This window comes from Fundulus heteroclitus, unplaced genomic scaffold, assembly GCF_011125445.2.
Source record: "Fundulus heteroclitus isolate FHET01 unplaced genomic scaffold, MU-UCD_Fhet_4.1 scaffold_47, whole genome shotgun sequence".
NCBI classification, from domain to species: Eukaryota; Metazoa; Chordata; class Actinopteri; order Cyprinodontiformes; family Fundulidae; genus Fundulus; species Fundulus heteroclitus.
The window spans coordinates 2,037,616-2,107,861 of record NW_023396890.1 but is presented as its reverse complement, the minus strand read 5'-3'; the positions used below and the strand labels follow the sequence as shown (position 1 = coordinate 2,107,861).

The following is a 70,246-nucleotide window of genomic DNA, read 5'->3' as shown; positions in this document are numbered from 1 at the left end:
CTGTCGCTTCATGCATGCTCAGTATGAGGGATTGCTGCAAAGCCATCAACAATGCAGACGACTGTCCACTGTGGCTCTACGCTCTTTCAGGAGGAGTGAATGCTGCTTGGAGAGACTTGATGCAACCTGCTGGGTTTCCTTAGAGAGGAAATTTTCTCACCAACCTGGAGGATCTGATGGAAGCTGACTTGACATGTATCATGAGTTGGCGCTATATAAATAAAACTTAATTTAATTCAATAGCTCTGGGTTTTTAAGAAAGTATTTCCTCTCAGCAGAGATTTCTGTGGTGGAAACACATGGATCTTTGCTAAATGTAAATACGTTCTGAAGTTAAATAGTGTCGCATAATTTAAAATGATCAGGTCAGTTTAAACACAGGATGTTTTGCTTTTAATCCAAGAAGTTTTCTTGGCAATAAAATGAACACATAAAACTTTATGTAATGGTTAGATATAAATATTAAAGATTAATTTTGTTGTTTTAGTTTGGCCTTTGGCAGGTAAAATATTGATGCTTGCCTTTAAATCTGCAGACATTCCGGCAGCTGTAAGACAGAAAGCTTGCTTGGTCACAGACTCATGAAAAGAACACTCCCTATTTAAACATTTAACAGGCAGGAACAATCATGCACTGTTAATGCACCAACCGTCATACTCAGCACTTCTGGCTTTTTCTTCTTTCTTCTGCTTCGGCTTGCTTTGTGTTGGAAATCCTCTCCTTTTGCCGTTAAACTATATTTGAGCTCATCATTTATATGTTTAACCCTTTAAAGGCACGTTTTGCATCTATTCTTCGTGCGTAACTGCAAGATTATAAGAAGTAAGGTTACAAATGGATCATTTGATGAGCACAGTGTTGGTAAATGATCACGTCTTCAGCACACAGATACTGGAAGCTGCAGTTAACCAGAAGTTCTTGTTTTAGGAACTAGACAAAGGTGTTAAGTTTTGAAACTGAATGCTGTAGTTTTCCATCTCACATTCACAGAATCTCTTTTTTACATCTCTCCTTCTTTTCCTTTGCTAAATTATTAAATACTGTGGTAATCTTATTTGTTGATGTTCGGTCCGACAAACCTAGAGCGTTCCTCTAACAGGAAAAGAGTTTCTGTGTTATAATTATGTAGCTAAATGAAGAAAATTAAATTAAAGCTAACTTTGTGAAGAAAGTTATTGTAATTTTTCTGACAATAGATCCCCTAATACACAAATACAGCGTTTCATTTATTTCTAAATGTGTATTTAACTCGTCACTCCATTTTTCATTAAATTCTCTTCTAGTTCCTGCTGAGAATGTTTTCATATGGAGTAGCTTACTGAAGTGCTAGGCTAACGCTAGCTAAAGCTAGCACGTTTTCTCTGTTTTGATATGACTCACTGATACTAGCTCGGTTTCTCATGTCATTACCCTGATTCTTAAACTTAGCGCTTAGTGCTGAACATCATACAGTTTGTTGTTTCAGCTGCTTTGTGTGCAGCTCAACTGGAAAGTTGGTTCTCTCCAACAGTTTCAGTTTCATGTTTACAGATAAACACGTTTCTCTGATCACAAGGCTAATCTCACGATGCTAACATCACCTCAGGCCCAATCACGTGTGTGAGGTAGGGCTCCACAATATTAGGAAAGGTTGTGATGTGCGATAATATTGGTAAATGTTGCGATAACAATATAATTTTATAACAATAAATACAGAAAAAGCATAAATTTCTTTCTGCTTTAGGATCATTGCGAACATAGACCCCAGATAATGAGTCTGTTTAGCTGTTTAAAAACAGAAACTTTCATAATTTCAATCTCAAACACAAGGTTTTAATGAAAAGGTTGCCTCTGAAACAATGAAACTGCTTGGTTGTAGTTTTTTTAACGACTTTACTACCTCAAATTTCTCATGTTGCATTAAACAACAAATGTCTCCAGAGGTATTAGGAGCACTGAGAGCTTCTGAGAACATTTTACCCCCAGCTCAGCTCGTTTTTGGTCGTAGAGACTAGAACACATTCCCACACACCCTTCAGATATCTGCGTTCTGGTTTTCAGCTCCTAATCACGTTTGACTACATGTTGAATTTCCCCGCTGCCGTCCTAGAGCCTCAAACTGCCCATTAAAGGTCCTTTACTGTGAGCTGTTCAGCAGCTTTACAGCAGCTGAGCTAAGGTCAAGAGCCTTTTCTTCTCATTACTGTGCTGGATGGACCAGGGGGAGGCTAAAAACACTGAAGTAGCTCTCCCAAAGGTGGGCCTGTTGAGTTTTTACATAGTTCTCCATGAACCCAAGGAAGGAGCGGCCAGATTTCCTTAACAGAAGGCAGACGGTCCGAGGCTCAGGAATGCTAGCATCTAAAAGCTGATTTAGGTTTATTGTCATGTTTCAAGTGATGAAATGTTGTAACAGAGTCCGTTGAGATATGAGAGATTGACCTGATGACTCATGTTAAAAGATCTGAGTTACAGTTTAGTCTGCAGCCGTCTTTCTGTGTCAAAGATCATGTTACTGTAAAGACAAACGGCGCCGCCTCATCAGATCCAGGCCCGAGCGCTCATGTCTCAGCGCAGTTTGCCTCCAGGAGCCGAGCCACGGCGCGTGAAGTCGCAGACAGATGGGAGGCGGTGAGGCAGACGGGAAGAAGGAAGTGAGAGAAAGAGAGAGCGGACGGAGCAGTCGTGGGACTTCGTGGATCTGAGCTGAAGACAAAGTGTTCGGTTAACCTCTAAGTGTTGTTTTTTTAGAAATGTTCAGACTGGCTGCAACGGCGCTTTCGCTCTGATTCTAAGTGTTTCAGTCAGCGTTTTTATTAGCTTTTTCAGATATGGCTGAAACGGTGCTTAAATTAATGCCAGAGGAAGTCTTTTTGGTTCCTGCAGCTAAATTAATGGAAACCAGCAGATCTCATTTTACCCAATAAAAGGTCCTGATGGCTGCAGGGAAAATGCTCAGACTGATTGGACTAATTCAGGCACGTCTTTCTGTTCTTAAAAGCACTTTCATTTACTAATATTAAGAAAACCTAATTTTTTCCCTCTTATATATTTATATCTAAAACATGAAGCGCGTTGTGCAGCAGCCTGGTGAACAAAGCTGAGAGCGTCGCCCTCCAGGACGCTACGGTTCGGCCGTGAAGACGTTCTCAGCGTCTGTTTGTGGACAAACAAACGCTAAAAGGTCCGCGTTAACGAAACAAGCCGTGTTAAAGGTTCCCAGAGGAGGAGACGTCACGCTGGGAGGCCTCGAGAGAGAAGTGGACTGAAGCGGGTCGCTAGCTGCCCCCGTCCCATCAACAGGAGGTCTGCGTCTCAGTTGGTCCCAGACTGCTTCTCCCCGTCTGTGTGGTCAACAGATTCACCTTTTTTAGGACCTGACTGGACCACAGTGATAAAACTGGTTTTGCTTTAAACATTGTCCGTTTTAAAGAGAGTGCAGTTATTGTTTTAATGACATTTTTAGTGCTAAATGATGCTGATGGCCTGTTGAGCAGCTGAAAGCCTCTGGTGGTCTCTACGTCAGCGAGTGTTTGTGTGCACACACCGTCCTGCCTGTCTGTTTGTACACAGGGGGGGGGGGGGTTACCTGGGTCGCCTTCTAGCTTCTGCCTGCAGGTGGTTGACCTTCTGCCGCAGCAGAAAAGTGAGGAGATGACCTGCTTCCTCGGTCCGCTTGGTCTCTAGCTTTGTGTTCTGATCATAAACTTCTACAGTAGGAAATCCGGACAAAGAGAATCGGAATCAGAACCAGCTGCCGGTTCCTCTGCTCTGACAAAACCGGGTCGGTTAGGGTCCCCTTAAAGCTCGCTCAGAGCAGAAAGTGAGGAAATGCATCATCCAAGCTCAGTTTGAGAAGAATAAAAGCCTCTTCTCTGTTCTACCTGCTACTCAGCGCTGCAGAACCTCCAAGCTGACCCACTTCCAATACGAGGGTTGAATGGGTCCAGTTTTAGTGAATCCAGACTAGGGCTGGGTGGCGTGGTGTAAAAATAAAATGTAAGATTTTATCAGGCCACATCCGATTAATACATGTTTTTCCTCCTTTTCGTTTTACATAAAGAAATGAAAGAAATAATGTCAAGCATTTCAAGGTGCAACTATATCCAAGCTGTGAAACGTGCTGCTGAAATAAGATGGCCGCCATGCCTTTGTAAACAAAGAAAACTTAACTAAATGTTTGCTGCTAGTGGTTTTATACAATGAGCAAAGAACAGGCTTTAATGGTGTAACCTCAAAATAACTTAAAAAAAGTAAATACTGTATTTTTCAGACTACAAAGCACGCTTAAAATCCTTAAATCTTCTCTAAAATTAATCATGTGTCTTATCTATGATCACCGTTGTGTTTACAGACTGATTTATGTGGTACAATATGCTCATAAATCTGTTAAAATGTGTAACTATGACTTTGGTTAGCTACAAAGCCGCACCTCTCAGTGGATATTAGGAGCATTACGGTACACTGTGTCTCTACCTGAGGACCCCTGAGCTGTCTACCAGACTGCCTGACTGTAATGTCTAAACTAGAAGTGCATTCATGTAAGGCAGCCTGGAGTACGTGCTAGCAACAATAAACCTAGTAAGTTAATTCAATATAAAAGTTTATTTTGGCCTTATGTTAGAAACAGGGAGCTATGGATGTGGAGGAGAGATATTACACACTTGGGAAGAATATTTGATGCTCCTAATAGTCCAAAAAATAAGGAAAATTAAAGTGTCTCATCTTAAGGTAAAAAAAAAAGTTTCCTCTAAACAAAATGTTGATTATATTTTCCTAAACATATATTCAGCATTGCATGTCCTCATCACTGGAGCCCAATGAGTACAAAACAAAATCCAGAATTTCCAGAAATTAAATCTTCATTAATTGTAAATTTGAATTAATCAATTTATCGCCCAGCTCTAATTCAGACCCACCAAAGTTTGCTCAGCGCTCCGTTTCACCAGACAGGACTGTATAAATGTTTAGTTACTGTGTCTGTGCTGCTGCCGGCTCGCCCAGAACCTGCAGAAGGTTCTAACAGACCGTCCAGCCCAAACTCAGACATCCTTGGAAAGTGGAGACAGCTGCTGTGTTTATGAACCAGATCTTCGTCCCTGTGGATCGATACCATGTGACTCTGACTTTGTTCAAGGTCCTGTGCCCAGACGGAGCCGTACGCTCAGACATAAACACGGCGCGTTACTTCATCCTGTTTATGAAGGGCAGAGTTAATGTGTAGCATAGCTTTCATCCACAGTCATGTTTGCTGTTCTAATCCGTGCTTCATTTTGGGTAAACGGCATAAAATAATGCAGGTGAACTGTTCAGCCCAGCCGACTGCAGCTGTGTCATCCCTACATGTGTTTATGGATGAGTAAGTAAGACTCATGCGCCGTGTCAGCGTTTCTGCCCTCATGTTTAATTCTGGTCACAAGACGCCGAGCTCACGGGTCATTTCACGGAAGTTCCTCAGCTCTTCCAGCGGTGAGGCGTCCGCATGCCTGGAGAGCAAGGAGGCGGTGGAGGTCACTCCTGCTCTCCAAGGTGTCTCTGTGCTGCAGGAAGTGGCCTCAGAGACATGAGCCAGCACTTCCTGTCCAACTGCACGGTGGACTCACATTTCACAACAGCAGGGCTCTTTCAGAACCTGAAGCTCGCTGTGACCCGGCTCCACGCTGTATCTGCAGGAATAACCTGCACGCAGCAGCACTTTTAGGGGGTAAGGCGGTTTGATTACACCCCCACCTCCCTCCTGTCAGCGGCAGAGTATTCCTGTCACTGCCGTCTCTTCCTGAAGGCGGCTTGTGCCGGTCGGCTGCCAGTCAGAGAACGCCGGATCCTGGGCGACGGGCCGACAGTAGATTAGATAGCAGGCCCGCTTCGGTTCTGCCTGTCAGCAAAGGGAAGGCTGCTCTCCACGTTTCTGTCCTCACCCTCATCTTTCCTCAACTCTCTGATTCCTCTAAATAAAACACCTGTCAGTTAATAAACATGTGGGTTTTTAGATGTTCTGTTTCTGGAGAACAGCAGACGGGTCAGGGAGAAAGTTCTGGTCCAGTTTAAAGTAGGACCGGGTTTAAAATACTACACAACACTCTGGATACGTTATCTCAGTAGTAAAACACGGTGGTGGCAGCATCATGCTGCAGAGATGCTTTTCTTCAGCAGGAGGTTCTCCTTCCAGCAGGACAACCAGCCTGAACATGCAGACAGAGTTATTATGGGATGGATTAGATCAGAGCGGATTCATGGCTTAGAATGGCCTAGTCAAAGTCCAGACCTGAATACTACACAGAATCTATAGCAAGTTTTGAAAATGATGTATGAAGACGTTCTCCGTTTAATCAGACTGAGGCTGAGCTGTTCCATCTGACCAGAGAAGAACCGTGGTTCTTCACAGTTCTAATACATGGTAGTAAAAAAAAGCAAATGCACGCCACACTTTTCAGATTTTCATTTGTGAAAAGGTTGAATTTCCGTTCAGCTTCACAGTTTGTGGCCGGTTGGAAACACTGATGTCTTTTGTCTTATCACTGAACAAAGTTCTTAGCAAACGGATCGATTTTAAGGTGAAAGTAGCAAAAAACCTTTTCTGCAGCCAAACCTTCGTATGTTTCACATAACCCTGATGGTAGGAGACCCAGACCTGATGGTGACGCCTGCCCTGCCGCTCTGCCCAGGCTCTTATTTTAGCCGCTGGCCCTCCTGGCTGAAGGTGGCTCCGGTTCTGCCTCCCTGAGGACAAAGTAGGTTGTTGTTGTTTTCCTGGACCGGCTGGAAGGAGGAAGCGGGTCATAGAGCAGGGCAGGAGGAACAGTGCTGGTTCAGATGATTTACTATTTCTGAGCAGCCAAACATGTTTACGGAGCCAGCTGGCTGGAAGCTCAGAGGTGGCGGTATTGTTTTCAGCTCACAGGTGAGCTCTGAGCACCTGTGGGGCGGATGAAGTCCTTCCTCCGACACGAGGCTTAACATAAAGTCATTTACGCCTTTTCACTTCATCACAAGCTAAAGTTACATTCTGTCCACATTTATCTGCTCTGCTAAATCAAGGAGAAGCTTTTCTCCATATTTGAAACAGGAAGTGAATTGCATCATCACGGCGAGGAGCTGGGATTCCCCTGAACTTCCCAGTTCAACACAAACACAACGACGGCTTCTAAGGAGGATCTGTGTAGAAATCCAGAAAACTGCCTTTTATCTGTACAATCATTTTAATTCCAGCTGCACTCATTTATCTCTCAGGCTTTTTGTTTGCTCAAATATTTAACTCTTCAATAATAATAAATCTAGATGCTGAAATCAACCCAGATTGGATCTTAAACTCAGATTCTCTGCGCTGTTATAAGATTATCAGCAAGTTTGTTGTTCAATCAGTAAATTAATTGTATTTTGTATCAAATAAGACCCATAAACTATAAACTGACCAACTTCTATCAAACCAGTACCTCCACAGAAAATCCGATGAGCCAATCTGGGCTTGGTTCTGTCTCAGAATGATGACCTGGAATAAAAACACAACGGTGTATTTATTCGAACAAGATTTGAGTTTTCTGATTGGACCCCTCGAACATGTGACCATAGTGGTGAACGTCGTCATGATGGTCGATAAATACATGTTTAGCCCAACGGTGCTGATGTGTTTCTGGACCCGGATGGTGTTCCACAGCAAACATGGTGAAGGCATCCTGGATGATGGTGTCTGTATATTTGGTTGTTTGTTGCAGTCCAGGCAGGTCTGTGGGACATTAAAGGAGCTGTAAATAATACTGACACCTTGTGGCTGAAGTCGGTACAACAGCTAGCCAATCACAACAATCTAATCTGCCGTTTTTTTAACGGTCTGTTGCTGTTGTGAGTTTTTACTCTCACAGGACGGGTCTGTGATATAATCTGGTTCTGGTTCTGGTCCGCTTCTCTTCCTGGCTGCCATGTCTGCAGGCTGCTGCTCTTTTTCCAACATAAAATACCAAACGCTGCTCTGTGCTGGGAACCCTGGGAACTCTCATGTGATTGGCTCAGGAACCAGGAAGTAAACGCGGCTACACTCTGAACCAAAGTAGTTCTGGACCGTAGCTCTAGGTCTGAAAGGAGAAAAAATGTGACTAAGATGTCGTCAATGGAGAGAACCGATTATTTACAGGGAATGTTACTAACATCCCAGATGAAAAATGAGAACAATTTAGGTAGATTTTACAGTAAATATCTCACTTATTGCTCCTTTAATATTACATGCAGTGATATTGTGATGCCAATGGTGTCAGTTCTGCAGTTATTCCTGTTTATACACGATGAGCTCTCTTGAAGCAAAGCTTAAAGCTTTTTGGCATTTTAATGTTTTTCCTGTAAAGTATTTTTGCCTTGTGGGTGAATAGTGCTGTAAAGCCAAGCTTTCTTAACTAACAAGTTGACTTTTACAGTTATTCCAGTCGGCACAGTGCAACATGGGCCAGGCCTCTACAGTTTAGGTTCAATCTCAGGATTAAAACAGAATACTGTGAAAAACGTCTTTCTTGTAAATGTGGGAAGAGTTGCCTCCAGGTTCAGCCAGCTGACCAGCAGTGTGCAGCAACAGGTTGGGGAGGGGATGTTGACTCTATGCTCCATACAGCTGAAATTTAAGCAACGTAACTTTAGTTATCCCAGCCTTGGTGCCACCTGAACCCAGAACCGACCCGGGTCTCATGGACTCTGACAGTAATCCTGTTTTTCTCTCCTCTTCCTCAGATGTGCACCCCAGCCAACACCCCCGCCACGCCCCCCAACTTCCCCGACGCGTTGACCATGTTCTCCCGGCTGAAAGCCTCCGAGAGCTTCAACAGCAGCGCCGGCAGCCCAATGACCGCCTCCATGGCCACCTCGCCACCCCCACCGCAGGTCGGCGGCTGGGGGCTCCCACCAAATGTACCTAACGTGCCGCAACCTCAGCAGGGACTCTGGACTCAGGGGCAGACCCCCACGCAGCCCTGCCCCCCCTGGCCCATGGGCGTCAACCCTCACACAGGCGCCGAGCAGAAGGCTAGTGTGGCGATGGAGGCGGAGAGATGAAGGGCCGTATGGGACTGAAGAGGCCCCGGCCCCCCTCACCTTCATCGCGGGGGCGGGGCATAGAACGGGGGACGGGGTGGGAGGCAATAATGAGTAGAAATGGGTCTGGATGGGAGGATGTGGGAAAAATCTACGCAAACCAAGAAAAAACTGATTCTGGACGATTTAAGAAGAGAAAACCAATGCAAGCATCAGAATCCAGAAATAGAAGAAAAAGATACGCACACACATAGTAATAAGAGAGCAGCCGAAATCTTTGTTAGTTTTCATAAGTAAATGCTTGGATAAAAGAAATATTGAAGTAAAAAAAACAGAAATAAAAAAAAAAATGTCACGCCCAAGGATTCTCTACGACGTTCCAGGACGTTCCAGGACGTTCCAGGCAGCCTTGAAGCTTTTTTCTCAGCCGGTGTTTTTTACCCGCCGCTGTTCTATGTTCCTGCGACAGTCTGTGCTGCATGAGGAAACGAGCGACGCAGTGATTCCTTTTTGTTTCTTCGAGATGGATCCAGATTTCATCAGCGACCTGTGGAGTGGGACGCATGTGAGCGAGCGCTCGCCTTGTAATCAGAAGTATATTCACAGCCATCTCCTCTATATATATTAATGTACACACTCATAAGTTAGGGTTTAGCGGAAAAACGACGCCTCCATGATGGTCAGCCCCATCGTCAAAAGGTGGGACGTCTTCTTACCTCACCTGGTGGTCACCTGACTTCTTTCAGCCAATCAGGGATTCTTCTTAAACCAGCTGTTGCCGGCGCCGGATATGTTTTTGTCAGTTTTTTTCTTAAAGGCGACAGCCAGCTTTGGTTTCTAATAACTGATCCTCACTGCAGCAGCTTCTCCTGACGCCGTTTTAAACCCGGACCGGGGGGAGGGGGGGGAGGGCTGCAAGAAATCACTGTTTCATATGATATTGTTTCTGATGCCGTTTTATTTGTTGGAGGGTTACGTCTCTGAAAGTGGGCGGGGCTTCAGGTTCTTTTGTAAAAGTGAATCAGTCGCAGCTAAAATGATGAGATTAAAAATGAGACTTCATCTTTTTAAACAGAAACGCCACTTTTTGCATGACGTCTTCACAACGTGTAACACCTTTTTGTAGAAAGCATACGTAAGGTTGAGGTGTGTTTCAGGGCTGGGGGGGGGGGGGGGGGGTGTTCCCTACCTTAACAGAGCAGCAGTAGATTATTTTGCTGTAAAATGTCTAATTTAACAGAAGTTCAGCTGTATGGACAAAGACGGATAAAGGACGCCCGCCGCGGTGCGTTCAGGGACACTACGGACTACTTTCAGGGATGCAGCGCGCCGGACGACTCGCCTCAGACGCTGAACTGTGGAGGTTTCACACCATCCGTGTTTCTTTACTGCCGACAAGAGGACAGTTTGGGGACAACCTTCGTAAATCTGCGACGTGTAGAAAGCAGCTTTGAGCCCTTTGACTTTTTTTCAGTTTTGATTTTGATCAGAGGTTTTAAAAAGAAATATTTTAAATAGCTTAGGGTCTTTTTTTCTGAAAGAAGAGAAGATGATGGATGTATTGATGAGGAATAACCAACATCCTGTTATAATTATTTAGACTAAGCTAATTCCCCCGTTTTCCCAAAGCTTTGTTCTTTATTTGGTTCAATCAGAGAGTTTGTGGGTGGGCCTGTTCCTAATGGTTTCTCATGGATGTTTCCCCCCTTGTATGTCTGTATGAGACCATTCCCACAATATTTGTGGACTACCTGATAAATAACTTATCATTTTTGTGAACCTAAATAAATATTGTATGTCAACCTGTTCAGGGTGTTTTAATGGAGGCTGAAAATTGTGACCCAGGAGTCAAAAAATCAACTTTTTCTCTCAGTTCCTGCTTTTAAATTCATTAAAGTTGTTTGTTGTAGACGCTGTGTGGGAAACAAAGGAGAACGGGTTCACCGAGGTCGGCGTGTCCTTATCTCACCTCCTGGCTCCTCCCAGCAGGAAATAAAGAGGATTGCCAGCCGTTCAGCTGCTGCCTCTGAGTCTCAACATGTTGGTGCACCGCTGCATGTGGAGAACAGCCATAAACACAGGGTTGGTCCAGAGAACCCGGCTAGTGAAGGCAGCCACCAAAGATCTGTGATAAAAGCTTCCATGCACTGTGCTTACTGCAGAACTACGTCCCACCTCAGCTCCTACAAGGGAAGGTTTAACTTTAGTCGTCATCTTGTTTTACTGGAATCTGCAGAGTCAGCGTTTCCCAGGCCTGTGCTGCTCAGCTTCAGCTGAAACAGACCAAAGAAGAAGACCTGCAGCCTCGCGGCGCGATGGACCGCCTCTGCTTCTTGAAACAGGAAACCTGGGGAGAACCGCTCTGCTCTGGTTGGTTTTGGGTTTTACTCTCCAGGACAACAGATCCATCTGCAGAGTTGTGCAGGTTCACCCTTTGAGCTTTGGAGATTATCCACAACAATCATACAGAAACAGGTTTATTTTTGACCCAAACTTGTAACCTTAGAGTTAAATGCAGCAGATCTTCTAGTGCAACGGCAGCAGAGATGTTCTGTAGACAGGAGGGCGCTGGATTCTGTAACATGGCACCTCACCTTCATTGGTTCTGGTGGAGAGTCTGGCCTGGCCACTCTTCAAAATGGGAAAGTACAGAGAACATGCAACAGTGTTTGTAATGAGGCAGAACAAAGACCCGAAACACAGCGAGCAGAATAGAGAGAAGCTCCGCGGTGCAGCAAAGACGTCTCCATCTTAACGCTTCCTCTCCAGGATCTTTTTTCCAGGGTCGGCTGTGAGAACCTGCCGTGTCATGTCTGCTGCTACCAACCAGCGACTAGGACAGCTTTCTGCTTTTAACATCCACCCAAGAAAAAGCAAGAAGCAACTAAAACCATCAGGATTTCTGCTGATTTCCTGCTTTTCTCCTGCAGGTCCTCTCACTTTGAAACAAAAGCGGATAAAACGTAAGGTTCTTCAGGCCAACATTTCACCTGCACGGTCCAAACTCCCTCGTTCCAGCTCAGAGAGCCATCTGTTGCAGGGGAGATACTGACCCCCCCCCCGCCCAAAAAAACACAGAAATATCACCTTAGTGGTTAAATAATGAATAATCAGCTTTGAGCTCCTGCTTTAACTGACTGGGTCTAAGCAAAGCTCAGTATAAACAGTAGAACCTGACCAGAATAATCTGGTTGGCACAGCAGGTTCTGATCCAGGTTCTGCTCATCATTCTGCAGTTTGGGTTGTTGGTGTCATCGATGCAGACTGAAGCTCCTCGGTGCTGATGGACCCCCGCCGGCTCCTCGGTGCCGATGGACCCCCCCCCCGCCGGCTCCTCGGTGCCGATGGACCCCCGCCGGCTCCTCGGTGTGTTTCTGAGTGAATGACCGCAGTGAACCGGTGACAATGGCAGCGTGCCACTCCGTGCCTGAGATCCTGGGCCGAACACAAAGCCGGCTTTATCCCAGCTCCCAGTGTTGTATCAATGCTGCGCGGCTGCATGCATTAGCACCCCCCCCCCCCCCCCTCCCCAGCTTTAAAACAATACCCAGCACTCAGCCTGGAAGCAGGGGAAGCTGTACATGTGTGAAGAAGGAGTCCAGTGATCACTAAAGGAAGTGTTTCTGTCCGTGTTAAACTGGGTCAAATAGTTCAATAATAATTCAGCCACAGCATCTGAATTACTGGATCAGGGACTAAATCATCACTCCCTGTAAGACCCACTGTTGCAGAATTACAACATTTTTTTATCATCCCAAAATAAACTTTTTTTTATTTATTTTTTTTGGTTCAACTGCATTAACATACTCATTGGGTCATGTTGTTTGGTCTCACAATGCTATTGGGTCCTACATTTGTATACAAGACCTGCCCTCAGGTGAAGAAGTCACACAACCTCCATATTTTTGCTTGAGCATCATCCCCTCGACTTACTGGACTGGATTTATCTAATTGAAGTAAGTAAAAAGCTTTGCATATTTTTTTCTGTGTTTATTATAGTGTCTACAACATGTAAATATGTAGTTATTGTGGAAAATGTGCCCTACATTTGATCTAGAGCTTGTTTTGTAATTGTTGCAATATTACAACATTGGGTGAATGTGGTAGTCAAAACAACCCTGTTTTTGAGAAGAATGTCTTGAGAGGAAGTTTTCCCAATATAGCTTTGAACCACTCAGTATTTTTCCCTTATCACAGAAGGCAGGGCTTTCTAACATGTCTACAACACAACAGCCATGTTGTGCATGTCTGCCCTTTGTCTTGGCTATTGATAAGGAAATGTTCCAATCAATTGATAGTCAAAGCAGGTGTGGGGGATGCTTGGAGGGGCCTTTGCATTACATTGCTCTGGAAGAGGGGTTGATGTTCAGGAATGTAAGGTGTGGCTGTAAGTTGGAGGCTACTTGCATTCCTATTTTGATGATAATCAGAGTTTAGAATTGATCGGCCACACAGTATTGTGTGACCAGTGAAATGTGTGAATGGGTTACTTCAGTGCAATGTGTAAACACTTCAAATTAAAATCAATCTCTCCACCACCCCGTCTTTTCCTGCAGGTTGTCTAGAATGCCAGCAGCAAGGAAAGATCCTCAGTACAGTGTGCAGGATATCATTGCAATCATCCAAGATGGAGAGAATGATGTGGATATACCCCTTGATGACACTGATGCGAGTGACGAGGAGTCAGACAATGATCTCTGTGTGGACGAAGAAAACCAAGAGCCATCTGACTGCCCAGCCAATGGGGAAATTGAGCCCCAAGAACATGAACGCATCATGCCCCGTGACAGATATCACTGGCAAAAAAAGGATTTTATCAGTCCCAATACCGGTTTTTCTGGTCCACCTGTCACAGACGATGTAACCTTCCTCCACACACCACTCCAATACTTCCAAAAGTTTGTGTCAGAGGACATGATTCAAGCTCTGGCTACAAGTACAAATGAGTACAGCGTTCAAAATGATGGAAGATCTGTTAACACTAATACAAAGGAAATACAAAAAATGTTTAGCATGTACCTGAGGATGGGCTTGGTACAAATGTCTGGAAGCCGTATGTACTTGGAGACAGATACACGGCACCCCGCTATTGCTGATGTGATGCCATGCAACAGATTCCAATCTCTTCTGACAAAATTACATTTTGTCAATAATTTGACAGTGTCAGAGATTGAAAAGAGGGACAAACTCTGGAAACTCAGACCGTGGCTTGAATCATTCAGGGAGAAATGCCTGCAGGTGGTACCAGAAGAGCACAATTCTGTGCTAGGAAGAAACCATCCTTAGATGATTGGAGTCCAAATTGTCCCTCCAAGAAATCATGTGCACACCCCACTCGATGTGCGCAAGGACCTCACTGGACATTTCCCCATGAAGGTCAAGAGATGACGCTGCAGACATTGCAGTAAAGGGTATACGAATACCCATTGCAGCAAGTGCGATGTTCGCCTCTGTTTTTCAGAGGAAAGGAACTGTTTTTGGGACTATCATTGTAAATAAAAAGTTCTCTTCCTGGAATAAATAAAAAAAACTGTTCATAACAACTTGACTGTGATTATTTTTCATGTTATACTGTCCTGGGATAAACGCAAAACCCTGCAAATGGATCTGTAGTTCTATATTGTTGTTCAGACAACGAGTACAAATAGAGGAAATTCTGCTCCCCATTTGGCCCAATGTTGCAATATTACAACATTTCTGTAAAAACTTACTAAAACATAAATTTTTTGAAAACACTTCATTTTCAGCCTCAAAGGCCTCCTACAACAACATCTGAGTGGTTGAAAAAATTTTTTTTAGTGTTTTTCTATATTTGGGTTTTACAGGGTTAATCTGGGATTCCTCCAAACGTGACCCGATCAGTCCAAGCAGAACTTCCTCCAAACACGACCACCTGGGTGGTTCTTCTTGTTGCCGTTTGGGGTTTCCACTGCTGTCCCCCTTACATGTTTCAGATCCTCCAACAGAAAATAATATAAAGAAATTAATAACCAACATTTGATTTCACACTGATGATCAGAAAGAAATTTGTCCAAACCAACCGGGCCCTGTTGGTTAATCCTAAATTAACTGTGACCAACTTCTTCTGTTCATGTCTCACAGCCACCTGGCCCGATTACTGCCTGACCCGTGGCTTCAAGAAATCACCAAAGCAGAGCCAGTCTGACTACATGAAGTAGGCTGAGGGCTCTCAGAGCAGCATGCTACGCCCCGGTTCAAACAAAGTCTCTGCAAGAGGCTCCAGGCCCGTTTCTAAGATCTCCATAAGGATTCATCCAGGAGGTCCCAGAAGAACCCAGAACAACAGAACCCGTTTCCATTCATCTCTTCCTGTTTGGAGCTCTTAAACATGAAAGTGACTCAGAGTTTATCTACCGTTGGGGTTTTAAACGGTGAGTCGAGCTGATTGTTGTTCTGCCGGGAAGGAGGAGTTTCCTCCCAGCGACCAGCAGACTCCTGTTTCACCTGGGCTGTCGGTTCTGGTTCTGTTCAGGTGCTGCCAGATTTCCTCTGTTCATCAGAGCCCAGATTTCAAGAGATGTTCTCTTGCATAACCTTGTTGTTGCTGCAGCAGATTAATAGCAGCGATGTGTGTGGGGAACATCTGCAGCCGCCGGACCTGCATGCTGGCAGCGAGCCCTACTCCCTGCGTCCTGCCATGCCTTCCTTCTCTCCTCGACTCCTTTTTTATTTTGTGTCACTACATTCGCCAAAGTTCAGCCAGGAACCAGCAGCTGCAAAGCAGAGACTTTGTGCCGTTAATCCCAGCAGCATTAAGTCACAATGAGGGTCCAGCTGCAGCACAGGAAGTAGCTCTGCTCGCTCTTCTCTGTCACTCGTCTTTACTCGTACTTTAGAAACGTCGAGGATCATCGCTGGCACCCGGATTTATGCGTGAATATAAAGGACCCACTCTACAAAAATGGCTGCCATGATGATCCAGAACAGCAGCTGAGAAAAACAAGTGAAAGGCCTTGATTGGTCCTCGCAGGCGTAGAAATAAATCAGTGTTCACACACTAATCCAGGTCTGACGCAACTGTCTGAGCAACTGGATGTCATCATTATCGAGAAGCCCCGGGGGGTTGGGGGGGGGGGGGGGGGGGTGACACAGAAACACTGGCCTGAATCACTGCTGGGTGCTGTCAGGGCAAACATTAAGCAACGGGCCCCTCTGTCAGTTATGTAATGATCCATGAACACTGATACGGCCTCAGAGGATCCGACGGACTTAACCCGCACCAGCTCGTCTCCTAGGGGTTAAATATGTTCATGCATTACGGAGATGAATTATGAAAACCTTCAGATATGCAGCAATTTTAAATTTAGCTGAACATGTTTTCTGAGATCTTTATAATTCACCTTCTTTCCTTTTGTTGTGGTTCTGAAGCCAACTTGTTTCCCCGGAATCTTCAGATTTTACCCTCACAGCAGAAAGTCTCTGAGGGACCTCCGTTCTCTCCTCCAGACGGCAGAACACAAATGGCCGATAGAAAAGTCAGCGAGACAAATTCACTGCAGCTAGCTAGATGCTAATGCTTGCTAGTTTGCGTAGCGGCTAGCTGACCGGATGCTAACGGCTAAATGCTCAGAATGCTAACCTCTTGCAGAGATTTCTCCAGTTTTGGTCCTACTGACGTGTTTCACATCATCAAACATAACCTGATGATGATTTTATTTATTAAAGGGGGGTTTTCCTTTAATAAATAGGCCACTCTGAAACCTTTTTTTTTATTATTTATTTATTTTTAGCCATTCAGAGGAGGATATTCTCTTTGGATCATTGTTCTGCTGCAGAACCCAAAAGAGCTTGATGCGAAGGTCACTAATGGATGGTCGGACCTTCTCCTTCAGGCTTTTCTGCTATAGAGCAGAATTCATGGTAGCAGTAAGCTGTCCGGGTCCAGAAGAAGCAGAGCAGACCCAGAGCATCACGCTCCCACCACCATGTTTAACCGTAGAAATGTTCTGATTCAGAAAGCTGCTAGTTTTAACGCAGAAGTCTTGGGGATCCTGAAGATAAGCTTTGGTAAATGTCAGCTGGGCCTTTGAGTTCTTCTGGGTCAGCAGTGGTTCTGGCCTGGTTCTTCCTCACTGGTGAATCCTGACCTTAATGGCGGGCCGGTCTCTCCTGGGAAGAAGGTTCCATGTTTCCTCCAGTAGCTCTGTGCCGCTAACGCTAACCTTTACTTGCATCTGAGTTTTAGGTGCTAAAGCGTTCAACAGGATTAGCATTCATGGATGTCATATTTTAGCCATTTATTATCTTTTAGCATGTTTTGGAACCACATGTCAAATTTTCCATAGTGGCACTTCTATTTGCTTCACTAGATTCAGTTTGATATAGCTGGTTTTCTATTTTAAGTGAATGTGCAGTAAATATGGGCGGGGTGGCTGCAGCAAGGCGGTGCTGAGAGGGAGAAAGGCGACATGATCCGATGTTTATGCGACACAAACACAAAACGTAGCATAGCAGGACAGACGCTGCATCCAAAAGGGTCTGAATGATGAGAACTCTTCAGCCAAAGCGGAAGTGCGTCAGCGGTCGCCATGATCAGTGCCGTCTGAGGCCATTAGACCCAGTTTATCTTTTAGTGGCTAAAGTCCCTTTTTCTAATGCTTTTTACACCAGCATGTATTTAGTCCCGTATTTCATTGATTAGTTGATCCTCCAACTTTGTGTTGCTTTTTCATTTGAACAGTTCAGTGTTTTGTTCCTATAAACACCCTTTGTTAAAGGTTTACAGTTACATGTTTAATCATCCACCCTTAAGTTTATTCGAGGAAAATGAAACCTAGCCTACCTGCAGAGACACTTGGCTCTCACATTTTGCTCCCTATGAATCATCTGACTCTGACATCTGACTCTTGGGGTGTTGGTGGTAGAAGGTTTTGATGTGTGCTGTATTACAGTAACACTATTGTTTACACCGACACACGAGAGCGTTGTGTAAAATGAAGCTCATTAAGCACCACTGACTGTGTGTAATCTCCCTGGGTGACTAATACCTGAGCAGGTGCTGCACACACACTCCTGTCACCTGATCTGCGTCTCTCTGACACTCATTACAAACATGCAGCCATGAGTCTGACTGCAGATCAGGTGGAGACGTGATGTGAGTAAAAGCACAAAGTATGAGTGTGTCCTCTCCTGTTGTGCTTTAACACCTGAAGTGATGGATGGACAAAGAGCCACTGCAGGATCAGTGAAGTCAACCGTTTACATGAAGGATTTAATCATCTTCAAATGTGCGCTTTGGTGACATCTAGTGTTCAGATGATGCATCAGCGCATTCAAAGAACACTTTCTAAGTATATATATATATAAATGGTCAAATTTGTTACATTTGGTTTATTTAATTTCTTTTATTAGCAGTTCAAATAACCTCCAAATACACTAAAACACACAAAACGAAGCAAAAAACAGTGATGGCAGCTGATCTGATTTTACTATGGAAAAATAAAAGTTCCCTTTCCCAGGTGCGCACAGGATCACAACCTGCATTGTTTTTATTTTTATACAGTCCAGGATGTGTTTGACTGGGGTTCTGTGGGTGGAATATAGGTTAGACGTCACCAGATCTGCTGATAGGAGCTGCCTCCAGGCTTTATTGATATTTAGTCAGCAGCAGCTACCAGCAGTCCAACGAGCCCGTCAGCTGAAGCCTAGTTTTACTTTCTGAGAATTAATTTCAGGTTAATTGTCAATCCTTAAAATATCCCGTCGGAGGTTAAGACCTGGAACCAATATTAACACAATAAAACATATTTTATTTTGATAACGTTTCTACACTTTCTCCAAAAAACCTTTCAGTGTCAGAACTTTTAGCTTTTGTTTATGATAAAAAAAATAAAAATTTAAGAGTAAACATTCAGTCTTTCGATTCAATTCAGTTACATTTTATTTATATAGCACCAATTAACATCACATTATCATCTGAGGTTCTTTCCAAAGTCAGACTCCATCAGATCCTCCATGTTGGTGAGAAAGTTTCCTCTCTAAGGAAAGCCAGCAGGTTGCATCAAGTCTCTCCAAGCAGCATTCACTCCTCCTGAAAGAGCGTAGAGCCACAGTGGACAGTCGTCTGCATTGTTGATGGCTTTGCAGCAATCCCTCATACTGAGCATGCATGAAGCGACAGTGGAGAGGAAAACTCCCCTTTAACAGGGAGGAGAACCTCCAGCAGAACCAGAACCAGGCTCAGTGTGAACGCTCATCTGCCTCCACCCACTGGGGCTTAGAGAAGACAGAGCAGAGACACAGAAAGCTCAGAAGCTCACATTGATCCAGGAGTACTTTCTATGTTAGAGAAGACAGAGCAGAGACCCAGAAAGCTCAGAAGCTCACATTGACCCAGGAGTACTTTCTATGTTAGAGAAGACAGAGCAGAGACACAGAAAGCTCAGAAGCTCACATTGACCCAGGAGTACTTTCTATGTTAGAGAAGACAGAGCAGAGACACAGAAAGCTCAGAAGCTCACATTGACCCAGGAGTACTTTCTATGTTAGAGAAGACAGAGCAGAGACACAGAAAGCTCAGAAGCTCACATTGACCCAGGAGTACTTTCTATGGTAGAGAAGACAGAGCAGAGACACAGAAAGCTCAGAAGCTCACATTGACCCAGGAGTACTTTCTATGTTAGAGAAGACAGAGCAGAGACACAGAAAGCACAGAAGCTCACATTGACCCAGGAGTACTTTCTATGTTAGAGGAATGTAGAGAGGATAACGCAGCAGTAGCTCCTTCAGTGGCTTCATCCAGGAGAGAAACAGTTCAGTAGATAAACTTTGATCCAGTTTTCAGGTCCAGATGCTGAAAGAAGCTCAGCCAGCAGCTCCGTCCAGGAGAGAAATGGGTCAGACTCTAAGAGACAGATCCAGCTGGTTCATCTGGAAGGTGAACTCAGACCAGATGTACCTACTATTAAGAGAAAAATAGGGAAAATAAAAAGCTGAATTAACAGCAAAGAGAATCTTAGAATGTAGCAGAGAGGGAAAGTGGTTTTAATGTCCTCCAGCAGCAGAGCTACAGAGAAGTTAGATGGCTATACAGTGGCGGTTCTATACCAAATCTACCGGTGGGGGGGGGGGGGGGGGGGGGGGGGGGGTGTTAGTGTTTTTTTGATTGGGCCACAAAACAAAGGAATTAAACCAGGGCAAAATGTATTAATTTACTATATTAAATGAGGTATATTGATATAATAATATATTAAGTGAGCCAAAGAGCCACTTGTGACTGCAGGTTGCAGACCCCTGAAAACTGTGATCCTGTCTCAACAAGGCTGAAAGTAAGAGTGAAACATTCATTTTAAAATTATTGTTAAAATAAAAATGTAAAGGTAAAAAATTTAATGTTTTTTTTTACAGTTACATTTTCTGTTCCAGCCCATCTCATCATAAGAAATTGATCCAGTATTATGTCTTCAGCACAGGGGCCATAAAATGGGCCCTGACCAGTTCTACAGGGGCACTGGCCCCTGTTGGCCCCTGCCTAGAACCGCCCATGTATGTATAATCTCATTTACTCTACATGACTTTAAACCATAGAGAATTTGTTAACGGGGCGGCTGACAGATGACTCCCAGGGCAAAGAGCCCTACCCCACATGGAAGAACCCCCCGCTGTACACAATTGTAGATGTTTTTGCACTTAATGCAAAAATTCAGTTCAAGTCTATTTTATTTATATAGCGCTAATTCACAAGACGTCATCTCAAGGCACTTCACAAAGTCAATGTCAATCAAATGCTACATACATGCAAAAATGTGTTAATGTATTTGTGCTTTTATTTTTTCTACAGCAGAAAAAAATAAATCAAGTAATCTCATTAGTAGGTCCATATTTACGCCTGTTAGTGAAGAAAATTCCAATTTCTTTGTCATTTCTTTAAATTTCTGAATTTTAAAAACTTTTAAAACAACTGTTGGTACTGCAAGACTTAAAAATAAGGAACAAAAACTGCTTTATCTACTTAAACAAACACCTGATAAAGCTTTATTTCCTGATAAAACATGTCTGTTCTCTTATTGGTCGGTGTTGATGACGGAGGCACCGCGTCGTGTGCTGGAGCGATCCAAAGGTCAGCGCCAAGTGTCCCAATAAACAAACAAGCAGAACAAATGGTGCTCTGACAATGTTGGTGAGGGAAAGATCAGTCGATACGTTTGCAGTTAAAGATTTCAAAAAGTCTTGTTGTAAAAATGATTTTAACTTAAATCGAGGAGGAGTTCAAGACTTTTCTGCCTCCTCCTGGGAGAAGCAGGGGGGAATGAGGTTAAATGATGAAGTTCTCAACCAGCAGCACATTATGGCCCAATGTAAAGAAGCCCAAGAGCAGATAAGGAACAACGTCATTAACATCTCCACAGTCAGAACCATGATCCACACGTAGAGAACATGGAGAACCACCAGAATCCCTCCAGAAGAACCCAGAAGAACCCAGAACATCATCTGAAGCTCTGCAGGCCTCACTGCCTCAGCTAAGGTCAGAGGTCATGATCCAGAACATCAGAAGGTTTGTGTCCCACCACATCTGGACTACAGCTGTCACAGCATTTCAGAATCAGAACACGCCTACAGACAAGCATGGCGGTGGTGGTGTGGTGATCTGGGCTGCTTCAGAACCTGGACCACTTGCTTTTAACTGAGGGAACCGTGAATTCTGCTCTACAGCAGAAAATCCTGAAGGAGAAGGTCCGACCGTTCAGTTCCAGCTCACCAAGGTTCTGCAGCAGAACCTCTGATATTCTGATCTGGTCAGAAAACAGCAAAGTTAAGGTGGTTCTCCTCCCGGGTGGCTCAGGAACCGCAGCGTGTTCCTGTAACGCCTGCTGGTGTTCAGCGTGACGGTCCAGGCCGGACCTATTTGCATACCGCACAGTGGCTCATTTGTTTGCGCCCGCCGTTCACCTGATTTATGCGGACCTCTTCATCAGAGCGGTTCTGGCTGCTGTCGGACCCGGCTGCTCATGTTTTCCCCTCAGGACTCTGCTTTGGGATCAACTCCACAGGATCCAACACCATGAAGCGTGACCAGGAATGGTTCCCAGACTCCGGTTCTTCGCTGAGTTCCTCTCCTCTGGTCTGCGTGAAAACAAGAGAACTCTGAACACGGACTTTGATCCAGAACATCTTCAAGTTCAGGTTCTGGCTGGGTGGATCGGCAGGTCCCATTTCAGACTTTTAGACTCAAAGTCTCCTGAGCTGTGATGGAGAACCAGGAGGATGACGGGGTTTTCCTCCACTCTTTCAGGCCGGTGCCGAGCATGAAGCTGAGCAGAGATGAGAGCGAGGAACCGGAGCGGGCGGGTCCGAGTGAACCCGAGCAGGACCACACGGAGAACAGCGCAGGTCCAACAAAGATGGCCTCCATCGAGTTCCGCATGCAGCAGCTGCACAACCGGCGGTTCCTGCTGCTGAAGATGAAGCGCTGCACTAAGAAGGACGAAGACCACGATGAAGGAAGCTCAGAGGAACGTGAGTTCACCCACCTTTACCTGCTGCTTAGTCACCTGAAGGTCTGGGTGGTCCATTCAGACGTTCTACCTGCTGAGGAGAACCAGCAGGTTCTCAGTAGGATTCAGAAGGTCCAGAGGTCACGATTTATCAGTTTTTGCTGGACAGTGATGGCAGGATGATGGATGGGAGAACTGCCGTGAAAACGAGTGGTGAGATGTTCTTGAAGTCCAGCTACAGAGGAGTTTTCTCAGAGGAGACTGAAGAAACCTTTGTGAAGGTTGTGAGAATATATTAAACACTTTACTAATTACAGCTAATTAGCACAACCGGGTTTCTGATTCGCTGCTAAAACGCGCTCAACTCAGCTGTGACTTGATTGGCAGGTCTGAGATTCAAAGCAAAATGATTGTAGGGTAGAAACATGCAGCAATCCCTCATACTGAGCATGCATGAAGCGACAGTGGAGAGGAAAACTCCCCTTTAACAGGGAGGAGAACCTCCAGCAGAACCAGAACCAGGCTCAGTGTGAACGCTCATCTGCCTCCACCCACTGGGGCTTAGAGAAGACAGAGCAGAGACACAGAAAGCTCAGAAGCTCACATTGACCCAGGAGTACTTTCTATGTTAGAGAAGACAGAGCAGAGACACAGAAAGCTCAGAAGCTCACATTGACCCAGGAGTACTTTCTATGTTAGAGAAGACAGAGCAGAGACACAGAAAGCACAGAAGCTCACATTGACAGAGGAAAAAAAAGGTTAAAAGCTGAAATAACAACAAACAATGCAGATTGGAGAGCAGTAGGAGAACTCAGCAGAGAGAGAGAAATAGACCCTGATGTCCTCCAGCAGCCTAAGCCTATAGCAGCATAACTATAGAGGTAGCTCAGGGTAACATGAGCCACTCTGACTAGAAGCTTTGTCACAAAGGAAAGTTTTAAGATTAGTCTTAAAAGTAGACGGGGTGTCTGCCTCACGGACCAAAACTGGGAGTTGGTTCCACAGGAGAGGAGCCTGATAGCTAAAGGATCTGCCTCCCATTCTACTTTTAGAGACTCTAGGAACCACCAGCAGACCTGCAGTCTGAGAGCGAAGTGCTCTGTTAGGAACATACGGGGTAATCAGAGCTCTGATATATGATGGAGCTTGATTATTAAGGGCTTTATAAAAACCTCCTTTTAATGAAAACTAAAGTGTTTCACGTTTTTCTGAAGATATTCTTAAAGTCGGAGTGTGCAGACTGAACCTCCTGTGACTTTGGTCTCTGTGTTGTCAGCGATCCCTGAAGATGATGACGAGCTGAGGGCCATTCAGAAAGAGCTGGAGGAGCTGCAGGAGAAGAAGGAGGAGCTGGGGAGAGCAGGAGTGAGCTTCACAGCCAGCCCTAACAGAGGCATGTTTCCTGTGCAGCTTTTCTCGTCCTGTTTCTCCTCGTTAGTCTGTGACTGTAACTCACTAAAGATCCTGTCTGAATCCCCGGTGCCAGTTCACCACGAGCAGCAGCCGTCGTACAAGGAGACGCCCCGTGGAGGGATCTACATGCTGCCTCCTCCTCAGCCCGCTGGAGACGTGACGGCCGCCGCAGCACAGGAACCAGGAGACAGCATCCTTCCAGGTGAGCTGCTCCTCCGTCCTCCAACACGCTCCAGTCAGCGCTCAGGTGTGTCTTACCTGTCCTCTGCCTGCGCTCTGTGTTCACCGGGAAGTGGAGAGGCTGGGCCCCACGGCCGGACTCACAAAGTGTCCGTCCTGCAGCGAGGTGGTGCTCACAGAAACCCAGAGCACTGTAAGCGAGACCATGTGGATCCTGTGCTTCCTGTGCTCCATCGTGGGGTGAGTAGCTGTGTCCTCGTGGAAAGGTTGGAGGTTAAAATCCCGACTGAAGCATGTCCTTCCCTCACAGCTGCGTGGCGGGATGCTGCGTGGTCCCCTTCTTCATGAAGCGCCTCAGGAACGTCCGCCACCAGTGCCCCCAGTGCCAGGCCAAGATCCACACCCATCAGCCGCTCTGACCCCAGAGCTCTGCAGCAAAAGTATTCACACCCTGGAACCTTTGCATTTCCTCACCTTCCAGCCTCAGACTTTATGCTGTTGGATTCTTAGGCATCACAGTTCATGATGGCCACCCGGCTCCCTGCCCAGGGCGCCCTTCTGGCGGGGCGGCACGAGCCCTCAGGACTGAGTTATCTGCCCCCCCAGAGACTTTTCTGCCGTCAGCTCATTGGGGAGAGGCGTCCTGTTGCTCAGAGAGGAACTACTGCAGGATCTCTGTGGTTCAGCTACAACGTTAAAGGATCATTTACCTGGTTTTAAATGCTCTGTCTTGCATTTGATGATCCCTGCTTCAAAATATGCTGCACTGACTATTCTTTTCTGAACAAAATATTTTTTGAAACACGATTTGAAAGTCATGACACCTTCAATCTTCCTGTGAAAACACAAAAATATGTTTTTTGTGCAGGTTTTTTAGCCTCAGGATTGATCTTTCTTGAGAAAAAGATAAGAACAGAAACCGGTCCAACCTGGACTGAATCATAAATAGATATAGATTTATATATATAACCAAAGTGGTGAAAACAAAGGGCCAATCTTCACACTGGAACGGCTACGGGTTTCATCTTGTTTCTGAATAGTGCGGAGTGCATCTGTATTTCTGCTTTCCTCCACCAGCTCCAGCTGCAGATCCAGCTGCAGGCCTTCCAGGTCGTCTCCACCAACTCTGCACATTGGAGGAAGTTGTTCTGAACAGCAACTTTCAAGTCTTTCCACAGATTCTCAGCTGAAATAAGAAGCGCCTTGTTCCCCACAGCATGATGCTGCCAGCGCCGTGTCTCTCAGTGGAGACGTGGTGTTCAGAGCGACGCACAGAGGAAGTTTTCACCCCGCAGAGCAGCAGATTGGGTTTATTATCCAGCGTTCTCCCCCAGAGGCCTGAAGCAGAAGAGCTGGACTCTGGGTAACCAGGTGACTTTATTCAGCACAGACAGGGCAGATAAATATCCACGCTGCAGCTTCAGGCGGACCGGGCATTCATACATCCGATGACCAGCTCACATGTATGAACGCAGACATTTTCAGCTGCTGTAAATACTTCTGAGAGAAAGCCGACTGGTTGGAGCCACAGCTGAGCCTCCATTTGGACAGCAGACGGAAATAATATTTTATTTCTGTATATCTACTTATTTCATCTCCCAGTCAAATAGCTTTGCTTGGGGGGGGGGGGCTTTCAACTCCTGCTGGCCGGCCTGTATTCACCGGTGCCTTCTGGAGATTATGAGATTACATTCATGTTATATTCCTATGTAGAGAAATATGCTTTTATTTCTGATCATTCAGGCGTCAAGTTGTAAATAATGAGAAAAATTCCCCTCAGGTCCTCCACAGCGCTCACAACCACACAGAGTCTTTGTGTTTTTTAACGGGAGCCGAGCAAAGATGCAAAGCAGGATGTGGGAAAACAGATCCATGCGTCCATCGCTGATCAGACGGAGCATCTTCCTCCGGTTATTAGACGGAAAATCTCCTGTTAGGATGCGTTTTATCGATTAAAACTCTGCTTTATAAGCTCTGGTTCCTGAGAGGCTGATTCTGAAGACGCTAAGACTGAACGATGCCATTTGCAACCTGTAGACCTCAACGACGGCTTCTCTCATCAACTGTGTTGTAATTTTGGTCCTTTATTGTATGATGTCGCATCAAACACTTTATAATTAAGTACGCAGCTCATAAATCTGTCATTGGTCTGATTTCCTTAAATGATGACTGGTTACAGAGCTGAGGTGGAAAATGTAGTGCCAGAGGAAAATAACTTGGTTCTGAACGCCTCTAGAATCTTTAATTGTTCTGTTTTTAGGTAAAATCATCCCTTTGACCTGTTTGTATAAATGTCATGGAGGGGAACATTGTTGAAAACTTTACATTTCTTTGTCAAATGCAGCAGCTGGAATTTCTGTACTAGGTGTGATTGTGTAAAAGTCTCGACTGCAGCTTTTCTTTCTGCGTGAATTGAAAGATTTTACCAGTAATAAGTAGATTCTGTTAAATTTCTGCAGTGCAATAGAAGTGATTTTCTGACAGAAGTGTGTTTTGGAAATGTTTAAACTACGCGGTCCGCTCTGCCAGATTATTGGGGAGGACTTGTCCCTTCTGGAGGACATTTATTAACTTTAAGGGCCCTTTGTATCTCGCCAGACTCCTGTGAGAACTTCTGCCCTCTGGGAGGCGCTACCGAGCAAACGTCTTTCCTTTTAACACAAAGACTATGACTGTTGAAAGCACTTTTTTGCTCTTTATTTTAGTATTTAAATGCTCTTTTTCTGTGGCCCTCTCATCGTATCGGATTGAGCGGCTACTGTTTTTTGTGAAAATGTCAAACTGCACCTGAGCCACTTGCATCTCTTTCCAATGGGATTTGTTTCTGCTGGAAATGGAAAATAAACTGAATCAGAACCTGAGAGAGAACCTTATAAGCTGAGAGCTGCACCTCAGACTGCAGGCCTCAGCTGCTGTGAAGCTTCTGGTCAGTTCAGATGGGACCTTCTGACCAACGCCTGAAGTTTGGACCAAACAGGACAAAGAACTGAACCACAGAATCAGGACGCTGCAGTGGTCTGAAGTCCAGCCCTCCATTTAAATGCTGTGGTTGGACATCAGAGGCGTGGAGCCAAACGAAGCTGAAGCTCAGAGAACAGAAGAACATCGTAGAGCAGGTCTGCTTTCCTCCATGAGAAACTGATCAAGTCTCACAGGAGACGATTTACTCCACATATTGTTGATTACAATGATAATCAGTGTTGTATAGCTTACAAAAAGGTTGTATTTTCTGTCTAAACTTGGTCTAAATTTCTCCTGCACTTGGCCGTTTATATTAAAGTGAATTTGACTTTCAAAGTTTACCAAAATCTAAAAATGTCATTCAAACTGCATTTGCTTTGTTTTACTTCTTACTTATATTTTTTATTACATTACTTGAGTACATCTATTTTTACAGTAATTTTCATACTTAAGTACAAGACATTTCAGATACTTTAAGACTTTAACTCAAGTAACATTTCAGTCAGTGACTTGGACTCTTACCAAAGTCATATGTTGGAGAAGTACTTGTACTTTTACTTGACTCTGAGATTTCAGTACTTATACAACACTGATGATAATAAAACCGATTCAATCATAGATGGATTTCTGTTTCATTCATTTCAGCGTCACCTGTCTTTATATATATATATATATATGTCAGTATATTTTAATGACTATATTAAACATGCTTCCAGAGTTTCCTTTTTTCACCTCCGGAATATCGCCAAAATTAGAAACATTCTGTCCAGGAGTGATGCTGAAAAACTAGTCCATGCATTTGTTACTTCAAGGCTAGACTATTGTAATTCTTTACTATCAGGAAGTCCACAAAATGCAGTTCAAAGTCTTCAGCTGATCCAAAATGCTGCAGCAAGAGTTCTGATGAAAGAACAGATTACTAGATCAATGTGAGCTTCTGTGCTTTTTTGTTTCTCTTGTTGTGTCTCTGTTCTGTCTTCTGTAACCCCAGTCGGTCGAGGCAGATGACCGTTCATACTGAGCCCGGTTCTGCCGGAGGTTTTCCTTCCCGTTAATGGGGAGTTTTTCTTCCCACTGTCGCTTCATGCTTGCTCAGTATGAGGGATTGCAGCAAAGCCATGTACAATGCAGATGACTCTTCCTGTGGCTCTACGGTTCCCCAGGAGTGAATGCTGCTTGTCGGGACTTTGATGCAATCAACTGGTTTCCTTATATAGGACATTTTTGACCAATCTGTATAATCTGACCCAATCTGTATAATATGATTGAACTTGACTTTGTAAAGTGCCTTGAGATGACATGTTTCATGATTTGGCGCTATATAAATAAAATTGAATTGAATATATGAATAAAATCTAAAAGCTTGTTGTGTAGATCAGCATCCAGCGCCCTTCTTGTGAGTCTCTGTTGCACTTTCAGCACTTTTTGGGTTTGTCTCTTTCGCCATCTTGAAGGAAAAAGTTTATTTTTTACTTTTAATTTTTTGTAGAACCACTGTTGGTCATGCTGCAGGTCCTTTTGAGTTTGTTTCTACCAGCTCTGAATATCTACAGACTGAAATCTTCTTTGCAAACATCAGATCGCCATAGATTCTTGTCTGGATCTGGACTTTGACTAGGCCGATATAAGCCAGGGGTCGGTTCTGGTCCAACACGCCTGGATCAGCTCCTCAGTCTGCAGTCAGGTTCTGCTAATGACCCGATTATTTAACTCGGCTGTGTTGGACCAGGGGCCCATATAGACGTTGCAGGACACCGGCCCAAACTGCAGTCTGGTTTATAGGAGCATTTGCATGTGAACACATTTGCACAGCAAACATCCTTTATTTCTAAAGAAGAATAAAAACGATGGCCACGCTCCACTGAGCTGGTTTCTCAGACCAAACGCACCGATGGCCGTGGTTCTAATGATCTACAGAACTTTATTGAGACAGAACGGAGGACGTGTTGATGCACAGCACCAGAACAACCGGACCGGTTCTACTGAAGGAGCGACTCTACGTCCTGGGTGACTGAAGACCTGCAGACGTAACGTTAACAAGGACTTTGGATCCACTGCAGACGTCCGTGATGAAGGACATCCAGCAGAAGAAGAGACAATATAAACGTCTTTCTGTTTATGAACCCGATATGATTTGTGGCTGTTTTCCATGTGTGGGAAGCATAATCTCTGTTATCTGTGGTTAAACAGCAGAGATGCAAATGTGGACAGATGAGCCGGCAGCGGCCACAAAGGCGGCGCTGTGAACGCACCACAAAGCCAAACGCAGCAGCTTTCTGGGTTCCTGTGCGCTGAACGCTCGATTTAAAAGAGAAACCAGGGATTAGCGTCACCGCTGCTGCTCTGTAGGGATGATAAAAACTGGCTGCATGGACGCGCTTCACAGTACACCCAGCTTTATTGACACATAAAAGCATACTGTCCTCATATATACACACATCTCAGAGGAGTATTTACACCATAAAGAGCCCATGGATGGTACGCATGTAGAAAAATATGCATTACATCTATAGAAATATGTACACAATGTGCAAAACATATGGCATTCCAACAAGAGGCATGGCATGGGCGGTGGAGACGGAGAGTCCAGCTGATCCACTCTGACACCGAGTGCTTTTAAAAAGCCGGGGGCGGCGGGGGGGCAGCGCTTATTGCTTTTAGCCGTCCTGGTCTGCGTGTCGGTGGAAAAAACACAAAAATACTCAGGAAGTCCTGGAAGCTCAGCCACCAGTCAGGAGGAGGAGGAAGGTGAGTTACCAGGAGGAACTGCAGCCCAGGTGGGACCACCACAGAGGAAGGCCCCCTGCGTCACATCGCCCTCTGGTGTCCCAGTCCAGAACTGCAGGCTAAAGCGGTTTAAAACAAAAACTCGTTTCAAAGCGTCTTAAAAGCTAAACTGTGACAATCAGAGCGACACAAACACCAGGAGACATGAGCGGTGACCGGATACGAGGCGGCAGCGGGCCGACCGGGTTTACAGAACCGTCCTCGCTGTTAAGCAGCAGACGGAGAGGTTCTGATGGGTTTCTGTTAGCAGAGAGAACAGACAGGACCATAAAGACATGCAGAGGACAGGAGGGACAGCTGCTAACAGCAACATGCTCACCGTATGCTCCGGACTATAAGGCGCACTTAAAATCCTCACATTTCCTCATAAATCTATGCTGCTCCTCATCTATGATCACCGTTTACTGACTGATTTATGTGGTACGTGTCAGAAATCTGTTAAAATGTGTAAATATGACTTAGTTAGCAACGAAGCCGCTCTGCTCAGTGGATATTAGGAGCATTACGGTACACTCACTGATCTCTATTATACACTGGAGTCCTGATTTTGCCGAAAAACTGAAGTCACTGGCCGCCATCTTGCTACTCCCTACTCTCCCAGAATCCCACAGGATTTGGTTGCAACAACAAGCAGTTTTCTGGCTGAGTGAAAACGTTTCACAGGTAATTCTACAGTCAGTGGATGTACTAACACTATCAACTACTAGGAAATTAGGTGATGAAATATTTTACACGTTATTCATATTAAATATGTATATGTATGTATATATATATATATATATATATATATATGTATATGTATGTATGTATATATATATATATATATATATAAAATGCTAAATATTTCAGCACATGACTTTCTCAGTACTTGATAGTTTTAGAACATAACATAAAAGTATATGGCATTTGACATTTTAAAAGTTTTAAGCCCCCCCTGAACATGAGAAAATCCTCGTTATTCGATGCTGTAGCGCACATATTCCCTAGTTACTGGGGGGAAATAGGGAGTACCAATATGGCGGCTGGTGGCTTCAAAGCGACTCGTTCTAACAGACGGTGATTAGCACTCCAGTGTATTATATAGATCGGTGGGTACACTGCGTCTCTACCTGAGGACCCCTGAGCTGTCTACAGACTGCCTGACTGTAATGTCTAAACTAGAAGAGCGTTCCTGTAAGGCGGCCCATAGAGTGTAGTTCACTCTGTGGAGGTCTGCGCGTACTGCAGGCGTATCAGACTATAACCTCTGTGGGTAGAAGTCTCCACATCAACCTGTTTTCTACGTTTTATCTGTGACTCTGAGCTGCTGCCAGCAGGCGCTCTGTTTTCTCTGACAGCTGCTCAGCTAATCACACGTTTTACCTCCTCCCACTGACAGGAAGTCTGGAATCGTGGGAAGAAATGTGGCCGACAGCTGGACTGTGAAGGTAAACCGTGTGGAGAGTCAGAGCAGAGTCTGCCAGTATGCGCAGAGTACGCAGAGTATGTGGGAAACCTCAGGAGAACGCACTAGCAACAATAACCCTAGTAAGTTTGTTCAGTATAAAGTTTATTTGGCCTCATGTCAGAAGCAGAGTAGTCCAGCTCCTCCAGAGACGATGGAGATCTGTGGACGTGGAGGAAAGGAGGAATATTTAGTGCGCCTTACGGTGTGAGAATACGGTACGTCTCCACCTGCAGAGACTCTACCGCCGGTCTGGACGCGGTTCTGTCTTCCTGTGACCGACAGCCAGAGGAACCGTTTAAAACCTGCAGATTATTTTACACACATGCGTCTCTGAGCTGCTCGCTCACAGAAACGCCGCGTGGAGCAGACTGAAGCCTGCAGGCCACCGTAGCTGTGACTTTTCTCCTGGGAGCGTCTCATGAAGCTCGGAGATAAAGCTGCTGGTCCGATTCCCCGGACCGGGCCTCTCTGACTGGGCTTTGCTCCCCGAGTCCCGTTTCCTGCAGGGGGAACCAGCCGCCGTCGGGTCGGGTCGACGTCAGCTTACATTCGGTCTCAGAGGCGCCGCCGATACGCAGCGTTCACATTTCCTCGCTCTGAGGGGAACCAGGCGCCTCGTTAGTGCATAGCTCGGATCCAGACGGAGGATCTTTGGGTTAGAATCAGAACCCAGCGGGTCAGAACCTCCTTTAACTTAGTGACCTCCCAGAACCGCCCTGATGAGCTGGTTCTGGAGGTCCAACATCGATATGCCTTCAGCTTCTCTTTAGAAGAGGCGGTTTGATGGCGGCGCCGCCCAGACGAAGCATCAGCAACGACCCGGGTTCTGGAAAGGTTCTGTTAGTGTGGTTTAAACTGCGTTTACAAAAACATCCATTCTGACGGTCTTCATTTGGCTCCTTGGTTCTGGAAATAGTCAAAAGAGGAACTAAAAGTGGGTCTGGACTGAACCGAACCGACCCGGTCCGAACGCCGCGGTGCAGCGAGTCGTTCTGCAGGAACATTACCGACGCCGCCGAGAGGGATTCGGCTGAGCAGGAGTTCTAAGCCGACCCGGTTCCGTGGGCTCGGGTCAGTCAAAGTGCAGCTGCATGTCGTGTGCTTCCAGGAACTCCGAGGGGAACCCGGGGGGCGAGGCGGACCCGGCCAGGCTCTGCGGGATGGTGATGTCCAGCCACTCCATGTTGTCCAGGCCCGGGTCGAACAGCGCCAGGTTGAGGGCGGAGGAGGAAGAGGAGGAGTCGTGGAAGGGCAGCTCTGACGTGTCCATGGGGACGAAGGCCTGCTGCTCCGCCAGCTGGCCCTGCAGCTCCTCCATCAGCCCCCGGGTGCGGGGGTCCGACGCCGGCGCCGTCTCGGCCAGAGTCCGCTCCAGGAAGGCCTCCAGCTGGCTGTCGGCGGTCAGCGGCGAGAGAGCCGGTACCGGCGGGGGAGCCAACTGGACCTGTGGCGGCGAGCGGGACTGGGCCGTGTTGACGGGAAGAGTGGTGATGCTGGCGGTGACGGGGGGGGTCTTGGTCAGAACCGCCGGGGGGTCCAGATGGACGAAGGGAGGGATCTCTGCAGGAGGAGACACACGAGGAGTTACAGCAGAACCGCTGGGCCGGCAGGTTCTTCAGAACTTTAAGGTTTCAGATCATCGCATAGTTTAAGGTCAAGAGAATTAACTTTGATTAAACACATTCTTCAGGTTCTGGGCCAAGCCCGGTTACTGCCCGACCCGCCGGAGTCAAGAACTCCTCTAAGCAGAACCAGACCTGTTCCGGTTCTGAGGCTTTGGACACCAGAGAACCCACCAGAGGTCCCAGCAGAACCCAGAAGATCCAAAGCTCTGCCGGTCTCACCGCCTCAGCTAAGGTCAGAGAGACGGGAGCAGAACCTGGGCTGACCCAACAGAACACCAAGGCCCGCCTCACTGCTACCAAAACCATCTCACTGAGCCCAAAGCTCAGCTGGTGTAAAACCAACAGCCTTTCAGAACCAGAACATCATGAAGTTCTGGTTCTGAAACACGGTGGCAGTAGTGTGATGGTCTGGGTCGTCAGAACCTAGACGACCTGCTTAAACTGACGGAACCATGGATTCTGCTGTCCGTCAAAACATCCTGAAGGAGAAGGTCCAATCATCTGGTCCAGCTTACTTGGGTTCTGCAGCAGAACCATGATCTGAAGAACCGCAGCAGGTCCACATCAGAATGGCTATAAAACAACCAGGTTCTGAAGTGGCCTAGTCAAAGGCCAGCTTAAACCCAATTTCCTGCTGCAGCGCTTCTGCCGGAAACCGTCTGATTGGGTCTGAATTAAATGTGTTCTGCAGAGCAGAGCGGGTCCAACTCCTCCACAGAACCAGTTATCGGCTTTACAGGCGACTACTTTTCAGACGGAACCAGGCTGGTTGTCATTTTTAACCTCAAAAGAAATTCTGGTTCTGAAAGCTGCTATTCGGGTCTTTTCTGCCCGACATGAAAAGTTCTTTGACGATCTGAAACCCGGCTCCACCAGAACCCACCTCCGCTCTCCACCAGGATGTCGAACAGGTCGTCCATGTGCTGGCTGGTTGCCGTGGGAACCTGAAACACAGGAAGACACTTTCCGTCACCGCGGCGTGTTCTGGACATGTTCTCCCGACTGACCCGGCCCGGATGATCCAGCTTCACTAAATATGGCTTTTAGTGTCGGATGTCTGCGGCATGAAATGAGACCCAGACCCGATTTTTATGGCTTTATACTAGGGCTGAACGATTTTGGCAAATAATCTAATTGCAATTTTTTTTCTTAATATTGCGATTTATTTTCCCAGTTTAATTTATCATGTCTTTTTAAACATATACAAACAACAAATCATTTTGTTTCCTCGCTGTGCAGATTAGTTACTTAAAAGACCCGCAGCATCTAAACTCAGAGCAGAAATGATTGCGTTCTGCCTACAATATATTTCAACCAAAATTGCAATTTTGACTTTTCTCTGCGTTAACCACAAGAAACAAAAATGGCGACTCTGCGATTTGGAAATTGCGTTTTTTTAAATCGCAATTATATTGAAAATGCGATTAATTGTTCAGCCCTACTTTATACCAAGAGATTTTATATATATATATATATATATATATATATATATATATATTTATTAGGGCTGGGCAACGATTAAAATCTTTAATAGCGATTAATCGCATAATTTGCCCGATTAATCATGATTAATCACATTGTATGCGCAAACTCCAAGAATGAATTCAAAAGTAGTGTAAAGAGCACTTTTATTTTAATTTTCTGCTGCAATATGGACAAAAGTGTTGTAACATTTGTAGCACTTATCTTATTTTATACTGGATATTTTCAACCCATCTATTGAATTTAGTGCACTAGTTGATCTTTTCTTCATAAGAGAACAGCAAGCACTGCAGCCAAAATATGGCCTTTTTTTGACATGCTGTATATTAGCCAGTCCCTAAGCTTGATGTATCATGAAACTGACCTTTTGGGTTTTGTGTTTTTTATTTTATTATTACAATTAAATAATAATAATAATAATAACAACAACAACAACAATGTTATGTTCAGTGTTTTTTCGCTAATCCACCTCTTATATATTTCAATCCTTATGTAATTTTGTCTGTGTTGTGTGCACCTGCCTGTTGCTTTAATCCTATTAATTTCCCTGTCGTGGGATAAAAAAAGGATTAACTAATGTTATCTTATCTTAAATAACACTTTTTAATATATGTACTGGGTTCTTTCAAGGTCTTAATTACATGTTATGTGTGGGCTCCAGTAACATATGATAGATAATATCTACTTTGAAAGTTAACATGAACTGCTGCTGAAGATGACCACTGATCTACCTGGATGTTCCCTGGAGGACTGAAACGCCTCAGTCAGAGACGTCTGTGGGTCTGTCAGGGCAATGACAGAGGTTTCGTCTCCTCTCTCCGTTTCTGTGGCTCGACGTTTTCTTTTTTACGTGCTTAGATAAATTTGTTGTGTTTCCACTGAAATGAACCGGCTTTTTACAAAACATACAGCTTGATTTCATTTACGGTATTAAAATAAAGCCAAACGGTGCTACTTTCCCTGTTCATGTTTTTTCGCTGCTGCGGTCTCTCTCAGCTGTTTGTGTGTTGAATTTGTGTGAGAGCTGAGTGGGCGGGCCAGGCTGAGCCTGCGTGCTGATTGGCTGGCAGAACTTTAACAGAACCCCAACCAGACCTACTGGCGGTACCGGACCTGCTGCTGAGATGCCCCGGTACCGAGATGCTGCAGATATCCAGGCTGAAAAGAACCGTTGACCGGGTCCAACGACAAAATGTACCGGCGTTGTCAGAACTTTTATCAGAACTGATATTGTATTAATTAACGGAACCTAGACGCTGTGACTTCAGGTACCACCTCTACGCTTCTGGTCTCCAAGCCTATAATCAGCAGAACAAATCGGGTCGTGCCAGGCACCGTGACGTCACTACCGGGTCTCTCCAGAACCACGATCATCACATTGTGGCTGGTTGCGGGCCTTCTGGGCCGGCTCACCTGTGGAGCGTTGCTGAGGTGCAGGCTGCGGCTCTGTCGGACCGCCTCCTCGTAGCGCGGCGGCTCTCTGCCTCTGGGAGGCCGGCTGAGGCGGGCGGCGGGCTGCAGGACGAAGGCCGGCTGCTGCAGGGAGACGCCAGGAAGCAATGAGCACAGGTCCAGTTTCCAGAACCAACAAGACTCCGGCTGGCGAGGAATACCTTGCTGAGCGGTCCGTTGGAGGCCTGGTGGTTGGGGGAGGTCTGCGGAGAACCCGGGTTCTCTGGAGAACAGCGGAGGAAGCACGGAGGAGTCATCTCCTTTCTGCTGTGGTTGGCCAAGGCCGTAGTGTTGCTACACATAGTCAGAGTCTGTGGAGACAACGCAGAGCTCCATCAGGCCGCCCGGCTTAAACATCAGAACCTGGAACCAACAGGAAGCAAGCAGAGACAGAAAGGAGCAGCTGACCTGTAGCAGAGGCTGCTGGCTGCCAGAGATCTCCATCTTAGTGGTCTGCAGCGCAGGAAGAGCGGCCTGGACCAGAGCCGGGTTGGAGGCTGGCGCCTTCAGGACGGGCTGACAAGATGGAGCGAGTTGGTTTAGAACATTCACATGTCACCTGTTCCACCTTACAACCTTTATTCTATCTAAATACTAAAAGCCTAACGCTGCACAACAGCATCTCCTCCCTGAAGCACGGTGGAGGCAGCATCATGCTGAGGGGAGCAGATCAGAACCGATGGAGCAGAACCAGAACCATCCTGGAGGAGAACCTGCAGCAGAACCTGAGACTGAGGTGGAGGTTCTCCTTCCAGCAGGAGAACCAGCCTGAACCTGCAGCCTGAGGTATTATGGGATGGTTCAGATCAGAGATTCCTAACTTTTCTGTGATTTAGAAGAACGTTTCTGCACCCCCTCCAAGCGATCTTTACCAGCTGAACAAACTTCAATAAAACATAAATTAACTGCAACCTTCTTTAGAGGAACAATAAGCAGAAACACTGACACCTGGTGGTTAAAACCAGAACAGCTCTCACAGGACGGGTCTGTTCTGGGTTCTGGTTCTGGTTGTGGTCCGCTTCTCTCACTGGCCTCCATGTCTACAGGCTGCTGCTCTTTTTCCAACATAAAATACCAAACGCTGCTCTGTGCTGGGAACCCTGGGAACTCTCCTGTGATTGGCTGAGGAACCAGGAAGTAAACACGGCTACACTCTGAACCGAAATAGTTCTGGGTTTGAGAGAAAAACGTGACTAAGACGTCGTTAATGGAGAGGATTATTTATAAGGAATGTTCCTAACATCCTGGTAGGGAAATGAACAATTTAGGCTGATTTTACAGTAAATATCTGACTTATTGCTCCTTTAAATCACAAAACTACCACTTTTAAAGTGTAACTGTTTTATGTTTAACTTCCTATTTCACTGCAGTCTTTAACTCAACATTACCATCGATATACATATTTTAAATAAAGTAATTTTTCCAGCCCCTGAGTTTAGATCAGAGGAGATTCATGAGTTCAACTTAACGGGCCGTTAGCCTGGGGTCAGAGTGGCCTAGTCAAAGTCCAGATCTAACATGTTCATTTCTGTTTGTGGATGTGCAGGCCTGGCAGAGACGGACCAGAACCCGTCTGGTTCTGCTTCACAGCGCTGTTGGTCTCCCCCACAGAATGCCACTAAAACTGAAACCTGGCAGAAGACGCCCACCTGCAGGCTGACGGCGGCGCTGGGCAGCTGGATGGCAGCGGCGCTGTTGGGTAATGAGACCGGGACGAAGATCTGAGCAGCAGCCGGGCCCGTGGCGGTCAGCAGCGTCTGAGGTTGGCCCAGAACCCCGGCAGGGTGGGTGATGAAGAACTGCTGCAGGCCCGGGGCTGCAGGCTGGGTCTGGGGACAGTTCTGGTTCTGGGGGCCCAGCTTCGGGCTGCTGGTCCCCTGGTGCTGGATCTGGGTGATGAGCTGGGTCTGGAGCTGCAGAGGCTTGGCAGACGAGACGGTGACGTCCTCCAGCTTCACCACCTGCGGTCGGGGGGCCGTGAGAGCGTGGATGGGGTTTGGGCCGGCGCCGGCGGAGGAGGAGCAGCTGGACAGGACGGGGCCCTCCATCTTCACAGCGTCTGAGTCAACCTGCCCTCTCTTCTCCACCTCCAGCTGCATCTTCAGCTCCTCCACCAGCCTCTGCTCCTGCTCCAGCTTCCTCATCAGCTCCTCGATCTGACGCTCCTTCTCGTGCAGACGCCGGTCCTTCTCCTCGGGGACGGCCGGCTGAGGGGAACCGGAGCTCAGCTTCTGGGTTTCAGGGGCTTCGGACATGCCGACGTCCTGCTGGAGGGAAGCCGGGTCGAAGGGAACGGGCGAGTTGGGCGGCGTGGAGAACATGGCCTCTGGGCCCGGCTGAGGGAGCGGCAGAACCACGGAGGGCGTGGAGGCTGAGGTCACCTCCATGGGGACGGAGGAGGCGGGAGCGGGGAGGCTGGAGCTGTCCTGGAAGGGCTTCAGTCGTTCTATCAGGTCCGTTTTGGTTCCGGACACCGGGAGGCCGCGCAGCTTCAGCTCCAGTTTCAGCTCCGCCACCTGAGGACAAACAGACGTGATCAGAACCTCTAGAACCCTCAGAACCTCTAGAACCCTCAGAACCTCTAGAACCCTCAGCTGGAGCCGACACACAGCAGTGAAGGTCATCTGGACTTCCTGTGACAGAACCATACAAAGTGGACCGGTTCCTCCCCGTGTTCACCTCATCCTCTACAGAACCACCTGAGCTGCTGGTCTCTGCAGCTCCTCCAGAGCCACCATGGTCCTCCTGGTTAACCTCCACCTGAGCTGCTGGTCTCTGCAGCTCCTCCAGAGCCACCATGGTCCTCCTGCTTCTCTGATCAATGCTCTCCTGGTCCAGCCTGTCAGTCCAGGTGGACGTCCATGTCCTGGTAGGTCTGCAGGTGGTCCATCCTCTCTCCAGGTCCACATGATGATCAGAACTCTGTAGAACCTGATCCTGCTGTAAACTGGACCAGAACTTTCTGACCCATCTGCTGGTTGTTCTCTAATGTTCTCCTAAGAACGTCTGGTTCCTGATTAGGAGGCTCCTGCAAACCGGTTCTGTTGGGTTTTATTTCAGGGAACCAGAGTGAATGCGAATGAAGCCAAAGGTTCTGATCCGTGTTGGTTAACAGGGAAGTCTCAGAGTTCTGCTCTCCTGCGGGTCGGTTCTGTCACATAAAGCCGATGAAATAAACGGAGGTGTACCTTCATCTCGTCCAGGTTGGCTGGCAGGACTCCGGGCTTGCGGGTCGACAGCAGGTTGTTGGGTCGGGGCGGCGCCGCGGGCCCAGGGGGGGGCGGGGTGGGCAGAGACACCACGATGGAGGCGGGGAGGCCGCCGCCGCCCTGGCCCTCCGCCACGGGTCTGCAGGACAGAGAGCCGGGATCAGTTACAGAACCGTAAGCCGGGCTTTAACCACACAAAGATGAAAGGAGAGGAAGAGGAGGAGGAGGAAGGTCTGGAGCAGAGAACGTTCCTGAAGCCAGCAGGAAGCAGAGGCAGATGAAGCCTCGCTGCTCAGCGGCCTGCAGGCAGAAGGACGCATAGACATAATATAAGAGTAGACGCGTCATTGGGCGGGTTCTGCCTGCTGCGATGCGTCAGAGCGCCCGCCATGTTGAATGTGGCAAATCTGCAGTTACTCAGTCACTTAAACAGTATCAGAGGGACTTTAATCTCTGAATATACTTTGTATTCGTAGTATTTTTGTTTTTGTAATATTACAAGTTTATTTTCGTATCCCTTTAGCTTCATTCTCCTGAATTTATTCTCCTAAAGAATAAAAATATTTAAAATAATCTAATCTGGCCCTATTACTCCAGGAGTGAAATAATTCTGCAAACTGTGACTATTCTGGAAATGTTCCCCCTTAATTCTCATAATATGACGTTTTTCTCATAACATTATCACTTTTGTGTTGTTTATTTTTACTTTATTGACCTAGGACTTTTTTTTCTCATATTATTCATTTTACCCCTTTAATACTCCCCCAAAAAGTCTGTTCCTAAAGGTTCACATGTGACACGGTTTTATGAAATAATGAAGACCATAATGTTTAGATTTAACAGATTGATCCTTATCTTCATAATACATACACATTATGGAACCTGCGCCCTGTGACGCGTCTACGTATATGATGTCTGTGACGGCACCTACTTGAGCGGCGCTGGGAGGATGGTCTGGTAGTTGTAGTGCTGCTGCTGCTGCTGACTGAGGATCTGCAGCTGGAGGAAGAGTTGCTGCTGCTGCAGCAGCCGGGCGTACGACGAGTCCATGGGAGCTTCGCTGGCCTCCTGCTTCTGGTCCGGCGGCACGTACTGGTGGTACTTCAGCTTCTTCATCCTGGACTTCTGCTCTTTGCCCTTCTTGCTGCGGGTCTTCTCTGACAGACTTTTCTGTTGGCTTTGCTGCGATTAGAAAAGAGACGCCTGTGAGACGCGTGCCTCATCTTCCCTCTGCTGGCTGCTACAATAAATAAGAAGATTAAAACAAGCCTGATTCAACAACTGCAGCAGAAACCAGAGAATTTAGACCCATTTTAATGGATGTGAAGCCGTCTTTAGTCCACTTCCAGCAACAGAGAACATCATTAATTAAAAAAAAAGGGGATTTTATTGGGACTTCATGTCTGAGGCCACAACTAATTTGTGGATAATTGTGAAATAAGAGAAAAACATGAATGTGTTTCAAGGTTTTGAGTGATAAGCATTTGAATTCCCTAAAATAAAAATCTATTTAATATTACTGAATAAAATCCACCAACTGTGTCCAAAAGTCGGCTAATTAGTAAATAACCATCCCAGTGGGAAACATGGAGGCAGCAGCATCACATGATGCAGCAAAGCTGGGAGTCAGACTCATTTCTACAAGGGGCCACTTTGGTATCATGGAGTCATTTAAAGGGCTGGTAGCACCTTTATAGATGATACCTCTGATTAATAATTTCATTTCAGTTCACATAGAAATATAAAAAATGCACAGTAACGTAAAAGTAGCACCTTAGGCCCAGTTTATACAGTTTATCTGCATAATTAAGTTGATATTGGGGTGATTTACACTTTAAACTCATCATTTTGCATCACTTCTTCTCTTCTTGGACATTTCTGGGTTGTTTTAATGTGTTGTGGGAAAACTGAGTTATTTTAGGGTTAACAGCTGTTACTACACAGATAAAAGAAATCAACACTCACTACAGGAGGCTCAGTTTTAGCTACTTTATACACTTTAAAAGGATTTATGCCTCTACTTTATGACATAATGTGCCTTTTTTGGCTTCTGAGGGCCGGATAAATTGCCTTGACGTGCCGGATTCGGCCCGCGGACCTTGAGTTTGACACGTGTGTTAGACTGAGGGGCTGAATTAAAACATCTGGCACACTTTAGTTCTAAAAAGAATAACCATTTGTGCTTTATGCTGCTGTAACACATAAAATACCGTAACTGTTTAAAAAATCTCCCAGGAGTAGAAATGCAGGTGTTGATAAGGATCATACCTGAACAGGTGTGTGTGGGTTTTATGTCAGCCTGAGGCGTCCGTAGGCTAAACTCAGCAAGTTGAAGTAATTTTATTTCAAAATAGAAGAGCAGCTTTTACCGTGAATTATTATCTGCTCAGCAATAAACTAAATATGCAGGAAGCAGAAAATAACTTCAGGGGCCGGCCTGAATCCCTCAGAGGGCCACAGAGGCCCCGGGCGGCTCTGTGATCACCAGAGAGGAGCTGCAGCTTTGCTCACCTTCACCAGAGTCGGTCCCGGTTTGGAAGGAGCGACTGCAGCGGCGGGCGGCGCCGTGGGGAACGGCGTACAGCTAGCCGGCTGCTCATTGGCTGAGGCCGCCTTGGTGAAGTCCGTTGTTGGGACGGGCTGCAGAGACACGAGACAGGAAGTCAGCAGCAGAAATAAACCAGCGCTGAGTTTGAGGAAAGCTCTGGAGACGCTCCGCCTCTGACCTGCAGGACGATGGCGGCTGCTGCTGCTGCTGCTGCCGGGCCTGGAGACGGGCTTTCTGGGATTTTACTCTCCCCAGGTGAGTGGGCGGAGCTCTGGGACTCCTGGCTGGCCGGCTGCTCCGGAGACACGGCGTCATAGCAGCTGTCTTCATCCAGAACCTTGGCATAGTTCACTTGGCCAACTACGGGTAACCGACAAGGAGATCCGTCACGGCTCCGGCCCGGCTCACCTGAAGCCCCTCGGTGTCCGTCAGGCGGTCTGATGAACGCGGGGCTCTCACCTATGAGGGCCTCTTTGAGGCTGGAGTCCACCGGCAGGATGTTCTTCTCCACCAGCTCCATGGGGCCGGGTCTCTGGGCGATCTTCTCGTTGAGGTTGTCAGCCAGCCGGGCCCTCTTCAGCTTCATCTGAGTGGCCTGCAGCGAGGGTTCTGCTCCGGTCTCTGCAGAGCCAGGGAAGCACATGTTCAGGAGAAACGTCACACCTTCAGCCGTCAGCTGGTGGCGCTGCAGAGAGAGAAGAGGTCTGGGCCTCCATGGAGAGGTCAGAGGACTTCCTGTCTGACGCTTTAAAGCTTCACAGGAAACAAGGAGGATGAAGGGACAGAGGAACTGCAGGATTATCAGCACCTTGCAGGATGTGCATCCGGACCAGCTCGGCTCGCTCCGGACGGCTGCGGATCTTATGCTTGAGGAAATTCTCCGTCTGCCGAGAAACGCGTCAAACAGTAAATTCTTTACATATCAGCGCTGCTACATTATTAGATTAACCATTTTACACAATCACAGCTTTATTTGGACATAACAGGACAGATCCTGCTGAGGTTATTCAGAGATTTGCTGTTCTGCTGATCTTATGCCGGCGCTGATGCCTCAGAACGCTGATTAAAAAAAAGTGCATCCATAAAAAGACAGGAATGCACCTGTAGCCTCCTGCAGCGCGGCCTTTTCTAAATGTGTTTCTGAAGCCCGGTCCTCAGGGAGCCGGTCGCCGGTCCTCAGGGAGCCGGTCCTCAGGGAGCCGGTCCTCAGGGAGCCGGTCCTCAGGGAGCCGGTCCTCAGGGAGCCGGTCCTCAGGGAGCCGGTCCGGCACCTTTTAGACGGCTGGTTTACATAAACCAGGGATTAACGGCTTTCTGCAGCACTTGACGGCAGCAGGGAGGTTTATGCATTTAAATCAGCTGCAGCAGACACGACTAAACCAGGACAATTATTCTGTGTAGTTTTAATAAAACTCAAAATAAGATGCAACCGTCCTGCTCTTCCAAGCACTAATCCAGTAGGAATTACAGTTCCTACCTGTTTTAACGACATCATGGAGGCAGAGAACCAATTTGCTTCAGCCACGAACTGAAGGATTATTTCACTGTTTTTATGCTGGTGGACCAAATTAGATCTGCTAAAATCTGTAATACTGGACGACTCTGGGTTAGATGCAAGATGATCACTGATCATTTCACAAAATAGCCCTGAAAAAGATTATTTTTATTAGAAAAAAACAAAAATAAAGAAAAGCTACTTAAACGCTTTGTTTGGTGTCCAAGCCCAAGTAAGAACCCGCAGAGTCCAGTTTAAATCCCAGAACCGATGAACTGACTGGTTGTATTTAATGTTAGTAACTCAGTCATAACGGTGATCATCTAAACATAAATCACTTTAACATAAACTTTATGTATTAGTAATGGAATAAGAAGTCTAGAAGAAACTTTTCCTTCCTCAGATTTCATGTTTCCAAACGTTAAACACTTAAAAAAAAAAAAAAGATGATTTCCAGGTTTTCCAGGTAAACGACGCCTTCCCCAGGAAAGCAAAACTATATCAAAAAGAACTGATAATAAAAACAATAAAACAGACGTCGGCTGATCCATGAGCCTCTACATAAACAGATGTTTCCATTAAACTTAAAGAATAAAGGGAGAAGGTAACTATAAATGACTATTAATCATTAACTGTGGCCTCATTTATTAATCGTCTGCTTTGAATCAGATTCTGATTAAAACAGGAAGAATTAGTCAGAATCTGATTTATAATGTAGGGACGGAGTAGCAGACGGACCTTCCAGAACATCGGTAGGACCGGAGCCGGGTCATCAGGAGCTGCTGTGGTTCATGACCTTACAGAACCGAACAGAACCCAACAGAACCTCCAGACTTTACGTAGTTAAGGTCCCTCTGGCCTTTGAGCTCAGCAGAGGAAGTAAAACCCTGAAGATGTTGGATTACTGCAGCTGATGCTGTGAATTATGAGCTTTAAACCCGGGCCCGACCTTCTAGGCAGAATTTGGGCTTTAGGAGACGTTTTGTCTGACTTCCTGGTCAGGAACTGAGGAATGTGACTTCAGAGGAGGAGTCAGGTTGATTTAATGAATGTAAGGGGCTTCTTACCCGAGCTCTTTCCAAGCTTCGGATCTGCCCATGGAACGCCGCTGGACTCTTCAGAGCTGCAACACATGACATGACCGAGCAATAAGTTCAGCTCTGCTTGGTCATCAAGTAGCAAACAGCCTGACAGACGTGTTCAATCTGCCGCCTATCGTTACCACGCCCACGTGGCATTAGGTGCTGGGCGGCCATGTTGGTTACTCACGCGGCATGATGCCCTGGTCCACCAGCTGCTCCCGGGTCCGCCTCTGTTGAAGCCTTAACTGCAGCACTGCAGGGAAAAGACGCAACGACAGTTAGACTGCAGAGCCGAGAGGTTCCGGCTAAACGCCGACAGACGAGCTAACGAGTAGACTAAAGAGGAAACTCTAATTGAGGAAGAAAAGGAGATCAAACCAAAGAAGTGACCACATAAACATATTCCCACGCCATTTTATCCTGCTGCGGGACCCAGGCTGCTCTGACCAGACACAACAGGGTTCCCTTCAGAAGAGGTTCTGATTCTGCTCGGTCCGGCCAACGGCCAGTCAATCCAGCACCGAGCAATTTTACAGAATTAAAGCTGCATAGCCACGTTATTTTGCTCTTTTATTTATACGTCATCAGCTCACTATGGTTGCATACAAAGTTTTATTAAAGATTATCTCATCCTGCTGGAGTATTAGTTGTTATTTTGGGGTTTTATGCTTAGTTTTTGCTCAATTTGTTAGTACATAAAGCTTTTAGTGTTTATTTACCATTTTAACAGCAGTTGGTACTGGACATGCTTAGCAGGGGTTAAAACAAGGAAGTGGCTAGCGGCTATTAGCATCTCCAGGCAAAACAATGCAGAAAGACCCAGTGAAAATAAGCACGAAATTATACGATTCCTGAAGGGAAAGCCTGTAAATACTCTGGGAATCCAGTCTGAACGTTGGTGTTCACTGAAGCTAAACCTGCCGAGGCTCAGATGTGACGCAGAGTTGACTGAATGAGGAAATGTTCTGATATGAGGCTCTTAAAGTTGCTGTAGATCGGTTTATTTAATAAATAACTTTGATCTTCATTACGCCCTTTTTGATTTATTAATTAAGCAAACCGGCATTACGGTAGTTCTGTGATACTGTCACTAGATGGCGCCACGTCTGTTTATATCTGCTAATCACACCCAGTGCTGGAGCCATTTATCCTCAAACATTAAAACATTATCAGGATGGAGGCTTGGTGTATATAACCTTATTTTATCATGATCAAACAGTTGTTATATATATTACGTGGCTATGTACCGTTAAAAATATTTCAGTTATTAGAAATGAAAATGAAAGTGTGCAACGGAGTATTGGGATTATAAAAGGGTAAAATGTGTTTATGCATAAAAACATCAACAGACTATATAAAAGAAATAAAAAAAAAACAGTATAAAGTATAAAAACAGCAGGGATGTAGAAAGCTTGTTTGCAGCAGTGTTGGTGTTAAAGTCTAGCAGCTGCTGGGAGGAAGGATCTGTGATGGCGCTGCTTGGTGCATCCAGGATGCTGCAGCGACGCACCTCTGATGCGCTCTTTGGAGAATGTTCACTTTGAATAAGGATCATTTTTATTATTAATGAACTTGCAGCTAGTCTCAACCTCCTCAGAATAAAAAAACTGGCGAAGAGGCAGAATGAGCGCTGTGAATGAGTTTGGGTCAGAAGTGCCTGGAGAACACAGAACCAGGATGTAGTTACTGAGCAGCTCTGCCGGCTCAGAACCAGCCAAGAAAAGCAAAACGTGTCGACCAGACGGCCAGAATTAAAGTGACGCCATAACGGGCCTGTTTCTCCAGCCCTCACCAACACTCATGTTGATATTAGGCCACAGGCGCCCTCCCCCCTTACTTCCTCATCAGTCTTAGTGGAGGGGTGGCTCGCTGTAACTTCTGAGGAACTGCTGAACGTCTGACTCAGCAGCTTCCCATGAATGACTTCCTCCTCATCCAGGAGCTGCTGAGCTTTCTGCCGGGACGCAGAGCTGCAGAGGAACATCAACGTTGAGCTAAGCTGAACTGAGCTCATCCTTCTGGGAAGAGCTGCTGCTCAGCCTGACAAACACGCTGTGACCTGCGACCCCAGCAGCCCGGGGTGGGGGGGGGGGGGGATGACCTCACAGAGCTGGAATGACAAACACTGTGACGCACACTTGGGAAAAGCTCCAGAGGGAAAATGAAGGAGCCTGAAGTTTTCTCCTGCAGCAGAAGCAACGCTGCTTGTTGAAGCTTTAATTCTGGGGAAAATTGGCAGAACGTCTGCCTTTAAAGCCAAAGGCTGATGGATCCTGGTCTTCTCTGCAGGGTTCCACCCACAGCCAGTTTCATGGAGCTCCATTCTGATCTGACCAGCATCTGTCTGACTCTGAGCTAAAATGGGAAGAAATGTAGAAACGTCCCCTGAGACGCGTCTAAAAAGTCCCTGCAGCCGACTGGGAGTAAACGTCAGAGTAGAAAGCAGCGATGAGAGAGAATCCATGACTGGATATTTAAATTACTGCTTAAATTACTACACAGAGGAACATATGTGAGGAAAGGTTTCTGTGTTCAGGAGCACTACCTGCTCCTCCATGTTTTAGGGGAACCTTTATGGTGGAATATCACTGAAATTAAGAGCTTCCAATAACATTCGCTGCATAGATGATGAGTCGCTGACAGCCAATTATTTAGCTCACATTTCTGCATTCATCAGAAATTCATCATTCTGCATTCATCAGAAGGTAAGCTGTGCCAAAAGTCCTTCTGTTGCGTTTGATATGGCAACAAAATCCCAGCTGAGCTTCATCAAAGCGGCCAGTCGACACATTGGGGCGGTTCGCTCGTTTAGCGGCACTAATTAGCTTCTTTTCCCAGCGTCTGAGCCAATCAGTAATCTGGCTCCTCCCCAGTCCTGAGACTTTCAGCTACTTCCGTTCACTGCTGCAATGTTAATGTTCAGAAATGTGCTGATGATGGATTACAGGCAGACAGGCTGTTTTAAATGTCTGGGTAGGTTGCCGGTCTGTTAGGTGTTCCTCCAGGACTATCACCGCTTCCTTCTCGGACAAATTATTAAATTATTGTGCAGCGATGGCCGACTTTGGCGCGCTGCAGGAAAACCCATCGCTTTGCTTTCTGTCGGCTTTCTTTCCTTCACATTTATTTCCCACATACGTCTGAATCACAACCAGGAAAAGTAATAGAGCCATTATGAGCTACAGGCCCAAGTTTAAAAGGAAAGGTTGCTTTTTCCAGAGGGAGGATTGAATTCAGATCCAGGTGCCGTTACACAGGTAGGAAATAGTCATGGTGTAACACATGTTTCTGTGTTAACACATGTTAACGTCAGGGATTACAACAGCTCTGCAGAGGGAAAGCCTGCAGATATAAGTAGGAGCAGACGATCAGCGGCAGATTCAGACTCCCTGATGGGGACGACACGTCTCACATTAGTTACTATTAGCATCGAGGACCGCCGGTGAAACAATAACAGTTTTAATCTGAAGCTTGACCTCCATGAAAAGAAATAATCTGACAGCAGCTGGCCCACATCAGACCTGAGGCTGGAGCGTTTTAACCAGGATTATCCGTCAGCAGGAAAAAGAAGCGAAGCTGATGCAGATGAAATGAGCTGCTCCTCTTCCTCACAGCTTCATTAAAGCTCATTTCTGCTGACAGCAGCAGCCTTCCTCCTCTGAGCCGTCACCAGGCACACATCAACACCAGCGGCAGACACGACTCTGCGGCTGACATAGCTGTGGCAACGCCGCACACGCTGGAAAGTGTGAGGTGTGAATTCTCAGTGGAGGGGAAACGACTAGAGCCGCCATGACGGCCGGCTGCTGCTGCTGCTGAGATCCCACGGAAACTTTCCACTGGTGGGCCGCCGCCGCCGCGCGGCTGCAGACGGCAACGCCACGACGGGCTGCACCCATTCTGCCAGGAGTTAGTGACCGAACCGCCGAGCTGATCTCCTTCAGACATCTCAGCCCTGATTGGAGGAAGAGGAAGTTCTGCAGTGGATCAGATCCAAGCGGCTGATAAAGGCAGACCCATTCATCAGAGCCACAGCAGGTTCTGCTTAGACACCGCCGTCAGACTGAGGAACACCACGGTAACAACGACGACGATGATGATGATGATGATGATAATTGCCTCGTTTACAGCAAACAGCTCAAAGGTGAAATATGCAGCCAGTCTTTAACGGAGAAGCTGATAAATGAGCTGCCGGCGCCGTCCAAGTATGACGGACCTCTTTAAACCGCTGACCGGACCCAGAAGCTGCTCCAAACTTTTAGATCGGACAGAAAGATCATCCTACCAGCCATGGCTTAGTTGGAGGAAGGCCGAGTACCTGGAGGGAATCCAGGACGGGATTCAAACCCACAACCTTAGTGCTGCCAGGAAACATCACTATCCACTAACACAGAAAACATTTAACACGTCTTTTCTTTTAATTGCTTGGTTAAATTACTTATTTCTAGGGCGAATTAAAAAAAAGCATATCCATAAAATGCAAAATGCTGTTGATCAATAATAATCAACAAATTCAAAACATATTGTAAGTGCAGCCCTGGACATTTTATGCTGTTGCTTAGCAACCTATTTTTAGATAAAGACACAAACACTGAATTCAAACTCAACCCACTTTTTAAGCAAAACAGCAAGTTTTCTGAACCCTGAAGGGGGCGGAGCTTCCTGGTTCTGCCTTGTGATTGGTTGGGAGGATGTAACGATTGAAATAATAACTTAAATGATTGGCTAGAATGTAAAATGAAGGAAAACTGTTATTCTATTGAACTTTTTACTGATTCTTTTCTCCCTATAAATTGCTACACGTCTACCAGTCGATATATTTTGTTATTGAATTATCGTCCAGCCCTATTTATTGGTAAAATCTATATTAAATATCCGTGTGTCTGTTGTAAAGATGGCCTGGTTTAAATCAAATAAAAGATTAAAACATTTTATAGCCATAGTTAAATACTACTTAAAGTCTTGGCTTTTGGGTTTGGCGTGTGAGCCAGAGGTTGTTAGTGCGCCCCCTCTGGCCGCCTCCAGACAGCGCTCTCCAGCTGGTAGAGTGAATAAAAGTCTTAATAAATCCTGGAGGAAAGGTAAATATGACACTTAGCGCTGCAGCTGGAATGAAAGCAGACTTTAAACAGACTGAAGCGACACACGTCTGTCTGATGAATAAATGAGCTTCTCAGAGGCATCATGAGGCCAGAGACGGAGCGTTATCAGCGTTATCAGCGTAACGCGGCGGCGGTCAGTCGCCTCTCACCGTTTTTGCGTTCGTTGAGAGGAGGCAGTTTCTGCGTGGGCTGCAGGGAAAGCTCCTCCAGCTCGTGGGTCACCGCCTCACTCTGGGGGCTCGGCACCAGCAGATTGGACATCCCACAATCCCCCTCTGCTCCGAGCTGCCCCCGAGAACCCCAGGGCTCCATCCTGCCTGAGGAGGGGGGGGCGGGGGGGGGGGGGGGGGGGGAGAGCAGTGAGAGGGGCCTGGCTGGCCGGCCCTGTGCGTTAGGCCTCGGTGCTGCCTGCAGAGAAACATCAGGACAGGAGAGGAGAAGAAACGTTAAAGCAGCGCGTGACATTTAACGGCACCAGACGAGCAGCAACCAGAGCCGTCATGGCCGCCGAAACGCTCGGCACGGCGTTCCTCTTCAGCCATCTGGAAGAGCTCAGCCTGAACCCAAACTGTTGATTAAAGAAGCCGGCCCGGCTTTTACAGCCATGAATGTCCTCTCTGTGGAGGCCGGCTCCATAATGCGGCTGATGAAGTCACTGCGGTGGTTTCAGACGGAGCAACAGAGCGGCGCCGTGTCCGCGGCCCCTGAAGGCTCCGTCCGTCCAGGATGGGACGGCTCTCCAGGAACCGCCTTGATCCGCTGCCCTGAGGCTTTAAACCGCTCGGCCTTCACGTTTAGCTCTGTTCAGGAAGCCAAGCAGGAAGTTCTGAGCAGGAAGTTAACAGTTTAATCCTTTGTTGGACGACTCGCATTCATCTCTGGAAACAGCAGCTAGGTTTCAGCGTCCAGAGCTGAGATGAGATTTTTGGAGAAATGGGTCCAACATCTGTGGGTTTCTGCAGCTTCCTGAGAATTAGCCGTGATCCAGCCGGCAGAAAGTCTGAGAAAAGTTTCTGTTCACCAGGAAAACGTTTGACGACTTAAATCCCTGCGCTGCTTTACCAGGACACGCGTTTCCTGGAAATTTAAAGACACGTGAGCCCAGTTAGACGGTCCTTTAGTTTAAGATAAATTAATAAATTAGCCTTTTCTGGGTGGAGCGTCTGCAGCTTTCTACAGAGCCCAGAACACAGCAGCAGCAAAATTATGGAGGCAATTTTGTTCCTGAACACTTTTTGTAAATGGAAATTTGAAACAAAACCATGCAATCCAGAAATTAAACTTTGAAAAACTTCTTAATAATAATAATAAAAAAAAGGTTTTGAGAGAAACTTTGCTGTTCAGATTGAATTTTTACCACAAAAACAATTAAAATTTGTTTTAAATCTTTTTCAGGTTGCGTTTTAGGAACTGCGTTCTTTACTAATAGCGTTTTACTGACCGCTTTCTCTTCACCTCTCGCTCCTGACCAATAAAAATGCTGCTAACGTCGGTGCTGACCAATAGAAACGCAGACAGCCCCCAGACGAGAATGCGATCTGTAAAATGCAATTTAAAAACATCGCAATTCGTAAAAGTCAATCTGAAAGAGAGAAATTTAAAAATGTATGTTTTATTGTTTTATTATTTTAAAAAATCTGAGAAAAGGATAAAGTTACTCTCAAAACCTTTTTTGGATTAAGAAGTTTCTCAAAGTTTAACTTACAAAATGTGTCCTTTGCAACAATATAGGAACAAAATTCACTATATATACCAACAACAAAATATTTGATCCAAAATATTTAACTTTTAAGTCTCTTGTTCTCCATCTTAAGGGGATTTTTATGGTATAAAACATAAAGTATAAATATTATACATATAATGCATCTTTAAGTCTGAAACAGCTGTAAAGATTTGGGCGATGCTGTCAGGGTTAAACACACACGGTAGTTTTTATTTATCTAAAATATTCACAGAGAACTGAGGCAGAGAACAACATCAGCTCTTCTCAGGGGGAAGAATAAGAAATCTCAATGACAGTAAACATGTAAATATGGTTAACTGTTGCTATAAATGAAATGTTTTATGACCAGCAGTAAAGGAGCCGTGGACTCCAGGCCTGAACCGCTTCATCAGAACCGACGGTGGTTGAAAATGGACCCAAACTAAGACTGACGCTGCAGCAGCAAGTGGAGAATGCAGGTTTTAGGTTTTAGCTCCTGTTCTGGATCATTTCACTGCTCTGAAACAACATGGGCTGCCTTTATATCATTATACTTTATCCAATCATTCTCCAACAAGCATACGCGCTTTAAAAACAGCCAATCAGCACGTTTGACCCGTTTTAAGGTCGTTTCACATGAACCCAGTCCAGATGAAGTTAGTTTGAAGGGATCCAGATTTCCCATTTAAAGCTGATTAAATAAAGAACATCATTATGTTCTGATTACTGTGACTTTGCACCATGGAAGCTGGCTTCTGTGATCACAGACGTTAAAGCCAAACATTCAAATAATCGCTGACTAATGGAGCAGCAGGCGATAATGACAGCTGATCTAAAAACCGGTCCAGTTGGTTCTGACTGGTAATTACCAGCAGGAGGAGGAGAACCTGCCGGACCGCTTGCTGCTAAACTTTAACGGGTCTCTTCTTCCTCTGCTGCAGGAAGGGGCAGATGAAGGGCTGCAGGAACAAACCCAGTTCTGGTTCTGGTTCTGGTCTTTCTCTGCAGGCTTATTCCACTTGGCGACCTTTAATGAACAGACAACAGGGTCGTTCACTCAGAACACTGAAGTGGACACAGTGACGCTGCTTGAAGAGGAGAGGGGAATAAAACCCATGGAGATGAAGCACCACTTGAAAAACCCCTGGATGAGAGCAGCTCTATGAACTCATTAATTAATTCACTCATTAATTAATTCACTCATTAATATACGAGGCGATCCGCGGAGCTGCAGCCGAGGCCTTCAGCGGCTCGTTACGGGCCGACTAATTCTCGTCTGATTTTAACATCTACATCTTCCTGAGCAGAGCGGGCCGCTCAGCGTTAGGGAGCAGCAGCTCTGATGAAACGTTTAGAGACCAAAGAGAATAAAATAAACCAGGCAGCATGGATGCAGTCAGGAGGTTCTGGGTTTGAATCCATGGGTTTGATCCTCCATACCCAGGATATCTAAACCTGAACCCGACTGATTCTCAGCCCACAGACTAAAATCCAAACCACCTTTTCTCTCTAAACTTTGGAGTTTTAATCTGTTCTAGTCCTCGTCGGCAGTCTCTTCCTCCACAGACCCGAATATTGTGGACCGGGCTGCTGGGATTAAAGGAGATCACAGACTAGTTTATTCAGCCGTGGTTCCTCAGGGCAGGGCTGCACGATTTAGCCAAAAACCTAATTACGATAATTTAGACTTTTCTCTGCTTTAACCACAAACAACAAAAATGTCCTGTAGATAAAGATGTTTGTAAACAAGAAATTGAACTGTTTTTATTAATCAGAATATTATTATTGAACAGCTTGTAGAGCTGGACATCAATCCTTGTTGAACATAAAGTGAAACCAACTAACCAGTCTGTGTATTAAACAGTCAGACCAGAGCTTAATGCTGTGGTGAGATTCCTGAAGGTTTCTGGTAAAAACTACGATTATATAAACTCTAAAACAAGTAATAAACCTAGATTATCTCTCTGCTGCAGCTCTCCTCCCTTCCATGAGGAGCAAACCCACTTTAGACATAATTACTGACACCTAAAGGTCTGATCTGTTAATTATTTAGACAAAAACTGCAGATCCCTGAGATTTGAAGGAGGGGATGACTCCAGCAGACAGATCTACCCTGATGGGGGGGGGGTGAACTGTCATGGCCGACCTGAGATCCACACGGCGCTGACCCGTCAGAATCAGATCAGACATCCGTTGCTCCGTGGCTTTTATCACACATTCAGTGCCGTGGCGCTTCATTCTGTGCAGCAGTCTGCAGCCGCTGACCACAGCTGTCTGCAGCCGTCTGCAGGCGTCTGCAGACCCCCGCAGACGGCTGCAGACCCCTGCAGACGCCTGCAGCCGTCTGCAGACGGCGACACGCTGCTGGGTTTCTGTTCTCCACCGGTGGGCGTGTTTGATATTTTTGGAGCAAAGCCACAGGAGACGTGCCGGGTCACTGCAGCCACCCACACCTCTGTCAATCATCCACAGTCAGTAATAAAAGTACGCATCCACTCCATAAATGGAAAGAACCGCCATCTGCTCTGATCAACGTCCTGCTGCTGCTCAGAGTGACCCCCCCCCCCCCATACCAGACCTCTGCTTTCTGATTTAACCTGTTCTGGTTCCCTTTGACAGCTCTAATTAGGAGCATTTAAACACATCTGTAAGTTAACCTTCCTGTCAGGAGCGGACATCAGTTGTTGCTGTGAGAAGCAGGGGAGACGTCACACCATGTGAGAGAGAGCGGTGGCTGTTTATGGGCTTTTATTACTCTGAACCAGCTGAAATCCTCATCTTAGGCCGTCTGATGATGAAGCAAGCAGCTCCTTCCTCTCAGAGATGAGTCCAGAAGTATTCATACCCCAGACAGATTCAGGTTTACAGTCCTCTCTCAGCGGGACCAACATGTTTCCTCTGACTGGAGGTAGTAACGGTGTGGGTCTGGCCAGAGTCCTGACTTTAATCTGAGGAGGAATATGTGGAGGGAGCTAAAGATTAGGGTGATGGTAGAGAGGCTGTCCAGCCTCACCAAAGACGGATCCTCAGGGGAGACGAGCAGAAAGCTGCCCGGGGTTTAGGAGGAGGCTTGGATTCAAAATGCTCAGAATCCTACATCCTTTTACAACGCCATTTTAAATAAAATGTAAAATAAAACAGAAATGCTCGTTATATTGCTTTATTATCTTTGTAGAGACAAACGCCTCATTTCCTGTCAGGAACAAACTTCTTGATGGATATGAATCTGCCAGGGGTGTGAATAATTTTGGCCCCAACTATTTATGTAGCGTGATTAAGACCCAAGGCTAGTCTAATAAAAGCCTGGACTAATCCCGCTAAAGTAATCCAGCTAATGTAAACCAGCTAAAGTAAAGTAATCCAGCTAATGTAAACCCGCTAAAGTAAAGTAATTCAGCTAAAGTAAACCCACTAAAACAATCCATTTTAAATAATCCCACTAAAGTAAAGTAATCCAGCTATATTAATCCAACTAAAGTAAACCCACTAAAATAATCCAACTATAATAACCATACTAAAGTAAAATGATCGAACTAAAGTAAACCAACTAAAGTAATCCAGCTAAAATAATCCATCTAAATAATCCCGCTAAAGTAATCCAGCTATAATATTTTCAACTAAAGTAAACCCACAAAATAATCCATCTATAATAATCCAACTAAAGTAAAATAATCCAACTAAAGTAATCCAGCTAAAATAATCCCGCTAAAGTAAAGTAATCCAGCTATAATAATCCAACTAAAGTAAACCCACTAAAATAATCCATCTATAATAATCCAACTAAAGTAAAATAATCCAACTAAAGTAAACCAACTAAAGTAATCCAGCTAAAATAATCCATCTAAATAATCCCGCTAAAGTAATCCAGCTATAATAATCCAGCTATAATAATTCAACTAAAGTAAACCCACTAAAATAATCCATCTATAATAATCCAACTAAAGTAAAATAATCCAACTAAAGTAAACCAACTAAAGTAATCCAGCTAAAATAATCCATCTAAATAATCCCGCTAAAGTAATCCAGCTATAATAATCCAACTAAAGTAAACCCACTAAAATAATCCATCTATAATAATCCAACTAAAGTAAAATAATCCAACTAAAGTAATTCAACTAAAGTAATCCAGTTAAAATAATCCCGCTAAAGTAAAGTAATCCAGCTATAATAATCCAACTAAAGTAAACCCACTAAAATAATCCATCTATAATAATTCAACTAAAGTAAAATAATCCAACTAAAGTAATTCAACTAAAGTAATCCAGTTAAAATAATCCCGCTAAAGTAAAGTAATCCAGCTATAATAATCCAACTAAAGTAAACCCACTAAAATAAACCATTTATAATAATCCAGCTAAAATAATCCAGCTAATGTAATCCAGCCAAAGCCAAAGGGTTTATGGCTCACCACACCTAACAGAGATTCAGCACCGATCGATAGACAGAAAACTCAGCTCCAATGAAACAAAATAATTCCTTAAAAATCCCCATTTCAACAAAAACTGAAGTTCAAAAGTAACTTTCGAGGAAATGAGAAGAATCACAACCGTGTTTCCACGGCAACAACGGGGGGGATGTCAGAGATCATCTAGCACAAACAGGCCTGGATGTGAGGAATGCCAGAGATAAGGTTCAGTGGAGATAAGAGTCACTTAAGCCTCCAGTCCTGGAGCTAAAAGCTAACCGGGTCGGCTGGTTCTGCAGAATCAACATTTGGACCCTGTCGGTTCTGAAACACTGGCAGTGCTCTGGAAATCTCAGCGTTAAGATAGAGATCTACCTTCCCTAGAGAACATCAGCAGAGTCTGCTTCCATTTACTGAACCGGACCAGGCTGAGCACCAGAACCCCCTGCCTGATGATGCCGGGCCAGAATAGCCCGGTCCGTGTGACCCACTTCCCGCTGAACAGCACCGCTGCTCCGCTAACAAATATTTAACCATTAAAGGCCAGAAATAAATCTTCTAAATTTGGACTCTGCTCCAGATGTGCTGGTTCTGGTGCTGCTCCTGGATTCTGACGCGACCCACGGCTTAGAAAAAGCCTTAAAGGTTAAATCGAAGCAGAGAAGCAGCAGGACTGCAGATCCAAACTGATCTAGTGTTTTTATCCAGAACCAGTGGGCCCGGCTCGGCTCCTGCAGAACTTCTTCAGCGGTTCTGATGAACTTCCAGCTCAGACGATGACAAACGGCGCTTTGTGAGCCGCGGGCCGAGCGCCGCGTCTGCTGCCCAGGAAGAAGGTCCGTTTGGGTCCATTTGGGTCCGTTTAGGTCCATTTAGGTCCACCAGGTTCTGGAGCGGTTCTGAGAACTTCTGACCGTTCTAGCTGAAGCGGAGCAGGGAGGTCAGACACTGATGTTGGACCAGAAGGCCCGGCTCTGTGTCGCCGCTCTGATTCAGCCCAAAGAGGTTCTGGCGGGTCGAGGCCAGAACCCAGTCCGGGTCTTTGTGGACCTCGCTCTGAGTTCTGGTGCTCAGTCCTGATGGAGAACAACGGAACCGCCTCTCTGGTTCTGCTGAAGCGTTCAGACGTTCTTTCACTGGACCTGAGGGTCCAGAACCGGACCGCTCCACAGTACCGTCAGAACTGGACCGCTCCACCTGACTGCCAGAATCCCTGTTTCCATGACAGCGAGCAGAACCCCTGGTTTCCAGAGCTGACCTGGTTCTAAGCGGTTCTGCCGCTTTATTGTCTTTTTTTCTCCTGTTTGGGTGGAAAACCAATAAAAGTGGATCTAAAAACCTGAATGAGTGGAAAACGCTGATCATCTACTGAAGTGACCAAACCCCACGCGTGGGTCCGTGTTTCCAGCGGGTCTCTAAGCTCTGGTTCTGGTTGCCAGTCCTGGCTCATGGGGTCCACGGCAGACAGTCTGGACGTGGAAAACTCAAAGCCAGCACACCTGCCGTGGAAGTGGGAGAAGCTAACAGCGGCTAGCCGCTCTGAGCCGGACAGGTGAGCCGGAAGCGCCTCGCGCCACAGGTGAACCGGCTGTCACGTCCGGAACCGCGTCCCGCAGCCGGTTACCCCTCTGCCCGTGGATTCCCCCACGCGTGTCGCGCTGCCTACATCTGGCTCCTCAACCACAGCCTCCTCTGCTTCCCAGCTAGCCGCGCAGGCTAGCGGGCTAAAAACAAGCCCCGTCCGGCCGCCCGCTGCGCGCTTACCGAACTCCGACGGCTGGAAACCAGAACCCATCCGAACCGTGGATCAGGAGGCGTCCACGGAGCCGCGGGCGCGTTTTTCCGGCCGTCTGGCTGCGAGGCGACGCTCCACTCCGCGGAGTAAAATGGCTGCGACTCGCTGCCTGGCTCCGGGATGCGGAGTGACGTTGGTGGGAGGGCGGGGGCAGGATGCGCCCAGCCCGGCCTCCCGCTCCGGGATCACCGGCCTCCCGCTCCGGGATCACCGGTCCGGATCACCGCTCCGGGATCACCGGGCGTCGGAACTTCTCCGCTTTGGGGGAATAACGGAGGTTTTCCGGTGCGGTTCCAGAGCAGCGGAGCAAAGCGGAGGCGTTTCCCTCCGGGATGAAGCCAGCAGGGGCCACGCTGGCCGCCGGGGCCAAGAGCGCAACTCCCCCCCAGAATAATAAATACAGTAATAACGCAGCATTTATTAATGTTTCACACAGTTGCTATGAGTAAGACTAGCAGTATTGTCTCCGGCATAATAAGTTAAACAGGACACAAAAACTACTATCAACCCCTATTAGCAACAACTTATTTTCTGTGATGCATAATAAAACCTTTGATTGATTTTAAATTAAATAGATAAATCACCGTGTTTTTCTCACTATAAGTCACACTTTTTTCATAGTTTGGCCGATCATGTTACTTATATTGAGGTGTGACTTATATAGCACATTTAAATGGTAAATCATATTAACCAGCATGAACCAAGGAGTAAACATTACCGCCTGTAGCCACCAGAGGGCGCTCTAGGCGTGTTAAACTATCCTGCGCCTGTAGCACTTAGTTTACTGAAACATTAACTTATAGACAACAAAGACTGAACGCGTGTACATGTGTTGTTTCTCTGTTTCTGTCTGCGTTCATGCAGCAGCTCTAAGGAACCAGAGACAGAACCTGTAATCGGGCCGTCTGTGAAGCTAACAGCAGCTAGCGCTAGCTTACTGCTCTGTTTTCTGGGTGTTTTAGTCACTGAATCACTGAGTTTATGTCACTCTGACACATCCTGTAGCACTGTTAGCTTAGCATGTAGCACTGCTATGTTCACTGTCTGATTGCATAATTTTTGAGAACTTTCAGCGTTACGGACCGTTAACGGGTCGGTACGCTGAACTGCGCCGGATAAAACCTGCTGGTGAAGCTGCTAATTTACTTTATTTATCCTCCCAGGTCTGTTCCAGGTTATTCAGCCGGTTGTAGATGCAGCTGTGTTGGTTCACCAGATTAAATGTCAGTTTTTAGTCTTGGATTGTTTGAAATAAATGTCTTAATAAATGCGTATAGTCCGGTACAACTTGTTTTTCTTTATGGACGCATTTTTTGACTGATGCAACTTATTATAAAACAACACACTAGAAGTGCCATTTAATTTAGGCTAAATGTAATTACATTTTTGTACATAAAACTACAAATAAAGGTTCACTCATAGTTTATTCACTGATCCTGTCCTGCTGATTGTTGCGAACAGAGAGCTCCACAGCGACCTCTGGTGGCGCCAAGCCCCACTGGCCCCCAATGCAGAGACACCACAGAGGAGGAATTAAATATCTAAGTAAAACACATTTTGCATCAACAACGCATTTATGGTGGCTACTTTTATCAGTTCATTTTAGTTTAATTTAAAATATTATTAATTTTTCCTTAGGATAAATACAGTGTCTATATGTTTCAGTCTGCTTGTTACCTATTGGGAAAATTAGACAATAGATTTTAAGAAGGATTAAAATAAATGAAGTACAATAAATGCAACAACAGGTGTAGAATACAATTTAATATCAGTAAAAATAGAAAAAGACTTGGTTTTTAGTGCCACTTTCACATTTGTTTGATACAAAACCCAAAAAACATGAAAAAAGTCTGATTTTACAGAGGAAACTGACCCAGACGATCATGAAGTTTTGTTTTCCTGTGGAAGATTCATGCTGGAAGCAGTTTATTAAAACCAAAAATCCCCCGTCTGCCATTTCTCTACATATTGTTTTAGATTGACAGACTTTAACGTTGTTGGTAAATAATTTTTAAATTAGGGCAGATTTAACAGGCTAAACATCGGACCATTTCTTGTGTCTTGTTGCTTTTGTGCTTATTTTTCAGTTTCTTAATTTTTCAAAGAGGTTTCACCTCAGGAGTTACTCTCCCTGTCAGCTGCTACTGAGGGGCGTCCACAGCTCCTCTGACTAGGAGAGGAGAACAGCAGGCACAGAGAGCAGCTGCTGATGTTTGAGAAACCGGACGACACCGCCGGAACGCAAAACCAAATAAGGTTCAAACTACAGAGCAGACAAAGTCCAATCAGTGAGCATGAAACAACATTAACGGCTATTTTCCATTCACTCACTTGGTTTGGTGGCCCCCAGAGCACTTGGGGCACCACGCGTGGTGCGTGTGGGTGGAGCACTTTTACTTTTCTCCCACATAGAAAGTACTCCTGGGTCAATGTGAGCTTCTGAGCTTTCTGTGTCTCTGCTCTGTCTTCTCTAACATAGAAAGTACTCCTGGGTCAATGTGAGCTTCTGTGCTTTCTGTGTCTCTGCTCTGTCTTCTCTAAGCCCCAGTGGGTGGAGGCAGATGAGCGTTCACACTGAGCCTGGTTCTGGTTCTGCTGGAGGTTCTCCTCCCTGTTAAAGGGGAGTTTTCCTCTCCACTGTCGCTTCATGCATGCTCAGTATGAGGGATTGCTGCAAAGCCATCAACAATGCAGACGACTGTCCACTGTGGCTCTACGCTCTTTCAGGAGGAGTGAATGCTGCTTGGAGAGACTTGATGCAACCTGCTGGGTTTCCTTAGAGAGGAATGTTAAACCAGGCTGACTGGATAATTTAAGTGAATCGACTTTGGAAAGAACCTTGAGATGATGTGTGTTGGGAATTGGAGCTCCATAATTAAATTTAATTGATTTGAGGAGCTGCTGCACTAAATTTATACGACTTCATATTCACATTTCAACCAAAATGCAGAGGTGGGAGTAATTAGACTAAGGTCCTCAACAGCTACTTCTCATTTTTGCAGACTGTTAACCTTCCTGCATCAATGTTGCTTTCTGCGACAACTACAGCCGTTCTGGGGACAAGTTGTCGCGTTGGAACCAACAACTGTGTGTTAGTAGAGAATATACCTTTGCTGTCCCTCAGTGGGGACATGAGTGACTGCAGCCAGCAAAGTTAACGGTATCTGAAAACACGCAGAATCTCACAAGGGTAAAATATATAAAAACAAAAAAAATTAGAATATGCGACTGAACTGTAAGTACAGATTAAGAACATATAAACATAAACCATAAAAACACGATAAAGTTAATTAAACTAGCATATTCAGGAAATACTGTAGATCTGCAACTGGAAAAAAGGCCAAATATGTACCTTGGTATATTTATGCATTAGACACCAGAGCCTATGTGCAAGATTAAAAAAACAGCAGGGATGTAAACACTTGTCAGGTAGAACACAAAGTCTTTTATTAACCAATTTTATTCTGCGTTCATTTTAAATCAGACCACAAACATCCAGGGACTCACAAAAAAGAAAAAAGAAAATCAGACTCGGACTCATTAAACGTGGATAAATGCAGATAAAAGTTTTCAAAGACGACTCGTATTGTTATTCTGGTTACTGAGAATGGAACCTTAAATAAACATAAAATGAGTTTGTGCCATTTTTAGCCAATGAGTGCTTTTCAACTGGTTGATTTTCATGTTGCAACAAGTTGTGAATTTTTACCACATTTACCTGCAGACAGACATCACTGAAATATTAAATTAATAATCAGAGGGTCTTTAGCTCTAACGAAGGTCGTGGAGCCAATTAATAAACCTAATTAACATAAATTAATAAAGGTGAGGCTGGCAGGTGAGCTGGTAGCTTGAGTTCCCTTTTTAAATAAAAACTGTAATAAAACAGCCGAGTTCAAAGATCCACGTTTTAATAAGAATAAAACATTATTTCAGGTAACTTTGCCCACATATACAACATCCTCTAAAAACACAAAGACCATTTTATTCAGCAACACCCTCCCTTTAATCCTATCTTTTAAAACTCACCTGCATGCAGGTAAGCTCATCAGGTGAGCTTGGCCCTCTGCAGGTGAGCGGGCACGCCGGCCTCACTGTGCAGGAACTCGTAGAGCGCTTTAGCGTTGCTGGCGTTGCCGAGGCTTTCCTCCAGCCTCTCCTGGCTCAGCGCGGCCAGCTCCGCCAGGCTGGCGGCGCTTTTCATCAGCGCCCTGAAGTTCTTGGCGTTAACGCCGGGCATCTTCATCAGGAAGTCGTACGGCCCCGGGTTGTAGAGCGCCGCCGATTCCCCCACCACGTCCGACTCGGCCGTGACCGCCTGGGCGGCGGAGGCGTCGGGCTCGGGCCGGCCCCGCTTCAGGTCCAGGAAGAGCTCGGCGGTGGCGTGCGGCGAGGGGCACCACAGGATCCTGAGGCGGGGGAAGTGCAGCGTCAGCAGCGTCAGTTTGGAGGAAACGTCGTTTGAAGAGATCTCGCTGCGGAAATCGGACCGAGCCGTCAGGGAGAAGGGCTTGGCCGGGTCGAACTCGATGAGCAGCACCGGCTTCCTGTAGTAGCGGGTCATGGAGAGGCACTGGGTGTAGAGGCGTCCGCTCTGCAGCGAGCCAATCAGGTCGCTGACGCTCTTACGCTCCACGCAGGTGTCGGGGGTCAGGATGTAGTCGCCCACTTCCAGGGTGACGGGCTCGATGTCCAGGCCGCGGCGGTGCAGCAGGGCGGGAAGCTCGCTGCGGAACTCCCGCATGTCTACCACGACCCGGGAGGGTTCGCCGGGCGGCTCCTGGCCCCCTGGAGACGCAGGCCCCATTATAACCAGACCAAACAACATATTTATTCAGAAATATTACATTTAATTTGATGGTTTTGGCAAAAATAAAACAAAGGTTTAAAAATAAATGTAAAGATTTAAAGGAGCTGGTCAGTTTATATTGTGAAAAGTGAAAAGATTAACAGTCGTTCTTTATTTGTTGTTACAGTCAGATAATACGAGTTTAATCATTTCTTTGTGTTTGTGCTTCGGTTTGTTCTCTAAAACATCTCAGCAATTAATAATCAATCATCCCTGATTGGTTTTAGGATCAATTAAACCACGTCTGGGTCACAGAGGAACAGGGAGGATTTAGCAGAGAAGCAGCCCATAGGGCCACGGTAACTCTGGAGGAGCTGCAAAGATCCACCGCTCAGGTGGGAGAATCAGTTAAAACGACGGCTGTCAGTCATGGACTCCACAAATCTGACTTTTAAGGAAGAGTAACAGAAAGGAAAGGCGATCATAAAATAAAACCAGAAGAAGTAATGTTTGCTAAATGGTATAGTCAAAGTAAGAATCTATGGAAAGTTGATGTTCAGACGCTCTTTATCCAGTCAGACTGAATTATAGATATTTTGCCATAAAGAACAGACATTTAGTCTGTAGAAGTTGAGACGGTAGAGAGACACCTGGGTCTGGAGGACTAAAACCAAACCGGACCTCCTTCAGTTTTATGGAGAAGAGGCAAAAGCCCCAAAGGCCTGCCGCTGTAATCCTGGTTCTAAACTATTAGAACTAAACAAACAGAAACGTTTCAGGTCTGTAACCAAACCCACTCCAGGCTCTCCTTCCACGATAAAACCCTAATAAAGACATTCAGGTTTGAGGTTGTGACAAAATGTGAAAAGCTACAGTGGAACACTGAAGGAAGACCAACCTGCTCTCCGGGTGTTAGTGGTGGCGTTGGCAGGCTCTAAATTCCTGGCTAAGTCTAAGTTGGTGTCCTCTCGCCCTTCTCTCTCCTCTGGGATGACCATGGTAGCTTTTTCTCTGCATGTAAACACACACAGAGTCAGAGAGGGGAAAGAAAACTGAAGGAGAGAAGGATCCAGAAGAAGGATGATCCGGACCTGATCAGGTGCTCGAAAGCTTTCTTCTCCTTGGCCAGCGCCGTCAGGTACTTCTGCTCCTCCGTGGAGCCGCCGTAGATCAGGAAGTAAACTCTGAGAGGCTTTCCGGGCCGGTTGGCTTTGTAGATCTCCAGCTGGCGGACAAAACTCACTTCTGCGTCATAGAGCACCACGAAGCTGGGCTCCACCTCGTGCAGCACCCGGGTCAGGCTGTGCGGGTCTGTGCAGCCCTTCAGGGGGTGGATGACGGTCAGCGGCTCCTTCAGGACGCCATAGTAGGCGTCAGAGGACAGATTTAGCTTCAGCTGTTCTTCCTCGCCTTCATCTTCCTCCATCTGACCGTCCTCATCCTCGCTGCTGCCCATCCCTGCAGCTCCAGACTCTTTCCCCATCATCTGGGTCAGGGTCAGGGAGGGTCTGCCTTTGCTGGCCTTGGTGCTTTTAGTCTTAGCGGGTTCCTTTCCCTTGGTGCTCTTCTTCAGCCGCCCTCCGCCCTTCCTGTGTGAGTCCAGGTCGTACGCCGCCGCCGCCGCCGGGTCCCGTTTAGCCACGGTGCGGGCGTACAGCCGGTTCAGCAGCCAATCAGAGCCGTGTTTGATCAGCTGCTGCAGCTGCGCACAGGTCCGGTCGTCACCGGCGCAGATCAGAACCCGACCCGCACCTGACGAGGCGACGGGCCAGTTAGACGGCTGTTTAGTGTGCCCTCCTAAAGTATTCATTATCAGGAGGGAGGCTTGCTGTATAGAACCTTATTTTATCATTATCAAATGGTTTCTGGTCTTTTTTATAAACATATTACGTGGCTATGTACCTTTAATTCAGGGACACTTTCCACCATGTGAACAGCTTCATGACGTGTTAACTGTGTTTTGTTACATTTGGGAACAAATTAAAGGAACCTTTCCCTTATTATTACCTGTGCTGTAAGACTTAGAGAAACAAGATCACATATTTAAGTGAAAAACTACAAACGTTTAGCTCTGACCTGATCCATGCTCAGAGCTCCTGTTCTCCTCCTCGATCTCCTTCAGCACCTCAGTCAGAACCTCCCACTTTGGACTCTTCTCCAGCACCAGCTCCCGCTGCACCTCTGTGGACCAGACACACCGAGCCTTTAGTCACGACAGCATGAATAAAGACAGGAAAGAAGAGCCGACATCAGGTCCAACCGTGGAGCTTTACCCGAGGCAGAGGAGGACTTCTGCTTCTCCGTCTCTCCTCCGAGTCGGAGTTTCTTTTTGCTGTCGGGGATCCGGTAAACTCTGCTCCTCGCATTCACAAACATGGAGGTACTGGAGTCCAGGAAAAGCCAGCCTGACAGTGATGTTTAAAGGTAAATAATTACAACCATAAAAGCCTACAGACAAGTATTCACGCTCCTTCTCACCTTACAACCACAAACTTCAACGTCTTCATTGGGATTTTAAGAGACAAACCAACACAAAGTAGATTATAAGGGTGGGATGGTTTTCAGTGAGCTGAGCTGTCTGAGTCAATTTCTCCTTCAGCAGGAGAAACCTGACTTCTTCTCCTGTTTCATCTCTCATCCAAAAGGTTTCAGTTCAACAAAGAGGAGAAGAAGTCCAGCTGCCTTCAGCTTGAGAAGAGTCACGTCCTGGATGACTGGGACTCTAACGCAGGAAGCAGTTTACAGTAATTACAGCTGCAGCGCTAGCAGCGTTTGTCTCTGCCAGATTCACAAATAGATTTACATCTGGACTTTGACTAGGCCGTTCTAACCCATGAATCCATCCCATAACATCTCAGGCTGCTTCTCCTGCAGGAAGGAGAACCTCCACCTCAGTCTCAGGTTCTCCTGCAGCCTCTAACAGTTCCATCCATCTACCTGCTAGATGCATTGAGGTTGATGGTTGTAATGTGACTAAATATAAAAGTTCAAAGGAATCTAACTGTGATTGTAAGTTCAGGGCGACTGGTTTCATTTTAGCTGACCTGAATTGGAGCCAAAGCTCTTTTGGCTGCAGCGCAGCGACTCCAGCAGATTGAGGAAGGTGACGCAGTCGTACTGGGTGAGGTAGAGAAGGAGAACCCTGAGAACCTTGAGATCCTGAACCAGGGCTTTGGTCTTTGCTCCCAGCTGATGCCACAGGGGATCCAGGTAGTGACGGATCATCTAGATGGAAATAACGGAAAGCAAAATGTGTGCTGGAGAGCCCATGAAGTGATGAAGGAGCCGATGCTTTGCTGAAGGGGGAAACGAGACCAGTCAGTCAGTAGAAACCTTTTCAAACGCGTTTCCTAGCGTGTTCTCCAGTGACAGGTCCTCGGCCTCCAGAGAAGGGTTGTAGCGCTTCAGCTCCTTCAGGCAGGCACCCATGATGTCCAGGATGGAGCTCTGGATGGCTTTCATGGCGGGCGTCAGCGACACGTGCAGCTCCACCACCTCTGGCTTGTGTCTGTCCAGCGCCGCCTTCACAGACGCCTGGAACCTGTGGAGTAAAAAAACAAGTGAAAGAACGACGACAAGAAAAACAAGAGCTTTAAGATGACAAATTAAACGATGAGCTAATGTTACCTGGGCCACAGGTAGAGCTTCTTGACGAACAGGTTTCTCATGACGCGCTCCACCTGGCAGAAGCCGGAGGAGAAGGCTGTGGCCTTGTCAGTGAAGGCTTTGATGAAACCCGTCTTGTTCTTCTGTCTGAACAAACGAAGGATGAACGCCTCCTGACACGACTCGATGATTTTATGAGCTCGATACACCAGGATGCCTGGGGGGGGGGGAGATACTGTCATCATTTATACGATGCAGGAACCTAAAAAGCACAACCACCTCCTGTTGCACAGCTTCCTGCGCGAGGCGGTGTAAAAACATGCTGCACCTTATTTAATTAGACTTATTTCATGTGTTTGCACCCGTTTACGTCCATAGATCCAGAATAAACACCTTCTTATTTTGTTAAAACGGTGATAAATCTGTCACGGAGAGCCCATATTTTTATTAATTTCAATTATTTTAATGTTTAACTATATATATTGTTTATATCTCTATTTTAATTTGACAGTTATTTTCAGTTGTATGTGTGCAGCACTTTGTTGACATTTGTTCTTGTATTCATAAATAAATGAATAGATAGATAGATAGATAGATAGATAGATAGATAGATAGATAGATAGATAGATAGATAGATAGATAGATAGATAGATAGATAGATAGATAGATAGATAGATAGATAGATAGATTAACTTTATTGTCCCAAAGGAAATTTGATTTGGGTTACAGACTCTGGCTGCTACATAGTCCAAACTATGTGTCACACTGCATTCACACATAACACTACTATAAAAATTCCATTATAAGACAATAAATAGATACATAAAGGAGCATGTTACATTATATTCACAATAAAAATTTAAAAGAAGAGAAAAAAATAATAATAATGATGATAATAAATAAATAAACATGTATAAAAACCGTTCTTTAAAAAAATCTGTTTTAAGAGATACTGAAAAAAATAAAAATAAAAGAGCATGTGTCAGTTTAAATGTTGAATACTGTTGCCTATTCCACAATTTACTGCTTAATGCTGAATAATTACAGCTTCTTCTATTTGCATATTAAAAAAATCTGAACAAACATCTAACATGATCTTATTCTTTAATAAAAAAAACAGCTGTTCATAGTGAGAAAATAATATAAACATATTGGTCATTCCGGGTTTGTTCATTTAAATCTGTTGTGATTTTTTTTATCTGAATCCACTGTTTATTTTATAAATAGACTAATAGAAATAATTTATAAATAGACTAAAGAAAAAAATGGAATAACAAATAATAAATTCAGTAGAAACTTTCAGGTTCTTCATGTTGTTCTGCTCTTTATAGACCAGAAGAAGAGGCGTGTTGTCAGTCAGGCTATCTCCTCATGTAGCCGTCGTTACCTGGATCACAGCGATGGGTGGCGCTCCTCTAATGGTCTCATATGTAGGCGCCTTCTTTCAGCCAGCTGGCTGGCAGTGGGCAGCGACAGGTGGCATCACATTAAAAGGGCTTTAATTAATATTTAACGGCCTAAAAAGCAGACTTTCTTTGAGTTTTGGTTTGTTATGATACCTGTAAGCTAAATGTGTAAACGAGTTCCACAGAAATTAAAACAGCAGCTCTTGCTTTAGGATCCAGGCTCAGAGATAAAAAGGCATCTGACCTGATATAAGGTGAGCAGGGATGCGGTCAGTGAGGAAGTCCACCACCAGGATTCTGCTGGTGACGAACAGAACCCCCCCTTCGCTGTAAACGTTGTAACGCTCAGCGCTCTGGACATCGCTGGTCACCGTCCTGGGCAGGTGGCTCACACCTTCCACTCGCAGCTGCTCCGTGAAATACTCCTGAGGGGCAGAAGGACAAGCATTTCTGGAGTTAATACGCGTGTTACCTGAAAACAGGGAAGAACTGAACATGAAGTCAGAATGAGGCGTTTTTCAGCAGAAACCTAGATATAGTTTTACTCCTGCTGGGTCATTATTATTTAGAAGTAAAGCTACGCGCACAATCTCTGACTACTTTACTCACCTGGAGTCACTGAATGACAAACCGAGGAGTTTTTACCCTCATAGTTTATGTTAAAGCCGTTTTTTTGTTGTTCTAATGTTATTTAATATCTGCTGACTCTGCTGTGACATTTGGTGACGTGAATAAACGTAAATGTGTGATTTACACTGTTCTAACACTTATACACTATATACTGTAACTATTCATTTCAAAAGCTTTATGTTGGGAACAAAATTAGATCTGAAGTTTATTTTTTTTCTGGCTGAATTTTTTATGTTGTAATGGTGCCATTTATTCATTTATTGTTTGTTTTTTAAATCCCACAGCAGAAATGTACATTGTATCTGATTTGGTCATTTTTGCAAATTAAATCAGATGTTATGATTACAGTTACTCAGTGCTTGGGTTGTCTTATTACCCACCTCATGATGCTCTGATTAATCTATACGTAATTAAAATAGATATGATCTGATGCTGTGTTTACAGCCGTTATCTATTTAATTAATTTTAAACTTATCTCCATCATTTACATATGTAATTATTATTAGTGACAACACTGCAGCCTCCACTCTAAACTCACACAAAGAGTTTATACATTTTAACGCCATTTAAACCCCCAGAGGAATAAAATAAAAGCGGGAGCTCCTTTAATAATTATTGTTTGTTTGCTGTTAGCCGTCAGTTGTGGCCGTGGAGAAACAGCGTCCGCACCTGTTCAGGTGTGCTTGTGTTGAGCAGTAGGACCAGGCTGCCCTCCTCCGAGTAAACCCGCATGAACTGCAGCAGGAGGCGGTCTATCCCCAGCCCCTCCGCCGCCACCAGCAGCCCGTCCGACTCGAAAAGACTCAAAAACATCTCGGTCTCGAACTCCAGCAGCGGGGCCGCCATCTTGGAAGTCCGCGGAAGCCGTTAAAGGCGACCGGGAAGCCCCTTTATTAAGCTACTATCAGCTACTATAACCACACATAGACATAATATCTCTTTTATTATGTCTAAGTCGCCACCGGCTACCAGCAGAGCCGCACAACGCAGCTCTGGATGTTTTGAAACTTCACACATCCGGTGACGTCACAGAACAAGGAGAGACTTCCGGTGAGTGTGGCGCTCATGGTGAGCAGCGCCCTCTGGTGGAAGTAATGATTATGGCTGCTGGAAACCTGTTTTTGACAATGACGAATTTATAAATAGTATAAATTGATTTTTAGACATTCTTACATCCATGAAGCTAAATATGTTTTAAATGGTAAAAAAAAAAAAAAAAAAAAAACTGTTATAATGGCAAAATATGTATGTTGGTATTATGTTCTGGATATTTTTTAATACTGTGAAATGTAATTACAACAAATGTGAATAACTGAGAAAAAATGGATATAAATACTGTAAAAAAATATTAAGTAACATAACTGACGTAGGGTTGCTCTAAAATGGAATAATGGGGGCATATATAAGATTGTTTCTTTTCATTGAAGATGCCTTGATTTGGGAGTGGATTACTGTCTCTATGAATTTTAAAGGCATACTATGCAACATTTTTCAGTTAATAAATGTGTTCCATACCATTTTGGATGATTAAATGAGTCATTTCAGGTCGAACAAAGGTTTTCTCGGCCGCCCTGGGGGTCTGTGGGGGAAATACCGCACTTGCAAGAGCAAGAGCTCACGGCCCGCACACACAGAAGTCTCGCTTTACGGCGAGAACTCCATGTGTTTTTGCCCTGCCATTCACTATATGCACGCGCGAAAGCAACAACATAAACATGCAAGCATATCGAGTTTTATTATTATTATTATTATTATTATTATTTTTTTTTTTTTTTTTTTTTTTTTTTTTTATCTTGGCGAGACGCTACCGCGGCAGCCGCGGCGAGGCGGCGGCGGTGGCGGTAGCGTCTTGCCAACATAAAAAAAAATAATAAAATAATAATAATAATAAAACGGACGAGGCGGCGGCAGCAGGGGCCGCGGCTTGGCGAGGCGGCGGCGGCGGCCTCGCCGATAGCGCTGCGGGAAGCTTGATGTTCATACCTTCACTGTGTTAGTCATTGTTTGTACTGCAGTTTTTTCCACTTTTCGTTGCGTTCGCCTGTCTGCTAAGCTCAAACCAACCGCGCCTGGCTTGACGGAGGAACCAGAACAGCTGAGCATCTTTATGACAGTGCACTTTTACTTTCGCCCTCTGGGGGGAGCCTCGCTGGAAAATCAACCCCGGTTGCATAGTATACCTTTAAAGCTATTTTACAATTAAATAAATAAAACATGAATGAATGAGTTAAAGTGGTTACGATGCAATTTATTAAAAAAAGAAGCAAGAATTTTTGTTGTCACCATGTGTTACCATACTGATTTTTCTTTTTTTTTTTATGAGACAGAGACCAGCTCAGGATGCACACAGATTACATTTAAAATGCAGACACAAGAAGATATAATATTTCCACACATTTCATTATGAAATCAGTTGATTGCACTGACCAACACACTTCCCAAGGAGCTTAAAGGGTGTAAATAGTCTTTCAAGTCCAAGAAGTCTGACAGCAGGCCCTTTGTGAACGATATAGATTACTGTGTTGTTGCATAAATTAGACTCCCAAACACTCCTTCGATGATACACTTTACTGCACACAGTAAATATTGTGCAGCAATCTTAAGCCTTCGTTTACAATCAGACTTTCCCTGAAAAATTAGAGCGTGCAAACAGGCATTACCAGCAGCGTGATTGCAACGTGTAAC

At 45.7% G+C, this 70,246-nt stretch overlaps 4 protein-coding genes across 4 annotated transcripts in view; 2 read left to right on the top strand and 2 right to left on the bottom strand.

Annotated features, from left to right (window-relative positions):
- ubald1a (UBA-like domain containing 1a) overlaps positions 1–10,797 on the top strand; it is a 24,912-nt gene extending 14,115 nt beyond the window's left edge. Inside the window, exon 3 of the mRNA XM_012866431.3 lies at positions 8,692–10,797. Within this exon, the coding sequence (XP_012721885.2) occupies positions 8,692–9,012 (321 nt within the window). The 3' untranslated portion in view covers positions 9,013–10,797. The remainder of the gene's footprint in view (positions 1–8,691) is intronic.
- Positions 10,798–20,796: 9,999 nt separating this feature from the next.
- Positions 20,797–24,906, top strand: LOC105928903. The gene is made up of 6 exons (XM_012866459.3): positions 20,797–22,157; positions 22,244–22,467; positions 23,722–23,838; positions 23,932–24,060; positions 24,152–24,278; positions 24,349–24,906. Exons 1-6 carry the CDS (start codon positions 22,030–22,032, stop codon positions 24,455–24,457), a joined length of 834 nt encoding a protein of 277 aa, XP_012721913.2. The 5' UTR covers positions 20,797–22,029; the 3' UTR covers positions 24,458–24,906.
- A 6,196-nt stretch (positions 24,907–31,102) lies between these two features.
- mrtfba (myocardin related transcription factor Ba) lies at positions 31,103–57,331 on the bottom strand. The gene is made up of 16 exons (XM_036132044.1): positions 57,100–57,331; positions 49,378–49,636; positions 44,314–44,379; positions 44,112–44,167; positions 42,358–42,433; positions 42,009–42,170; positions 41,728–41,909; positions 41,513–41,641; positions 39,933–40,183; positions 38,981–39,140; positions 37,442–38,308; positions 36,201–36,308; positions 35,954–36,103; positions 35,754–35,876; positions 33,742–33,802; positions 31,103–32,793 (listed from the first exon to the last, which is right to left on the bottom strand). Exons 2-16 carry the CDS (start codon positions 49,538–49,540, stop codon positions 32,306–32,308), a joined length of 3,042 nt encoding a protein of 1,013 aa, XP_035987937.1. The 5' UTR covers positions 49,541–49,636; positions 57,100–57,331; the 3' UTR covers positions 31,103–32,305.
- A 3,444-nt stretch (positions 57,332–60,775) lies between these two features.
- ercc4 (excision repair cross-complementation group 4) lies at positions 60,776–68,593 on the bottom strand. The gene is made up of 10 exons (XM_012866470.3): positions 68,231–68,593; positions 67,176–67,356; positions 65,547–65,742; positions 65,253–65,460; positions 64,964–65,144; positions 64,193–64,324; positions 63,996–64,100; positions 63,011–63,671; positions 62,818–62,930; positions 60,776–61,918 (listed from the first exon to the last, which is right to left on the bottom strand). The coding sequence occupies exons 1-10, from the start codon at positions 68,405–68,407 to the stop codon at positions 61,179–61,181; spliced, it is 2,694 nt and encodes an 897-aa protein (XP_012721924.2). The 5' UTR covers positions 68,408–68,593; the 3' UTR covers positions 60,776–61,178.
- Between the last annotated feature and the right edge of the window lie 1,653 nt (positions 68,594–70,246).

Excerpts from the sequence above, each read along its gene's own strand:
- LOC105928903 (XM_012866459.3), top strand. The coding sequence starts at position 22,030 with ATGGTTCCCAGACTCCGGTTCTTCGCTGAGTTCCTCTCCTCTGGTCTG. Across the intron at positions 22,158-22,243 it reads CTGGCTGGGTGGATCGGCAG|GCCGGTGCCGAGCATGAAGC; the intron begins GTCCCATTTCAG and ends CCACTCTTTCAG. Across the intron at positions 24,061-24,151 it reads AGGAGACAGCATCCTTCCAG|TGGAGAGGCTGGGCCCCACG; the intron begins GTGAGCTGCTCC and ends TTCACCGGGAAG.
- mrtfba (XM_036132044.1), bottom strand. The coding sequence starts at position 49,540 with ATGGAGCCCTGGGGTTCTCGGGGGCAGCTCGGAGCAGAGGGGGATTGT. Across the intron at positions 41,910-42,008 it reads CCTCAAAGAGGCCCTCATAG|TTGGCCAAGTGAACTATGCC; the intron begins GTGAGAGCCCCG and ends GGTTACCCGTAG. Across the intron at positions 32,794-33,741 it reads CATCCTGGTGGAGAGCGGAG|AGATCCCTCCCTTCGTCCAT; the intron begins GTGGGTTCTGGT and ends CTCCTCCTGCAG.
- ercc4 (XM_012866470.3), bottom strand. The coding sequence starts at position 68,407 with ATGGCGGCCCCGCTGCTGGAGTTCGAGACCGAGATGTTTTTGAGTCTT. Across the intron at positions 65,743-67,175 it reads CCCTGCTCACCTTATATCAG|GCATCCTGGTGTATCGAGCT; the intron begins GTCAGATGCCTT and ends CCCCCCCCCCAG. Across the intron at positions 62,931-63,010 it reads GCTTTCGAGCACCTGATCAG|AGAAAAAGCTACCATGGTCA; the intron begins GTCCGGATCATC and ends GTTTACATGCAG.